The 70,154-nt window shown below is 53.0% G+C and overlaps 2 protein-coding genes across 2 annotated transcripts; both read right to left on the reverse strand.

The window, feature by feature from the left end:
* Window positions 1-6,189: 6,189 nt before the first annotated feature.
* Window positions 6,190-20,479, reverse strand: GHRHR (growth hormone releasing hormone receptor). The gene is made up of 13 exons (XM_052639030.1): window positions 20,423-20,479; window positions 16,349-16,451; window positions 16,114-16,221; window positions 15,261-15,358; window positions 14,026-14,123; window positions 13,193-13,325; window positions 11,629-11,782; window positions 11,288-11,348; window positions 10,627-10,696; window positions 9,664-9,755; window positions 9,068-9,197; window positions 8,319-8,360; window positions 6,190-6,267 (listed from the first exon to the last, which is right to left on the reverse strand). Exons 1-13 carry the CDS (start codon window positions 20,477-20,479, stop codon window positions 6,190-6,192), a joined length of 1,224 nt encoding a protein of 407 aa, XP_052494990.1.
* A 20,472-nt stretch (window positions 20,480-40,951) lies between these two features.
* On the reverse strand, window positions 40,952-54,252 carry AQP1 (aquaporin 1 (Colton blood group)). Its single transcript, XM_052638446.1, has 4 exons — window positions 53,799-54,252; window positions 43,805-43,969; window positions 43,428-43,508; window positions 40,952-42,996 (listed from the first exon to the last, which is right to left on the reverse strand). Exons 1-4 carry the CDS (start codon window positions 54,186-54,188, stop codon window positions 42,817-42,819), a joined length of 816 nt encoding a protein of 271 aa, XP_052494406.1. The 5' UTR covers window positions 54,189-54,252; the 3' UTR covers window positions 40,952-42,816.
* Window positions 54,253-70,154: the final 15,902 nt, after the last annotated feature.

Consider the following 70,154-nt stretch of genomic DNA (forward strand, 5'->3'; position numbering starts at 1 on the left):
ATTATCTTCTTATAACAAACCTCCCTACCATGAACCCCACATTCCCCTCCCAAAACCCTTTCAGCTCCCCTACCCCACCCCAAGCCAGCTTGGTCTACACATCCTGCCTCTGTGTCCTCACGGCTCACTCACTTTTCAACACCCTCCCATCTGCTTTCCAAGTCTATCCTCTGCCCGAGACGTTCCTGTCCTGAGCTGTGCTCCCAAGTCCACCGACGAGTTTGCAAGCCCGGTCTCAGGTCTCAGGGCTGCGAGGCAGTGCTCAAGGTGTCCCCAGCCCCAGCCCATCTGGATTTCCTCCCCGTCTAGGGCTGTCGCCTCCAGCCTGCTCTGGGATTCCCGGCTCCCCACGGGGATGTTCAGCAGCTCTGTCTCCACTGCTCACTTTCACCCTTTGGGAGTCAAACACCACCACCGATATTCCCACCACTCAGGAGCTCCACTCCAGAGCCAGGCCTGTCTCCTCAGCTCCAGCCTGCCCTCTAGCATCCAGCTGTCTCCCATGCACCCAACACCGGTCGTGCTCACGCTCCTAAGATGTGATCTTCCCCCTAAAATGTGCTCTTCTCCACCACAACCTGTTTCAGAAGAACCTTCCTGGAAATCTCCCTTCCCTTCCCCTCACATATTAACTCATCACCCAGTTAGACATCTTTACTCTGGCCTAATCTTTCCTACCACCATCCCCTGAGCCAAGCCTCCCTTTTCAGCCTCCCTGCTTCCAGCTGAGGTCTCCACCGGAAATTCAGTCTTCCTATCCAAACCAGTCAGAGAGATTATTGCAAAATTGGAAGTCTCATTACATCACACATTTCCAACAGCTCTTGAGATAAAACTTCCTCAGTGTGATTTCGCTGACCCTGCATGAGCTGGGTGCTGCCCAAACTCCCTCATCTCAGGCTTTTCTCATTCCAATAACCACAGTAGCTACTTTCAGTTCCTGCCAAATGACAAGCTCCTTTCCACCTCAGGGCCTTCGCATATGCTATTTCCACTATCTGGGATTTTCACCCACTTTCTTATCCAGCCAATTTATACTTGTGGTCTAATCTCAGCTTGCATGGCACTTTCTCCAGAAAGCCTTTTTTATTTAAATATTTTTAAATGTATTTATTTTTACTTGAAGGATGATTGCTTTACATTATTGTGTTCATTTCCACCAAACATCAACATAAGTATACATATGTCCAAAGGACAACAGCCATAGGTATCCGATGTCCCCTCTCTCCTGAACCTCCCTCCTACCTGCCTCCCCGTCCCACCCCTCCAGTTTGTCACAGAGCAGACAGCCTTTTTTTAAAAGAGCTCGCCCAGGCTAGACTTGGTCCTCTAGCTGCTGCTTCTTTTGGAGCTCTGTTTCTCCCAAGTACGCCATTATCATGCAATTGTTTGAGCTGCATGGCCGCCTCCCAGTGCTGGACTCTGTCACATCCATGGCCAGCTTATTCTGAATGTCAGTCTTATGTCTGAGGAACTTGTGACAGTGTGCAGACTCTCTCTGGGTAGAAGTCAGCAGGGGCTCTCTGGCACCCCCTGCCACTAGCAGGCCAAGGCCGTGCCGTCAGAAGTAGCTCTGTGGGACTTGGGTTTGGAAGAGAACACCAAGAGGAAGCCAGGTGCAATCGAGCTTTTGGTAAGCAGGCCAGTGGAGGAGTTCGGCTTTTCAGGACAGCCGTGTTGGGTATCTGGCATTTTATCCCCAGTGTTACTGGTATGAGCAGCTGTGTCTGCAGCCAAAAGCGGTGGAAGGGGGAATTCGCCACAGTGGTCCCCTGGTGGGGCACGGGCACTGCCTCTGACTCCTCTCCCTAACATCATTGACTACATCATGTTTCTACTCAACCCAACCCAAGGAGTTCTATCTTCTGACCCATATCCTCCCGAGCCAGACCCTAAGCCCCTTGAGTAAGGCTGTTCTGGAGCTGTTTGCAGCTGTGTTTCTAAGCTCTACAAGCTGTCTGCCGCCTAAGCATGTACTGAGCAAATGGGTGGCCCTGTGGAACCCACCACTCTAACAGGAATGCCCGTGAATATTCCTGGGGAGAACAAAGTCTCTGTCTGATGCCCACCATCCTGTCCTGCAGACCCTTCCTCCAAACATTGCTACCCAACTTGAGATCAGCCACATTCTTGCTTCCTGCCCAGCAGATGGTGGTGCTTGGCCTTGTGGAATTCTAGAGTCTATACAACCAACCTGAGTCCCCTCCTCCAGGAAGCCTTCTTTGACTGCTCCTGCCCTCACCAACACCCCGTTCTCTGAGTTCCTACAGCTGAGAAAATGTTAGCCCTGCACACCCGTTCTTACATCAAGTTTTATCCTTGGGGATAGCTTCAACACTCCCGAGGGCTCCCCTGGGACAGGGAACAAGCCCCTCATTTTTACTGGCACTCCTCCTTCCCACAATGGAGAGGAGCACGGGCTGGACACAACAGGAGGGAAGGAGAGTTTCTTCCTTTCCTTTAGAAAATGCCTTTTAGGACCTGCGGAGAATACGGCCGGAAGGGAAATGCTGCAGCGGATGATGGGAAATCCTACTCTTCCTGCGCAGAACCAGCGGTCCAGGGAACCCCTACGCAATCTGCCGTGAATTCTGTAGGGAGACTCCAGTGAGCACTCCTGTCTCTTCAGCTCTTATTCTTCTCATCAGCTTCTTAACTCCGCAAGACTGAGGTCAGAAGGGCTTAGGGGTATCGCATTGCCCCCTCCTCCAGGAGCCTCTTGCTCCCCTATGCTGGCCGGACCAGGAGCCCCTTTCTCCATCAGCCCTGCGGGCTTACTACGCCCAGGCCAGCATCTCCATCATCTCCAGTGTTGGGGCCTCATCCAGGAAGTTCTGTCAGCCCATCCAGGGTTCTTCACTGCAATTGTTCTGCCATCTGGTGGCCAACTTAAGCATTGCTCGCCTCAACCTTGTTGCCTGCAATTCAATTTCTCTTTTGTAGAGAACTCAGAAGTCACTTACTGACCGACTTCTTTCCCCATGGGGATGGGGATGCTGAGGCCCCAAGAAGGGAGGGGTTTGCCAATCAAAGGACATACATAAGAACCCTTGATACAGTCCCAGTCCAGGGATTCTTGTAATGGAAGAGGCTAACAAAGTGGTGGGAATTTGAAGCTCCAGTAGAAACTGGAAGGAACCAAGAAGTAGGCTTCGGGCCATAGATGAAGCCTCTAAGGAAGGAATAGATCATTCACAAAGTGAGCTTCTGCTTCAACCACTGTTTCCAACTGCTAACTAACCTCTACTTAACACCAGTTAAAACTTCAGGAAACCACTGTTTGACTATTAAGCTGATGAAGATACTTTTAATGGCAATAATCAAGCAGAGAGAACATCACATTCACACCACTTGTGCAAGAATACACTGAGTCAACTTTTCTGGGAGGCAGTTTGCCAATAAGATTTTAAAAACTTATCACCTGCATTGTATTGGCTAAAAAATTCTATGTTTATGGGTTTACTCCAGTGTTTTTATTTTTTTTTTGAGTTGTACATGAAGAATTACATGCAAAGAAGTTTGTCATCACAACTATTAAGAAATTAGAAGCAAAGTTCACCAATAGAATATTTGTAAAACACTTATTGGTTAAATAAAGAATATTAGATACATGAAATAAAACTGGAAATATTGATGCTTTAAAAAGACTATTAAATAGGCTTTACAAACTATGAAGCAGAATATAGGCCTGCAAGAGTTCTGCAGCAACGATTTGTTTACTTTTTGAATAACAATTTTATTGAGATATAGCTCACGTGTCAAAAGTTTTACCCTTTTAAAGTATATAATTCAGTGGTCTTTAGTATATTCACAGAGTGTGCAACCATTACCACTTTCTAATTTTAGAACATTTAATTCCCCCTAAAAGAGACCGGTACCCATTAGTAATCAGTTTCCATCCTCCCAACCCTAAAAACCTCTAATTTGCTTTCTGTCTGTATAGATTTGCCTATTCTGAGTATTTCATATAAATGAAATCATATAATAAATAATCTCTCATATCTAAGTCATTTCACTTAGCACAATATTTTTAGGGGTCATCCATGTTGAATCATGTATCCATATTTCATTCCTTTTGTTATTCATTGTATGGATATATCACCTTTTATTTATTCATTTAATAATTGATGGACAGTTGGGTTTCCATCTTTTGGTAGTTATGAGTAGGGCTACTATGAATATTCATGTATAAGTTTTGTACAGGCATGAGTTTTTCATTCTTTTGCCTATATGCAAAGTCACATGGTAACTAAATGTTGGACTTTTCCAGGTACTGCCAGACTTTTTGCCAAAGCAATGGTACCATTTTACATTTCCACCAGCAAAGTGTGAGAGTTCCAATTTCTCCACATCCTTATGAATACTTGTTACTTTTTTTTTTTCATTTTAGCCACTCTGCTGGATATAAAATGCTATCTCATTATGGTTTTGATTTGCATTTTCCCAATGACTGATGACATTGAGCATCTTTTCATGTGCTTGTTGTCCATTTTTATATATCATTTATGTTCATTTTAAATATAAGACATGACAGAAATTTATGAACACATCATGATCTCACAATGTCTCAAGAAAGCAGAGGAGAAAAATGTTTCAGAAAACATACAAAAATACGAGTGGTGATTGTCTTTGGGTAATGAGATTATGACTGATTTTTTAATTTAATGACTTTTTTTGGATATGGACCATTTTTTTTAAGGTCTTTACTGAATTTGTTATAATACTGCTTCTGTTTAATGCTTTGGTTTTTGGCTGTGAGGCATGTGGGATCTTTGCTCCCCAACCAAGAATAGAACATGCACCCCTGCATTGGAAGGCAAAGTGTTAACCACTGGACCGCCAGGGAAGTGCCCACTGGCTGATTTGTATTTTCCTTTAAAATCCCTTCTATATCTCCCAAATGCCCGGCAATGAGGATGAACTACTTTTCTGATTTGAAACTAAAGGAAGAAAAGCATGTTGCCTTACTTCAGGGGCAGCACTTGGGCAGAGGACTTGGGAGGAAGAAGCAGGCTGGGGACACAGGAGGGCAAGCAACGGAGAAGACATAAGAGAAAAACCTAGAACTGAGGAACCTCCACCCTAGAGAAAAGTAAAGAGAGAAATTCGAGCATTTTCGAGAAGGCCAAACCTAAAAGGCTAACAGGCACAAGAAGAGAAGAGATGCTTGCTCATTAGTTATCAGAGGAATGTAAATTTAAACAACAAGGAGATGTCACCGTACACCCATTTGACTTGCAAACATTGAAAAGCTGGGTAATGCCAAGTGTTGGTGGAGCTGCTGGTGGGAGTGGAGATCTCGCTGGCAGTTCTGGAGTGCAATCTGGAAACACTCTGTCGCGTTAAGAAAAGGCATATCGGCTGAACTGGCACAGCTTTCACTCCCCAGAATGTGTCCCGATGAAAGACTCCCCGGCCTGGGGATGAGAGGGCACGTGAACAGTCACCTAGAGGCGGGGGAAGATGGGATGGTCACACGTGGCTGGTGACACCATGTGGCACCATAAAGCAGTCAAAACAAGCCACCAGATGGGCACATGGCAACACGGGTGGCTCCCTTGAAAGTACTGTGCTGAGAGGAAAAACATTAGAAGCAGGATGAGGCATATAACCGACAGCATTTATGTAAATTAAATGTACGGAGACACACAACACAACGTGTTTTGCAAGAACACAGAAACAAGTATTCGCATTTAACACAGTGGAATGTTTGCCTGTAGAAGAGGGGAATGGAAGCAGAGACAAAAGAGAACATATATATTTTTTTTTAATGAATTAAATAAGAGACCATGCACAGACCGTGATGGGGATGTGACAGGAACGGAGATGGGATAAATGCACACCAGCACCAGGGTCCGAACAAAGCTTACAGGTCCCTCCCCCGCAGAGGCGGACGGGGTCACTCTAACGCAGCTATGCGTTTACAGGTTTATTGGCTCCTCTGGCCTTGGGCTGTGGCCCAGATTCTAGGAGGAGGGACATGAGAAGAACAGGAGCGGACACACAAGGACCCGGGAAAAAGAGTCAGGAATGAGACAGGAAAGAAGTGCTGGGTGCAAGCATGAGGGCTCCCATGGGACGCTGTGGAGGGTGGTAGACCCAGGTAGCTGCCCAAGTTCAGGTGTGGGCTCCAGTCGCAGGCTGTGACCAGCCTAGCACACAGATGTCAGCACCTTCACCCTCGAGTCCTCACTTGATATGAGTCCTCCGGGCTGGCAGAAGTTCAGGATCGTAGCCGTGCCATCTCCGTGAGATCTCAGTCCTCACCTCCAGGAACAAGAGGGAGGGTGTTAGGAGGGTCCCACCGCCAGTTCTTTATTCAGCCCCAGTGGGGTTGAGGGTGCCAGGGGAGGCCATGCAGGAGAAACTGAGACAGGGGTTTCCTGCAGCAGGAGAAGCTATGGTTGGCCACAGCCACAGCTAAGTACTACCTCTAGAGGATACTACTTCCTCCTTCCTGCAAGTATTTCTGACCACTCCCTTTGGCTCCTTCTCTGTCTTTTAGTACTGCTTTCGTCTTGGCCCACTTAAAGACAATTATGGGTGTTTTCTTGAGTTTCTGGCCAAAAGATAAGTACTCTGTCCTCTCCAAGTAGCCCAGGGCCCATGAGCCATTACAGGCAGGTATGGAAGTCCTGTGTTTGCTCCCAGATCCCAGATAAGTCTGCAGGAGACTCAGAGAGGCTAGTGGGAACAAAGAATGTCAGAGGAGAGGGAGCCAATAAGAGACAGAAGTGTCAGGTAAGGGGTAGCAATGCTCCACAGCTGGCAGACAGGTCTGTGTACCCAGGTCTCCAGCAGAACAACTGCTGCTGCTAAGTCTCTTCAGTCGTGTCCGACTCTGTGCGACCCCATAGACGGCAGCCCATCAGGCTCCACCGTCCCTGGGATTCTCCAGGCAAGAACACTGGAGCGGGTTTCCATTTCCTCCTCCAATGCATGAAACTGAAAAGTGAAAGTGAAGTCGCTCAGTCGTGTCCGACTCTTAGCCGACCCCATGGACTCCAGCCTTCCAGGCTCCTCGGTCCATGGGATTTTCCAGGCAAGAGTACTGAGCCCACCATAAATCCGTGGCCACTAGAGGGAGCCCATGAGTCTGCCCGTGCACACAGCCGAAGGACCTGGTTGTCGTGGGAGCTGAGTTAAATCCTCCCACTACTCCCCATATAGCAAGTCTGTCCGAAGGGAAAAACATGAAGTGTCTTCCAGGTTGGATGTTATGATTTACTCCTCTCTGCCATATCTCCATAATTCTACAAGTGCACTGGCACCATCTATTCGGTCTATAGGGACTTTGCTGGTGGCTCAGACAGTAAAGAATCTGCATGGAGAGAGTAACATGGAAACTTACAATACCGCAGGTAAAATAGGTAGCCAATGGGAATTTGCTGTATGACTCAGGGAACTCAAGCAGGGGCTCTGTGACAATCTAGAAGGGTGGGATGGGGAGGGAGGTTCAGGAGGGAGGCCTGATGGGTGTACCTATGGCTGATTCTTGCTGATGTCTGACAGAAAAAAAAAAAAAATTCTGTAAAGCAATTATCCTTAAATTAAAAAATAATAATAATAAAGTGGCCAAAAAAAAAAAAAAAAGAATCTGCCTGCAATTCAGGAGACTTGGGTTTGATCCTTGTGTCAGGAAGATCCCCTGGAAAAGGGAATGGCAACACATTCCAGTATTCTTGCCTAGAAAATCCCATGGACAGAGGAGCCGCACGGAAAGAGTCAGACATGACTGAGCGACTGGCGCAGGACAGGGACATTCTGGCCGTTCATGTGTGTGTTCGCCTGTTCGGTCTGCTCTTTTTGCGTATCTCTCCTCCAGGTGGTCTCTCTCAGCACCCCTGCCTCTGCTCTCCATCATCTTCTCTGTCTTTCGCCTGAATCTATTTTCCTAGGCTTTGTGTGTCTACCTTAGACTTTGTTGTTTCCTCTGTGTCTTCTCTCTGTCTCTCTAAGATCTGACTTACTCCTTCCCCCAACTCTCTCTAATGTTCAATTTTAGGAATACAGAATGGAGGGACCCCTTTTAGCCCCTCAGCCCCTACATCCCTCTTCTAATCCCTGAGAGGCCTTTTCTACCTCATGATGAATGGATAGTAAGCTTCACCAAGACCAGAGGAAGGATGGATAAAAGATGTTTCACAGGAAGTATTCAGGTTAAGCTTGATGCAGAAACTCAGGACACATTCCCACAAGGATTGCAAGACTCAAGTTATGGCCTGAGGTGGGATTTACAGGGGCTGGACAGGAGGGAGGCAGGCTTAGGAGTGGTGGGAGGAAAGGCTTAAAGAATAAGGATAGTCTGAGTCACATACCTCTTGGTTGAGGAAGCAGTACAGGATAGCAACAATGAAGCCCTGTGGGGTCAAACAGAAAAGACCCCATCACCCTGGCCTGGCCTCAGATGTCTGTAGTCTTCTACTACCTTTTCCCCCACCCCCCAACAGGCTGTGACCTGGGCCAGGTCTCTGGAAAAATGCAAAGTAGACGTATTCATCACATTACTATCTGCCAGGCATATTGTCATATGTAATTGCCGTAGCAAGCATTCAAAAGCTTTATCATTGGCCTGATGGCCCATTTCTCTGATTTTACTTATTTCTGCATCCCCCAGTATTGAGCACAGAGCCTGGCACATAATAGGTGCTCAGTAAATGCTGAATTTGTGAGATGATTAGATGGCATCACCAACTTAATGGTCATGAGTTTGAGCAAGCTCCAGGAGTTGGTGATGGACAGGGAGGCCTGGCGTGCTACAGTCCACGGGGTGGCAAAGAGTTGGACACGACTGAGCAACTAAACAACAACAAAATGTTGAATAGAGTGGATGGATTGGTATACGGAAGGATGGGTAGACAGACTCAGGGATAGGTGAATGAATAGATAGGTGGATATAAAATAACAAACAGAGGGACTGTTGAATAGATGAATACGTACCTGGAAGGAAGAATAACCAGTCTAGTCACCCTCATCTTCCATGAAATCAACCAACCCTGTGGACAGCAGCACTCCCCTCCCACCCAAAGACTCAGAGGGAAGGAGAGAGTACTGTGGGGACTCTCACCTGGAAAGAGCCCAGTCCCAGTTCTAGGGGGAGGCGGATGTCCAGCCCAGCACTGTCAGGCAGGAAGTTGAAAATGACATAGTGGATTCCAAACAGCGGAATGAGGAGAAGCGTTGACTTAGAGAGACGCCTGCATAAGAAGACAAGGCCTGTATTCTGCTGTTCTCTCTCTCAAATGCTCTGGTCTCAATTTAACCCAGTCAAGTCTATGCATCTTTCAAAGTCTAATTCAAGGACACCTCTTCCAGAAAGTCCTCCCAGATTGTACTCCAACCCCACGATCCATTTAGAAAGGATCTCCTTCCACAAGCTCCCATAGAAATTGATCTCCTCACTCATCGCCCACAATGTGGGTTGCTAACTGGCTGTTCGGGACCCCCATTCTTCCTATATTGTGTTCCACTGGAGGGCAAGGACCAGATCTATTCTCTCTCTGGGAACCTGGGGAGAAGCACAGAACCAAGATGATGGACACCTAATTGCGAATAAAAAAGAACCATTTGACTCCTGCACCAGTTATGTCCCCAGAATTTCCTGAAACACATATACACACACCCACATGCACACACACACACACATACACACACATATGTTACCAGTACTGAGTCTGGGTGTGGAGGCTGCCCTGAGTTGGCTCCAGTTTCCTCAGCAGGATACGGATAATATTGAGAAAAAGCCCAAAGTTCACCTGGAAATGGAGGTGCAGGAAGATGGAAGGCAAGTGGCAGGAGTGACCCAAATGGCTTGGGGTAGGACCTCTTTGGGGACTAGAAACCTCAGGTCTTTGAGGGCCAGGATGTGCAAGTCATTGCTCGTGACCTTGTCACCTGGAGACTGGGAGGTCCGACATGGTGCTCAGGGGATCCTGGGCTCAGGCCCTCCTCCAGTCCCAGGCCAAAAGTGGGAGGTCATACCTTTCATCCTGCTTCCAGCACCTCTCAGGCTCTTCTAAAAAGTGTGTGGCCTTCACTTGCACAATTACAAAATCGACCAAGATGTGTGCATTCACCCAGGCCATGCAAACCAGTCCTGGCTGCCTTGCCTTGAGTGTGGGCAAGGTAGGGGTTTCAGCTGCTGCTCCTTCTACGCCCCCAGCCAGGCCTCACTGCAATGGTAGGTGATCTGCAACCAGGCCACCAGACTCATCCAAATTCTGAGTTAGAAGAAGCCTGAGCTCCAATTTTTCCAATGGGCTATTCATGGGCTTCCCTTGTGGCTCAGCTGGTAAAGGATCCGCCTGCAAAGCGGGAGACCTGGATTCGATCCCTGGGTTGGGAAGATCCCCTGGAGAAGGGAAAGGCTACCTACTCCAGTATTCTGGCCTGGGGAATTCCATGGACTGTATAGTCAATGGGGTCACAAAGAGTCGGACACGACTGAGCGACTTTCACCATTGAGGTCCAGAGAAGGCCTCACAGAGCACATGTGGTTGAGTCAGGCTCGAACCCAAGATGTCCAGACTCCCAGCCTGGAGTCATGTTTCCTGCTGCGTATGGCTACTCGGTAGGCCCAGGGAGACTGGCTGAATAATACAGAGGACACTGGCCTCAGGCACTGACCCCAACAGAGAGGACGATGGGTCCTTTGATGATCCACCAGTAGGGGGAGCTGTCGTCCAGGTCCCAGCACCTGAAGAGAGGGCAGGCCTGGACTGATGGCGGGGTGGCGGGGGCGCAGATGCTGGGAAGCCCTTTTCTGGGGTACCCCTGCTCCTCTCTCCTCTCTTCCCTCTACCTACAGCTCTAGGCTCCTCCCTCTAGAATTCTATCCTTATAGCCTCACCTTACCCCCAGCCAGCCTTATCTCCTAGAGACATTTAAGCCCTTTCCAAGGGGACACCCTAATTCAAGAGGGGCTCACCCTCTCCCTTCACCAAGGTGGGTGAGTTTCTCAAAAATCAGTCGTGTTTGCTGCTTTCTTGTGGCCCCAACACTTCCCCTGTTCTGGAAGGTTCCTACTTACAGCCCCTATCCCCTGAGATCCCTAAACCTGAGACCCTGTGCCCCCTTCCCGCCCAGGCTCAAGCCTCTTCTGTGTTATCCATGGACTGTGCCTCCCGCTCCTCCCCACCCCCCACCCAACCCTGGGAGTTCCTGAAGTCAGGACCAGGGACCCCCTCCTTTTCATCCCAGCCTGGAGGACAGCCTCATCGCCCGAGCATCCAATCCATGCCCCATCAGGACCCAGTACAGGTGTGATGAAGGGATAGCCCAAACTCACGCAACATCTTCAAAGGCCAACTTGCAACCCACCCACATGCTGGTGAAGAGCAGAGGAAGCCCTGTGGGGGTACAGAAAAGACATGAGGAAGGGTCTGCATCCTGTGCCCACCTCCCACCACCACCACCACCAGTCACACAGGGCACTGTGAAGGCAGGACCCTGTGAGAGCCCCAGGACAGGAGACCTGGTCCTGATCTCAACACTCGCTGCACGGCTATAGCCGTCCTTCCCCTCTCTGGGCCTTGGGGTCATCATGAGTGAGCTCCCTGGTCATCCCCAATCCTCCATCCACTCCACAGCCCCCCCACCATGGTGCCCAAACCAGCCCTCTGTGCTCACCCCAGGCAGCGAGAACCAGCCACCAGAAGACCCTCCTTGTGCTGGGCAATGTGGAGGCTAAGAGGCAGGTCAGGTACACAGCTTCTGCCAGCAGCCAGCTGAAGTTGGTCATGGTAGCGAAATGAGAGGCGGTCACAGAAGCCTTGCACAGGACCTGTGGGCCGGGGCCTGGGTGCCTCAGAGCCAGGACGCCCACCGGAGCCCCCTCAAGCTCCCTACCCCCGGTCTCTTCCACTTCGGGCTACCGCCGCGGGGATGTGGCAATATAACGTAGTGGTGAAGAGTGCAGATTTGGGATCCAGAGAGCCTGGCTTCAAGTTTATCATCTGGGTAACCCACCCACACCTTAACTTTTCACATATAAAATGAAAAACTTCCAACACCTAACTCATGGTCTCATCATAAGGATTAACTGGAAACCCTGCATACAAATTGCTACTATTTTTACTGACACTAGCTCGCCATCCCTCCCGAGCGCAAGTCTGCCCCTAGAGCTGAGGCTACGGAACGCCATTTACTCTTGCAGAGCTCCATCCTGCACAGGTACGCGCATGCACGCATGCATCACTCATTCACTGAGTGATTCTGCTCATCGGTTGGGTGGCAGAGCGCTTGACTCTGAGCTCAGAGGCGAGGGCTCTGAGCGCTCGGCCCCATTCCCACCACTCAGCAGCCGGGGTGGCCTCCCAACTATCCCTCATCTACAAATGGAACTAAAATGAAAATATACATAGGAAAGAAAACGAGACAATGCATGTGAAGCACTTAGCATAACGCCTGGTACCCAAGCACTAAGTGTATATGCTATTATTGTTTCTTACATTAAGGAATGAAGGTCATCTGTTGGTTTGTCCATTCATGTATCTATTCATTTCCGGTACAGTGTCAAGAAACCTAGTAAGAGCTGCCCACACTCAGCGCAGCTTCTTTTAGTTTTGGTCTCCCCTCATTTGTCCACCTCCCCACCCCCATGATGGCTTCCCTGTTTCCTGGAGCAGCCCCAGCTTCTCCTGTCTGTGAGAGCTGCTTCACCCTGCTCCTCCCTGCTCCCTCCCCATCACTGCTGCCCGTTCCCCGCTCCCCAGAGCTCCAAAGCCACCTCCTCTCTAAAGCCCTCTCCTGTTCTCTCCCAGCTTTCGGCTCCCTCTACCCGGTGGTCCTGTAATCTGGTACAATCTGTCCCCTTAGGCATCCTGGGTGCTTCTTGAAGAAAGGACCTGCCTTTGTCCAGCCCCTGACACCCACACCCAGCACAGACCGAGCCCAGAAGAAGTGTGAGATGGAAAGCATGAGCGGAGTGAAGTGTGCTCTGGGTTGGGCTCTGGGATGGGGAATGAAACCAGAATACAGAATATGGAGCAGAGAGTGGAGCAAGGGAATGACGGGGCTGGGCACAAGAGGATTTAGGACTTGACCCCAAGGAGGGGCGGGAAGGGGGAGGGGTGCTTTCCCGCTCTGTCCTTGGCAAAGCCAGAGCCCTGGGGTCAGCCCACTGGACTGGACAGGCTGACATCTCTAATCCAACCTCCCTGCCCACACCAGCACCCCCACCCACGACTGTTACAGTGGAGAAGCTGCAGTGGTCCATGTTCTCCTGGGGAAAGAGGGTGGCGTCCTTCAGGAACACAGCTGCCGCCTTGAGGATAAAGGTGGTGAACAGCTGGGTGTGGATGTAGTTCCTGGGGCAGTGGAGCCTCCTGGAGGGAGTGGGAGGGGTGAGGAAAACAGGAGGCAAGGAGGGAGAGCAGGCTTGGGGAGGCTGAGCAGGAGGGAGGTGAATCACATGGGCTTGGATTGGCTTTTATCAGATTGGATCCATTGCACTGAATGTGAGGCTTCAGCTTTAACGTTGTAGGACAGCCAGGCTCAGTGCAGGTGAGGGGACGGAAAACATCAGTTCCCTGCCTTCAGGGAGCTCATTATGTGGAGGACAGAGGCAGAAAAGACAGGGGACCCCCACCCTCCACCCCCAGATAATCAAAGAAATGAGGCTCATTCCCAGGAGACAACAGCTCAGGCCAGGCTGGAGAAGGCTTTAGGAGGGCAACAACCAAAGGCTGGAAATAGTCAAGAAGGGCTTCACAGCTTCACAGAAGAGACAAAGAGGATTCTTTAAGGCATATGAGAACTGAGCTTTGAATACGAACAGATTTGAGGGGTAAAGGAGGCAGGCATTCCAAGGAAACTGAATAAGTTCCCCAGAGCAAAGATGTAGAGGTGGGAGCAATCCTAGGGTATAAAGGGATGGGTCCACTCGTGGGGAAAGCGAAAGGAGAAGTTAAAATGGCCACAGTAGCCCTGGGAACGTCTTTAACATCCAGGTGGAAGATCAAGTTTGGTGCTGTGGATGACGGGGAGGCAGGGAAGGTTCTGGAGCAGGGAATGAGGATGGCGAACCTGAGAGCAACCAGGATGATGATGGCCACTAGGAGGGCTGCAGCCGAGACGCTGTGGCCCATGGTGTAGACGATCCTTACCGCGGAGAAGTAGGATTTCTGGGGAGGGTGGAGGCAGAGGGAATCTCAGCAACGGGGCCTCTGAGGAAAGGGAGGCTTGACCATCAAGCAGGTGACGCTTTCAGTTCTACCCCCAAACTGTCAGTGTGCGGGCAGGGGTGTCTGTGGGGACCAATGCAAGCTCCCTTTGGAGTTTGTTTACAGCCTGTAGGCTAGTGAGGGAACAGGACAGGGGAGGGAAGCGGGGGTGGGGGGGAGGATGAGGATCAAGATGCTTAACTCTAGCTGCTGCTGGGAGATGGGGGGAAAGAAGCTTCCACAGAAACTGTGCGTCCCTGGGGAGTGACAAAGCTCAGGAGGAAATTGGGCTTGTTTATTGACATCCAGCTTGCTCATCAGCTTGGGAACACGACATCCTCAAATAAAGGGGACAGCAGGGACAGCTTCAAGGCTGAGCTCTTTCCACAAACAAGTATTTGAATCAATCAACTCAGCCTGGACCCCGGAGATGGAGACAGAAGGTGTAGCCTTGCAGGGAGGGGATTGATCGGGGACCCAGCTCCCCTGAGGGATGCAGGCAATCACCCCTGACTGCCTCTCCCTGACTCAGTCTTTTTGTCTGAAAGACTGTCAGACTCAAGCTCTGCCTTCAGGGCTGGAGGGAGAGAGCTATGGGGTTATGGGAATGGAAGCGACGTGCCAAGGCACTGCTCAGTTTGGAAGCATGGAGTGTGCTGCTGGGGTAGGAGTCACTTCCTTCATCGGGTTTCCCTCGCTCTCCCACAGCCATGCACACCACTGCACAGACTGAGGACCAGAGAGGGCAGGCGGCTTTTGCAGTGGTCCTTGCCCAGAACAACTCAGAGCCTTTGTTTCCCGGAACCACCCCCAGCTCCCAGTCCTGGAGCCTGGGCACAGAGGCTGTCAAGGGGACACCGGCCAGGTAACACTGCCCACCCTGCCTTCTGCCTCCCTCTTCCTCCCAGCAGCGTAGCCCACCTGTCGCTCTGGAGCAAGTTAACACTTGCTCTCTTCTAATTCTCACTCCCTCTCTTCCAGCCATCTTCCAGAAGTGTGCTGTCATTCATATTCCGACCCACCAACTTCAATGGAAGTGGCAGCCTCTGCCATTGTGCAGTCTACCAGCCACACAAACATCCGTGATGAGCCTCTCACCTCCTCAGTCAGCAGCTCCAGGGGCACAGGGCAGGCTTCGGGATAAGGCGGGAAGGGCTCCGACCAGCCTGCAATGGTGCAGTCCCTCTTCACAGCCCCTAGGAGGCAAGGGAGCTGGGGAAGCTGAGATGTGATCAGGATGACTCCCCCCTCTTCCCAGGAAGGTGGGGGAGCCGGGAGTGACCCTGGTCAAGTCTGCAGAGACAGCTCATCTCTGCAGCAGAGAGAGGGGAGCCTTTTCTCCAGAGGCCTGGTGTTCTGCCTGCTTGGGACACCTTCTGGGACCTTCCTTTCTGGCCTCAGACTCACCTTCTGTTAATTGAGAGCTTCTGTTTCCTTGGAGCAGAGTAGCGAACTGGGTCCCCAGCATCCTAAGGAAAGGAGGCCCTCTCTGCCACCGGAGGAACCATCCACCCCAGACACCCAGGCCAGGGAGGTGAGGCAGAGCATGGCTGCCCTTCCGCTCTCCCCCACAAAGCAACTGGTAGCCTCTTACGGGGAGATTGACTCTGCCTCTCCACCCCCATGGCCAGTCCTTCTCACACCTCCTGCTCACACCCAGAGAACAAGTGTTCAGTGCCTGACCCCAAGCACAGCACTCCCAGGCCCAATCGCACCCTCTGTGCAGCCAGCGCTCTTGTTCTCCCCAGGTCACAGGAGGTCTGGAAGCTGAGTCTCAGGGAGGGTAACTGACTCATCCAAGTTCACAGAGAAAGACAAGAAAGGGTAAGGAGGTGCTCAATCCAGGTCTGCCTGACTCCAAAGCCAGGACGTGGCCACCACATTCTGCCACTGCCTGAGAAAACCACCTTGCCTCAGCTCTTCCGCCATCCCCACCGCCAGCACCCCTCACCTGGCTCCAAGCTGAAGTGAGAGAAGAAAGCCGGGCAGGGGAGGCTCACCCACTCTCCGGAGCCCGCCGTCGGCCAGCACAGCAGCCCGTCCCAGATTCTGGGGCAGCCTAGACAGCGAGGTGGGAGCAGGAGGGACTCAGCCCAGGGCCAGGCTTGTCCACCATCCTGAGCGGTGAGACTGGAGGAGATGGAGAAACCCATGACGAGCCACCTCCCCCCTCCCCAGCCCCATACCCAAGGTGGAGTTGGGCATCCCTTCAGCAGCTTGTAGACATGCTTGCTCGTCCTCTCTCAGCTGAGTGATGACATCACATTCTGGGTGCACGTGGCCCAGGACCTGTGCAGCAGAGGATGAATGTCATGAGCCACGCCAGCTGTGTGCTCCTGCCAGGCTTGCTGGTCAAATGACCTGAGGACAGAGGTGAAGCCTGATTCGTTTCCTTGGCTGGGCTCTTAGTTAGGTACAAGGACCAGGTTCATCAAAGAAACGCAATGGCCATTTGGATGAAGGTCAGGCAAGCAGGAAGGGAGGGAGAATAGACAGAGATTTGGACAAAGGCTTCCCCTTTTCAACTCATGGAAGTCAGTTCTGAGACACATTAAGTAAAAGTCTTCAGAAGATGGTATGGGGGTGGTCAACTCAACAATGCAGCCGTTTAGTGGCTTTTTTTTCTTTCCCTGAGTGAGGTGAAGGAGCAAATGAATAAGTCTTCATGGATGAATGAATGAATGGGTAACTGTGTGGCTGGCTGGTAGAATGAGTGACTATACATACAAAGTATAGATAGATGGACTTCTCAGGTGGCGCTAGTGATAAAGAACCTGGCTGCCAATGCAGGAGATGTTAGAGATACGGGTGAGATCACAGGGTCAGGAAGATGCCCTGGAGGAGGGCATGGCAATCCACTTTGATATCCTTGCCTGGAGAATCCCATGGACAGAGGAGCCTGGTGGGCTACAGCCCAAGGGGTCGCAAAGAATCTGACTGAAGCGACTTAGCACACATAGATAGATGGATGACTGGATACATGGTGGATGGGTGGATGGATAAGGGCATGGGATGCACATAGAGATGGATGGGTAATGGATGATAGATGGAGGGATAACTGCTTTGATGTGTAGCCCAACAATCAGGAAGAATTAGGTTTTAGGAATTTCCCAGAGCCTGGTGCCCTGGGAAATGATCTGTGGATCATTCACAGGGAATGATCTCTGTGATCAGCTAGGAAACAAGCTGCTTTTCTGGAAACCCTCTAGCAGTATTTCTGAAAGTGTGCCTCTAACCCAGCCAGAGATCAACTGCAGTGGAGCCAAGAATACGCAGAGATCTATGGCTGGATCTGGAGAAGACAATGGCACCCCACTCCAGTACTCTTGCCTGGAAAATCCCATGGACAGAGGAGCCTGGAATGCTGCAGTCCATGGGGTCGCTGAGGGTCGGACACGACTGAGCAACTTTACTTTCACTTTTCACTTTTATGCACTCCAGTGCATAAAACCCACTCCAGTGTTCTTGCCTGGAGAATCCCAGGGACGGGGGAGCCTGGTGGGCTGCTGTCTATGGGGTCACACAGAGTCGGACACGACTGAAGCGACTTAGCAGCAGCAGCATGGCTGGATCTAGGACTTCCCATTTTAACAAGTTCTCCAGGGAGCTTGAGTCAAAAGCAGGAATTCTTAACACCTCTCCCTCCCACTTCCCCAGACTGGAGAAAAGCTGACCATCCAACAGGGCATAGCCCCACACAGACACATGTGAAGGAACTTAGCTTTACAAGACACGCTCCTTACACTGTGACCATGGATCCACAGCCCACGTTTGAATCCAACATGCACATCAAATTCAATCAGTGTAGATTTCTGTCCCCAAGGACTTACCAGGGAAGAGTGTGGTGAGGAAGGGAGTTAACACTTGGTCCTAATACATCTAATACAAACTGAGCAAGGGCCAGGCAAGCACTATGAGGGCATGGCCCCTCTCACAAGGACTGAGGAGGTGGCATTTGAGCCGAACATTTGAAGAGAAAGGAGCATATTTTTAGAACGTGCCCAGACAAGAGAGTGGGCAGATGTACCTGAGCTGCATGAGGGGAGAGCCCTGCCTGTGGCCACCCTCACATCCACATGCACAAAAAAGCCCCCAGTGTCTGGCACAGAGTCCATGTCAGCAGGTGGTTCATTAACTCCTAGTGTCCTTTGACAGAAACCCAGGCGCAGCAAAAGCATAGTGGGTGTGAGACAGTGGCTGGGGTCAGAGACTTCAAACACTAGAATGGGGGCAGTCGACAGTAGGTGACCACGTGGAAGGGACCCAAAGGCCAGTGGGCTAGGAGAGGACCTGGAGACCCTGACCAGTAAGGAGGGTCACCCCCAGCAGACCCACCCCTGCAAGGGAGGACACCCCAGTCCTGGCCGGCTGACCCCACTCCCCGAAAGCCAACTTGGGCTCACCTCTGCCATCTCCTGCCTGGGCCCTGGGACCTCACGATGCAGATTCCACCTGCAGCCCGGGCTCTGGATCTCCAATCTGAGAGCACCTCTTGGCTTCTTCCCAGGACTCAGTGAGCCTAGGGCCACCTCAGAGGAGAACCCCAGTCTTACCTCCCCCACATGTCCACACAGCAGTCTGATTGTCCACAAGGGGGTAGATGGGGAGGGCGGGGCCTGATATGAGACCATGGGCTCCATCCGCCCCCCTCCCCCTCCACATCTACAATCCCATCCTTCCCTGAGACTCCTTCTCAGGGCCTGACTATGGGACCACTGAGACCAAGGGAACTAAGGCCCCTGGTGGGAAGCCTCCTGTCAAAAGGAGAAACAGACAGCCACCACACTTCCCAAGGGAAGAAAAATTCAGGGAAGCTCAACTCATGACCCAGATATGTGGTCACAGGTGGAAACTGCTAGGGGTGAGAAGACGTGGATCATTCCAAGACTTATCCCAATACTCCGGTTGGATTCCCAACTCACTGTGGGACCAGGGATCATCTGGCCCATGTCCAGGACCCCACTCCTCCTGAGGGGAGACTGTCATCCTGCATACCTTGGCCTGGCTGACCATGGCTATCACTGACCTGGGCTCTATGCAGGACAGAGGCCACACCGGGAGACTGGGGTTTAGTGCTAACCCTGACCCTGGCACCAGTGACTGAGTGACCCCCACAGGATCTCAGTCCCCCTTCTAGAATAAAGCATTTCCTGTGGGGTGCACACAGATGAGAGGGAGGAAGTCCCACTCTGTGCAGTGCGGGGAGGGAAATAGAAGTCACCCATGATGCACCGCAGGCCCAGCCTCTGGCAAGTCAGACCCTTCTCCAGGCACAATAGCCCTGGGGGGCAGATGTTATTTTCTTCTTTTACAAAAGAGACAAGTGAGGCTCAGGAAGGGACTTACCTAGGTCACATGGCGAATTCACAGCACCGGTATCCAAGCCCAAAGGCTGTGCACAAAGAGCAGGTGCGGCCCCGGTCACACATACACACTCACACATACATACACTCACACACATGCACACACATTGTCAAACACACACACACACTCACACACAAGCCAATGGAGGAAGAGGGCAACCTCAGTACTGTGAGCTCACAGGAGACCCTGGGAGCCACAGATTCCAATCTGGGACTGTGTCTCCCATCTTGGTCCCCAAGTCACTATCACTTGCATTAAACTCTGGGAAAGTACACAAAACATTCAGAGAGGGCCCCTCCTGGCAGCCTGCTCCCTAGCCTTCTAGGCCTCGGGACTGTACCTGATTGTGGAAAGCTGCTCAGGGCCCAGGGTGTGCCCTGCGAGGGAGAGGCTCCCAGATGTGGGAAAGGGGAGCAACTTCTCACTTACTACCCAGACACACTCAATCCCTGGCCACACCCTCTTCAAAGGAAGCAACTCAATCAAGTGGCTCCGGGGATCATGGGGACTGGGAGGGCTCTGCAAGCTTGTCAGAGAAGGAGGTGTGGAGAAGACTCAGGGTGTGAAAGGGAGGCAGAGATACTGTTTTAGGACAGAGTCTTGCGGCCCCGAGGGTGCAGACAGGCCCTGGGGGATGCAATGGGCAGTTGAACTCAGTTCAACTCCAGGAAGGACGTTTTGCTGTCAAAGGTCCCCAGGGATGAGCAGGCTGCCTGGGAAGGGAGGGGAAGGAGACGTGGGGACCGCAGGTGTCAGGAGTTCTCCAAGCCAGGCCACCAGACTGCTTAGTAGAAAGACTCCTGCGCCGGGGAAGGGCAGTGGGCCCCAGGATGGCCCAGCGGTTCCCAAATCTCAAGCTCAGTGCGGGGGCAGGAGGGTCTGAGCTGGCTACTCACGATTGGCAAGGGGCCCAGCAAGCAGAGGACGCAGGCGCCCCACATCCTGCTGCCCATGGTGGGAGCTCGGCGACAGCTGCCTGGGTCAGCCTCGGTGGCCCTGCGCTCCTTCCACTGTCCCCTGTTGTCACTGCTGCCAGCACGCCCTCTGCTTCTCCTTCCCAGCTGGCTGTCTGCATAGACAGGAGCCAGTGAAGGGAACAGAACCCACTGAATATTCACCAGGATTACAGAACACCGTGCCCAGCTCCGCCACAGGCTCAGGGTAGAACTCTGCATTCCCGGGGGGAGGGGTTGACTTTGTAAGTCTGCCCATGTCTGTCCTAACATTACCAAGGTCGCAGACAAATGGCAGCCACAGGACAGCCCTTGCCCCAGTAGGTCAATATTCTTTATAATTTTCTTCTCTGAGCCCAGCCCTCTGAGGCTCCACCGTGGAAAGATTCCCCCCAAATGAAGGAGACTCAGCAAAGAAGAAGGCCTGAGTTCACACTCAGGGAGCCCAGTTTGGTTGTGATCTCAGCCTCATCCACAGGCCTGAAGGATGGGTTCGGAGCCCTGGGGACCCAGCAGAAGTGGGTAGGGTGTCAGTAGAGTCTGGGAAATAGGAATCTTAGAAAAGGAAGTGCAATCATGAAGTCCCCATGCACCCCCATGGGCTGGTCCTGAAGATCGTAGTTTCAGCAAAACCTTGTCTCTGTTCCCAGCAAGGATACCAGTCTGGATGGCGAGGTGAAGTCTGAAGAGACCCAGGCTCTGGACTTTACATGGGGGCTTGTCAAAGTCTCTTCAGAAGTCCATATGGAAACAGGGAAAAACAGGAAGCGTGCAAGAAGATTCACGTAGCTAAGCCATCCTGAGTGGGGCAAAACCAGTGTTATCAGGGGCAGAAACAAGAGAACCTACACAGCAGCTCAGATTAATTTGAGTATTCATTACCCTGTCATTTTTATTATAGTTTCAGACTTTAAAATGAGGGATCTCAGTTGGCCAGGCTAGAAACAGTGTTCTAAATTGCCCAGAACCTTGCAGAGCACTAGGGCGTCTGGAAATTGCATTAGATCTTCAAGCGTCCCGAAGGTGCCAGTACCTGGTGGGGCCCGCCATCTGTGTGCTCCTGCTGCTGCTAAGTCGCTTCAGTCGTGTCCAACTCTGTGCGACCCCATAGACGGCAGCCCACCAGGCTCCCCCGTCCCTGGGATTCTCCAGGCATGAACACTGGAGTGAGTTGCCATTTCCTTCTCCAATGCATGAAAGTGAAAAGTGAAAGTGAAGTCGCTCAGTCGTGTCTCACTCGTAGCGACCCCATGGACTGCAGCCCACCAGGCTCCTCCGTCCATGGGATTTTCCAGACAAGAGTACTGGAGTGCGGTGCCATTGCCTTCTGTGTGCAGGTCTGCAATCCCAGAGCTTGTCAGGCGGGACTCTGACACACGTTTCCAGCCTGACGCCAATCATGAATGATGGAGCTCCTCGTCCCTGCCACATCTGGACTGAGGAATCATTTTACATCAGCAGGGCTGTGTTTTTCCATTTGTGCTCATCACCAACAAAGAAAACTATTTTGAAAGGAAAGAGAGAAGCACCCCCAGCCCCAGACACTCCTGCCCTTGTACGAGCGTCTTCATGTCCTCGGCCGTGACCTGGGGCAGGGCTCAATCACACCAAGCTTGCACATTTGCAGGGTGATGCAGAGCCCCTCTGTTGACAGGCTGAGTAAGGATCAATGCCAGACACAGAGCACCGAGCAGGTGTAGCTTAAAAGGAAAGCCAGAGCCTCCATCCCCAGCTACAGAGAGGCAACAGTCCAAGGATAAAATCTGCAATCAATCACTGTTGATAATTAACATCAACTGGTGTTACTGAGGGTTAATAATTGATATTAATGCTACTACTGATTTTTATCTATTTGTCAATGCCTAGAGACAGTTTTCAGTGTCACAGCCAGCAGTCAGGGGCGGGGAGGAGATGTGGCAAGGTACTAATATTACGTAAGGGATAAAAACCATAAAAACTGGGGTGCTGTTAAAATCCTACCACGCACAGGATGGCCCCCCACAACCACCTGAAGAATTATCCACTCCAAAGGTCAATAGAATTAAGGTTGAGAGACCCTGATTTAATTGTTTGTGTTCCTCAAGCTTCCCCCAGGCCCACTATCCCTTCTGAATGGGCCGGGGTCATTGAACTTCCATCTCCAGCTATTTCTGTATCTGCTCAGGGTTCAAAGTTTGACTCCACCACTTTGAGTTCAATGGCAGACTTAAACAGGTCTGTCTCACACACACAGCGTGTGTGACCTTGGGCAAGTTATTTAGCCTTTCTGAACCTCAGTTTTTCGTTGAAAAACTGGCATGATACCTTCCTTATTGGGTTTCTGGAATAAGCAGAAAAGGAAAGGCCTACAGAGAACCTCATACAGAGCATAACTCACAGAGAACATGTTACGAGGCTGGAGTCTCAGCAAAGAAAGTTAGAATAATCAATTCTTTGGATGGAAAATATAAGATTAGCTCTTTAGCTCACATTGATGAAATATAAATTCTAGAAGGCTTAAAGTCCAAACTATAAAGCAGTAAGATTTTTTCCAAAAATGCAAATTTGTTTTTACAACCTCAGAAGAAGAGAAACTTTTTCTACATAAAAAGAAATCATAAAGAAAAGAGTGGTAAGTTTGGGCACATCGGCATTAATAAGTATATATGTTCAAGAAAGAACCCTATAAATAAAACTTCAGGCAGACTACAGACTGGTAGAAATATTTGTGACCAACAATGATAAAGATATAGTATTAAAACTTCATTTTAAAAGACCTAAAAATTAATAATAAGAGGAAAATAATCCAATAGAAAAACTAGCAAAGGATAGAAACAGCAATTCAGAAAATAAGTAAAATGGAAGCAATGAACAGATAAAGAAATGCTCAACATCACTAATATTCAAGAAAATGAAAATTAAAATAATGAGTTACTCTTTTTTACTTATCACATTGCTAAAAATTTTATGTCTGACAATATGATGTTTAGAATTATTTGGGGAAGTGGTACTTCTATATTGTACAGATGAGAGTGAACATTGGTACACACACTTTGAAAAGACAGATATAATCTTTTATATCTATGAGTGAACCTACCCTATAAACCAGAAGTTCTATTCCTAGATATTTGTTCTAGAGGGTAGAATTATTTGTGTTGTTGCTGTTTAGTCATTAAGTCGTGTCCAACTCTTTTGCAACCCCATGTACTGTAGACCACCAGACTCCTCTGTCCATGGGATTTTCCAGGCAAGAATACTGATATGGGCTGCCATTTCCTTCTCCAGGGGATCTGCCCAACACAGGGATTGAACCTGAGTCTCCTGCATTGCAGGCAGATTATTTACCACTGAGCTACCAGGGAAGCCCAGTATCATTTGTAAAATGCAGTAAAACCCAGAAAACAACACAAAAGTCCAATGATAATGAAATAGCTAAATAAAATGTGTATATTCACACAACAGACTAGTATAAAGCATTGAAAGGGTAAACTAATTTTGTATCAACAGGGAAAGATTTCAAAAATACATACTTGAGGAACTTCTGCTTCCCTGAAAGGCAGAGTAACAGAAAGTGATTTCAGTTCAGTTGCTCAGTCATGTCCGACTCTTCGGATCCCATGGACTGCAGCATGCCAGGCTTCCCTGTCCATCACCAACTCCTGGAGCTTGCTCAAACTCATCCATTGAGTCAGTAATGCTATCCAGCCATCTCATCTTCTGTCATCCCCATCGCCTCCTACCTTCAATCTTTCCCAGCATCAGGGTCTTTTCTAATGAATCGACTCTTTGCATCAGGTGGCCAAATTATTGGAGCTTCACCTTCAGCATCAGTCCTTCCAGTGAATATTCAGGATTGATTTCCTTTAGGATTGATTGGTTGGATCTCCTTGCCGTCCAAGGGACTCTCAAGAGTCTTCTCCAACACCACAGTTCAAAAGCACCAGTGATCCAACACTCACATCCATATATGGCTACTGGAAAAACCACAGCTTTGGCTAGACATACCTTTGTTGACAAAGTAATGCGTCTGCATTTTAATATGCTGTCTAGGTTTGTCACAGCTTTTCTTCCAAGGAGCACGCATCTTTTAATGTCATGGCTGTAGTCATCATCTGCAGTGATTTTGGAGCCCAAGAAAATAAAGTCTGTCACTGTTTCCATTGTTTCCACATCTATTTGCCATGAAGTGATGGGACCAGATGCCATGATCTGAGTTTTTTGAATTCAACATCAGGACACCTAATTGTGTCATCTGTGAACAGAGGTAATTTTATTTTTTCCTTTCCAATTTAGGTGCCCTTTATTTTTTTCTGGCCGAATTATTCTGGCTAGAACTTCTAGTACCCACTGACTAGAAGTACCCACTGTCTTGCTCCTCACCTTAAGGAAAAAACTTTCAGTCTTTCATTACTGAGTATGATATTCACTGTGGGTTTCATATATGGCCTTTATCATGTTAGGGGAATTCCCTTTGGGGCTTCCCTGCCGGCTCAGATGGTAAAGAATCCTCCTGCAATGTGGGAGACCTGGGTTCCCTCCCTGGGTTAGGAAGATCCCCTGGAGGAGGCCATGGCAACCCACTCCAGTATTCTTGCCTGGAGAATCCCCATGGACAGAGGAGCCTGGCGGGCTACAATCAGACACAACTGAGCGACTAAGCACATAAAATAGATATACATACACGTACACATTTTTTAATGTCTGGAAACTCCCACATCAAAATTGTAAAAATGGAGAAAAAGGAAACGGGAAAGGTATAGACTGTAGGCAATGGAACAGTTGCTTTGTCTCCAGTATTCCAATGTTTAAAAAAATATGTATTTGTGTACTACTTGTAAAATTAAAATTAAGATCACAGCAGCTAGTGTTTAGTTTTCCTTGTCACCAGTGGATATTGTAGATGTCAGGGTAGAGTCTGTTCTCGCTACAAGCAGGTGGGATTTTTTTTAATGGACTATCAGGTTTCTCCCTGAGAACCCCTCGAAGCCACAGCGAAAGCCCCAAGGCACTTGACCGCACAGGCTTTTCAGTGCCATCTATGTCTGGTGCCCCCTGGTGGTGACGCTGAATAACTGCTGCCTTTTCCTGAGGTCAGTGGGAGGGGCCAGGCTAGAAAGCAGCCCTCGCCTCAAAATGGCTCCAGGCATGTCCATAACTGGGGCTGGGGTCTTATAGCTGATGCACAGGCCTCAGGATGCAGCTCCTTCTGGATATTTGGCCCTGATCTCCTTTGCTGGAGTGGGCTGCCGACAGAGGGTACTTGGCCAGAGCAAGGCTGGGGCGAGCCCTGTCCCTGGCTGAGTTTTAGCCTCTCTCCCTGTTCCATGACTCTGTGCTTCCCTCAGGGGCAGGAACAGGCCAGCACAGGAGCTGGAGTGCTGGGACCTCAGAGCGGATCCCTACGGACAGAAGCCCCATCCTTGGCCCTCTGGGAGGGAATCGCTTAGCTGAGGCTCTAGAGCTCCGGCTGCCTGAAGCCATGGGCACTCTCACGTGTGCCTATGACCCAGCTTTGCCTGAAGCTGGGGTCAGGGCTCAGCCTCTGTCTGGAGTCACAGTTCAGTCTGTGACCTCTTTAGGGTCAGACTTGGATCCGGTTCGGAGCTCAGTCTGGCACTGGCTCAGGGTTCAAGTCTCCATCCAGGGTCAGGATCGGGAGGAGGACCAGGGCCGAGCCTCTGGGCTCTGAGGGCAAATCCATTTCTCTTCTTGGGTTTTCAGGTCAATCTCAGAGTCCCAGAGTGATTTTTCCCCTGAGCAGAAATTATGACCCGCAGGAGCACCTGCTCAATGGGGTGGGGCAGGGTGGGACAAGGTGAATGGGCAGGGTGGGGGAGGCGCACTTCAGCCAGGCAGCCCCAAAACAACGTGACACTTTGTTTTCCTCTAACTGAAGAAGGCGCTGGCTTTGATTTGTGTATGGATAACTCATTTCTTGATAAACTTTAAACTTCCCGCAGACTTTGCCCTCCTCCCAGAGCAGGCTTTCTCCAGCCAGGCCTGACGAGAGGCACTGCGTGAGGGAGGTACAGGCCCAACCGTCCCTGGCACGTGCCCAGTGTGGATAACTGTCCCTGTTTTGCAGAAGGAGAAACCGAGGTGCGCGAGGTCACCTGGGAAAGTGTTCTCTGAGTTGGGACTGGGATGCAGGTCTCCAGGTTTCCAGCCCCAGGAGCTGTCTGTGGCCCAAGCTGCATGCTGCCATTCACGGCAAGATTCTGACTCAATGTTTCAGACGCTTATTTTGGTGTTGAAGAGGCTATTACACACTAAAGGTGCTGAATCGGGAAGATCCCCTGGAGAAGGGAATAGCAACCCACTCCAGTACTCTTGCCTGGGAAATCTATCCCATGGACGAGGGAGCCTGGTGGGCTACAGTCCACGGGGTTGCAAAAGAGTCAGACACAACGTAGTGACTCAACAACAACAAAGGCGCTGGGAGCAGAGTCCCTAGAGCTCTGGGACATCATCACAAAGGAAAGGCGCCCACCAGCCCCACTGAGAGGGGGAAAGGAAGTGGCACCGCCCGCGCGGCCCCACCTTGCACCCGGCACACCAGACTTTCCGGATGGGGCAAGGTACCCCCTGCAGCAGAGAAAGGACTCCGTGGCTGAGGAGGGATGGACCGCTTCACCCACTCTCCTCACAGTAGGGAGATCGTGGCCCAAAGAGGGCAGGAGACCTACCCAGGGTCACACAGCCAGTCAAAAGCAGAGCTAGAGTGCCATGCCGCCAGCCACTTCTCCCCAAACCACAAGAGAAGGGGCACTGCCCATGAAATGTGGCCCTGTATCCAGAGATCGTACTGGGATGCCAGGGCTCGGAGCTGAGGGCCAGTGGACAGCTGCAGGGTGGGGGTCCAGGCCTGAAGCCCCACAGGTGGTGGGCTTTGTGCTGCATAAGACTCTCCGTGGCCAGTGGTCAGGAGAGGGCAGGAGTGGCCGGAGAGACCATGGGTGGCAGGTTCTTCACAATAAATGAATTCCTGCTGCAGGTGACAATAAGGATGAATCTCACAAACAAAAGATGGAGGGAGTATCCTGGAAAGCTATCTACAATGTGCTATCATTTCCAAAAAAAAGAGTTCAGTTCAGTTCAGTTCAGTAAACAATAAATCGATTAGGCACTTAGGCTTGCTTGCATAATAAAAACCCTTTTTTTTAAGCAAAGGAATGATAAACACAAAATTCAAGACACTATATACCTCTAAGGGGTCTTCAGAGAGTAGCCGACACACAACCAGATGCGAATTACTGGAAATGTTCTAACTGGGGAGATGAATGATGGGCTCATGGGTGTTTATTATATTATTGAACTTTATTACTTTATGTTCTTTATATTATATGTATTATATTATTAAACTTTATATTTTACCTCTACAATAATGACTATTTTTATCAAATTTGGCCTTCCCTGGTGGCTCAGAAGGTAAAGAATCTGCCCACAATGTGGGAGACCTGAGTTCGATCCCAGGGTTGGGAAGATCCCTTGGAGAAGGGAAAGGCTACTCACTCCAGTATTCTTGCCTGAAGAATTCCAAGGATAGAGGAGCCTGGCAGGCTATAGTCCATGGGATAGCTAACTGTCAGACACATATCAAATTCACCACGTGCCAGACCCTTTAATAAGCTCGTTATATCCATGAGCTCATTATATCCTCACAACAGCTCTGTGAGGTGGGTGCCCATTTTACAGATGAAGAAACAGAGGCACCAGTGATCTGTTGGAGATCGTATAGCTGATATGAGATCCCAGATTCTAATCCAGGCAGTCTGATTCCAGAGCCTGTGACCTAAACCCCTCTACCAAGCTACATATATTATTTATAAGTATGTTATTTTTAATGTAACTTTTAAAAGTTAAAATGTACAGGGAGAGATATGTTCCACGTGAGATATCGATGCCCCCGCCTGTTCTTCCTTTCCTCTGGTAAAATCCTTCCCTCCATCCCCACCTTCCCACCTCCTTTCCCATCACCTCTCTGCCTACCCAACAGCCCACACTCATCTTCTCTGGGCACCCAGCTTTCATTTGCAAGCAGGGCAACTGGAGCAGTCAGGGTAGACGTGCTGAGCCGAGAAGATGAGTGGAGGAAGCCTCCCTGGTCCCCGCTTCAAGGACCTGAGGGCTGGACCAGAGCTGCCTACCCTGGCTTGGGAGGGGCAGTGAGTGAAGGAGGGTCTGGCTGTCCTCTGACACCTTCTCTTGGCTTCTCCCTGCAGTGTGGTCCTCACTCTCCCCAAAGCAACCAGCCTGGCCCCACCCAACCCCTTTATTTATAAACTGTATGTCCCTGAGTCCCTGCCTGTCACTTCTGTTTGTCCAAAGCCTTAACTGCTTCCTCTGAGGACCAGAGGTCCTGGGGCACTGGGAGAGGCCCGGGGCAAGCTGTGTTCAGGGATGTTCAGCTGTGCCCCTCCACCTGCTCAGGAACCTTCAGGGACTCCCATGAAGGTTGCAGGACCTGATGCATAGAACTTGCTCAAAAATTGGTAGTTGTCCCCATTTAAAATGTTAATTTCTGTTGTTGCCTCCCAGGAGCAATTCCAGATGGCTTGGTCAAGTCCCTCAAAGTTGGGAGGGGAGGGGAGGTGACCCGTCTTCACTCACACAGCAAGGCAGTTTGAGGTTCTCTCCTCCTCACTACACTGTCTTTCTACTCCCTGCCTCCTACCAGTACAGAGAAATGGGAAGAGCTTGGGCCCAGACCATGGCCCTGAGTCCTGGCTCTGCCCTTGCTAGCTGTGCAACTTTGAGTTGGTTGCCTACCCTCTCTGACTTATAGTTTCTTCATTTTTAAAATATAAGCATGTCTGCTTTGTTCCATACTTGATACCCAGAACAGTGCTTGACAAGTAATAGTATCTCCAGAAGCATTTCTCCATTAAATGAACGAGTGAATCCCTAACTCTCAGCTCATTCATCAGTATCAAGCAAAGCGACATGGCTGAGAGATCTTGCACAGAGCAAACACACAGCAGGGCATCGTAGGTGGCTTCCCCTTTGCCCCTTCATGGACCACTCCGAGAGCTCTAGCCTCCCTTCTGATCCCATCCAGGATCCTCCATCTCCAAAGCCCAGATCACCCTGAAATTCCCAGGCACCAAGCACCTGGAGGCAAAGGGCTCAGAGAGCCCCAGCCAGCCTCCTCCGCAGCGGCTCCTCTGGCCTGTGCTCCAGCTTCCCTGCCTATCCCGTGGCCCCTTCAGTCAGTGCCTAGAGAAACAGCACCCCCTGCTTCCTCGGGAGGTCCAACCTGCAAGGCCTGCAACCCCGGACGCCCCTTCCCTCTATTCTCTTTGGTTTGGTGAACATTTCCCTCTCTCCATGACCAGTGGAGGTGCACAGGTGGGCAGGCTGAGCGAGCTGAGAGCAGGGAGCCAGGTGAGTCTGACAACCATGCCCAGGTACTCACTGTGTTTGGAGAGATTCTGGAGGCTGTAAAGGCCTTCCCAGAAATGGATCGGGGCTGCCCCATGGGGACAGGGCAAGGCAGAGACAAGAAATGACCTCAGTGAAAAGCAGCCAGAGACGAGAGCTAGGGAAGGCTCAGGCAGCAGAGAGAGCTCCAGTCCAAGTGGGGACGGAGCCCCCAAGTGAGGGAGGGAAAAGCCTTTGTCTCTGGCCTCAGTTTTTCCAGCTCTTTAATGGGGGCAGGAGTGTAGATATGGGGGATTTGGTCAACTATCTGTCATCTCAGCTTCCTAGCATTATCACACATCACATTAAACAGCTTGCTCCCACGGTCCCCACGGTCCCCACATGCAGACACGGCTGTCCTGGGACACCCAAGAGAACAGGAAGCTTCTACTTCCAGCCTGGCCTGCTAAGGAACCCTACCCACCCCCTTCTCAACTCCTTCCTCAATCTATTTCACCCCAGAACCTGCCTTGTAGAGCCCACAAGGAATTAGCAGCCATCAGAGGGAGGGGGTAGGACCCTGTGAGCATGAGATTGGGGCTAAGAAATAGTCCCCTTGCTCAGCCCTGGGCAGGGACCTCTCTGGCTTCCTCAAGAGCTGGCCTGAGGTGCAGGGTGGTGCTTCCGCCCTCAGAAGCCCCAGCTCGTGTGGAATAAAGGCCAGGTCTGTGGGTGCTGCCCAGTCGCCCTCCTCCCTCGGCAGGGGATTAGGTCTGGGTCTCCAGCAAGGGGTGGGAATGATGGTGCACGTGGCCAGCCTCTGTGAAAGTCCACCATGACCCACCTTCCTCCCACCTCCATGCTGTTGCCAAACTAACTTGGGGGAGGGGTGCCCCAGGTGCCCCAACCCAGGAGAAGCTCAGGCAACTGGGAAGAATGAGCATAGTACAGTCCTAGAAGGTGACAGACCCACTTGCCTCTCTTTCACCCTCTCCCCTTGCACCTGCCCTCAGGAGAGGTTCTCACCTTCTAGAGCTGGACGGACCCCGTCCTGGCCGTGTGGGATATCGGGTCTCCCAAAGCATCCTGGAGCTTCCAGGATGGACCCAAGGCCTCCATCCCTCTGCCCATCCCCCACAGCAAGTGCAGAGCCCAGAGGGTCTTAGCTGCGGAGGCATGAGTTGGGGTCTGAATACAAAGACCCCTCCCAGGCCCATACATGGGAAGAGGCTTTCTGCCGTGTGATTTGGAAAAGCCTTCGGGAAAATCCTACATCCGAGAGGGGTTTCCTGGACTCTCAAATTCAGTCCTCCTTGTACAGTTGGGGAAATCGAGGCCCAGAGAGAGGGAATGAAGCCAAGGTTTTATGGGAAGTGGGTGTCAGAGGCAAGCCCAGAACCCTGGGCCCGGAATCCTAGCCCACGTCCACTGCTCTGGTGGCAAGGGATGCCCCAGGTGCCCAGCACGTCCTGGTGGCCCTGGGTCAGCCTGTTTCCGAGGCTCTGTGTGAGATGTGGTTCAGCTCAGACTTACTCCCGGCCCACACCACCTTTGCCCACAGCTTGGGGAGATTGGCATGGACACGAGACTCCTCTGTTTCCAGCACAATGAAGGCCAGTCAATGATTCATGAAGGCTCTTTTCCAGGAAGCCTTCACTGTGTACTCCAGGTGCCTGCTACTGGCCACAGTACAAGCCCCCCTGGACCAGGCCGGATGGAGATTAATCAGTGACGGGCCCTGAAGAAGGTCCTCCCCATCCTTCAGGCAGACTGTAAGCAGCCCACCCCCAACCCCTAGCCTCTCCCTCTCTCTCTGTGTGTCTCTCAACCTTGGTAATCTATCTGCGTCTTCTGATAACTGGTTATTTTTCTCTCTTTCCGAGTCTCTCCCCTACACCCTCCTTCTCAGGCTCTCTCTTGCACACACACACACACACACACACACACACACCCTTACCTGCCTCCCCCATCCCCAGGGGCCCCAATACCCTCACCCTGAACTCAACACTTGTCTCTCTTTCACCCTCTCCCCTTGCACCTGCCCTCAGGAGAGGTTCTCATAGAATAAGCACACCCCCATCCCTGAGGTTTTAAATAGGGGAATCTGAACGCTGAGGAGCCCTCAGAGACGACGCCCAGGCCGCAGTGACATGTGCTCTGTGGAAGATCGGTTGTCCAAAACAGTCATCGAATTGCTTTCAAAAGCGAGTTCTATGGACAAAAATAAGTTTGGTGAACACTGCCTTCAACAAGTTCTTTATTGAAGGACTTGTCAAAATCTCTACTACGATGAGTTTCCCAGAGGGCGATGTGTTTTTCAAAATTACCTCAGCCCCTAGGAAAACCGGTCAAGAGCTGAGGCAACCACAGAGGGCAGGAGAACCGCCCACACCGTTCACTCAGGCCGTGTCTGGCCACATGAATGGCACCTGTCAGTAAAATCCGATGGCTGCTAAGCTTTGTCTCAAAGCTAATTCTCCAGAATTTTCCCTCCAGCTTGAGGCGGCTTCACAGGGAGAAAGAGGGAAAGAAAAGTGAGCAGAGAGCTGGGAGTCCTCAGAATTGTCTGGAACTGAAGGTTTGGGCCCGATGGAAACATTCCTAGGCTTGGTGTCTTGAGGCCCCACATTCCTGGAGGCAGATGCCGTGGCTCCTCCCAGGCCGGGAGGTCAGCAGTGCCAGCAGTGGAAATTCTTGGAGTTCGTCTCGGATGGAAGGTGCCGCCGGCTCATCAGTCACAACCCGGACACATCAGCTAATCCTGGAACTTCACGAACAGTTTCACAGAGTCATCCTCTCCACAGAGCCCAGGAATCCTCTTGTGGGGTGTGGAGCAGATACAGAGCAGCGAGGCAGTGGGGAGATAGAGAGAGGGGCAAACAGGCAGGGGACAGAGAGATACGAGTGTACAGAGGACCGGTAAATGCCCGTGTTCCTGTCTTTGCTGCTAAGACCTGGAAATATGGGTGAACACACAGTATGCTAGAACAGGAGCTCACAAATACTTCTTTCAAAGTTGCAGGTGTATGCTTGTTGGCTCACACCTGCCAGAGGCTATAGACAGCGAGGGGCCATGTGCCCCTGTCCTGCGGGAGAGGTTGCCTCCCAAACCGGCCTAGGTCAATGATTTGACCTAAGACACAAAACTAGCTCCATCCTTCTCGAACATGGAACTCACCTCCCAGTGCTGATTCACAGGAATGTCAGCTGAGGAAGCGTGGTATGTGAAAGTAGAGGTTGCCAGCATTTTTATCAAATGTATAATTTATTATGCATTTCTCACTGGCCAAAAAGGTAAAAACACCACCACGTTATGTGTAATCTGCCCAAGCAAGAAGAGCTGACTTGGCAAGGGCAAGGAGGGAGCCTGATCTCTACCAGGCTCCCAGGAACTTGCTTTTCCCAGCAGGCAGATCCACTGGGACTACCTGGGACTCAGCATATGCTCATCTGCTCTGCGGTCTGGGTAATGTGCCTTCAATGTGTTCAAAAACTCAAGCTCGGCGATTTAGAGGTTTCCTTGGAGTTCAGACAAACCACCCCAAATGTGTGAGATGTTCACATCAATTCAGTGGCAAGCAGATGCTACAGGAGGTTGCACGGTCACCTCGAGCATCACTGATTCCTGCTCTATAGCCATCACTCTTCACCACACCCACACCCACCAAAGTCTATTGACACCTAGCGTGGCCTGGGCATGACCCACAGCTGTCGATGTCTGTGTGATTATGACTAACTCTATTGGTTTTATGGGTTTAGGTTGTTTGGTTGGGTTTTTTTTTTGTTGTTGTTCCTTAGAGGCATAGGTTATCTAAATTGCATTCTGGAAAATATAAGTGAGTGAAAGTCACTCAGTCGTGTCCGACTGTTTGTGGCCCCACGGACTGTAGCCCACCAGGCTCCTCTGTCCATGGAATCCTCCAGGCAAGAATACGGGAGTGGGTAGCCATTCCCTTCTCTAGGGGATCTTCCCGACCCAGGGATCAAACCCAGGTCTCCTGCATTGTAGGCAGATTCTTTACTGTCTAAGCCACCAGGGAAGTCTGAAAAATATAAGCTAAGTTTTCTTAAGAAATAAAACCCACATTAAGAAAGGGGTCAAGGATATGTTAACCACTTTTCAGAATGTTCGAGAGTTCTGTCAATGGTGAGCTCCCATCGAGAATTTTTTTATGTTTATTAATTCTTTGGGTGTGCTTCTTTTGGACTAATCTCATTGGTTGAATTCACTGAATCTCTCTCTCTCCCTCCCTCCCTCTCTTTCCTTTTTCTCCCCAAGGACAATACTTTTCTCCCTCCAAATTGTAGTTCCATTGGCTCAAGCAGTAGCTTGTTGAAAATGTATACCAGCTCCCCCTTCCTGAGCACAGCCAGGCCAGTCCTCCCAGGCTCATATTCTCCATGGAGGGCAGGGAGGCTTCATGTAAACTGAGCATAGCCCCTGGTGTTGGACATCTTTTAAGATACACGACCATGAGCAGAGGAGGTTTCTTTAGCCTTTGGCCAGGGATTGGTCCTGGCTGAGGCTGCAAGAGCTAGCAGAGCACTGGGTCTGTGTGCCTGCACAGAGCTGTCCCGTGACTCTCCCATGAGAACCACTGGCAGGCTCTCAGGACAGATCAGAGGATGACCCAAATGCATCACTGTAGGAATGAGTTCTCCTCCATCACACACGGTTCCTAATTTGGACCTTACTGGATAGACACCTCTAATATATATATATATATATATATATATGGCTCACACAGTAAAGCATCTGTCTGCAATGAGAGAGATCCGGGTTCGAGCCCTGGGTTCGGAAGATCCCCTGGGGAAGAAAATAGCAATCCACTCCAGTACGATTGCCTGGAAAATCCCATGGGCAGAGGAGCCTAGTAGGCTACAGTCTATGGGGTCGCAAAGAGTTGGACATGACTGAGAGACTTCACTTTAAAGAGAGAGAGAGAGAATGCACTCTCTTTTTTTCTTAACTAGAGGTGATGTGCAAGGTACACGTCTTGTGTGGCAGGGGCACCTGTCTACCAAAAGCATCCCACAACTGTTGAGCTGGACAAGATCTTGGGGGTCTTTCATCCTGCTAATGACACTTTAACCCTTTAGGTGCTGAACTGCGGACAAGTCTAGGGGAGGCTAGAGACGAGAGAAGCACCAGGATAGCCTGAAACCAGACAGCTATGGGTGAGGGGGAGGTACTTGCAGAGATCAAAATATATGGAGGTATTTTAATATTAACACATACATGCTCCTATACATACACTAGATAACCAACAAGGACCTACAGAGAACTATATTCAGTATTTTTGATAATCTATAAGGGAAAAGATTCTGAAAAAGGATATATATATGTATACATATACGACGTTGCTGCTGTTTAATCACTAAGTCTGACTCTTTGCGACCCCATGGACTGTATAGCCTGCCAGGCCCCTCTGTCCATGAGATTTTCCAGGCAAGAATACTGGAGTGGGTTACCATTTCATTCTCCCAGGAATCTTCCCAGCCCAGGATCAAACCCACATCTCCAGCATTGGCAGGTGGATTCTTTACTGTTGATCCATCAGGGAAGCCCTGTATATATAGATATATAAACTGAATCTCTTTGCTATACACCTGAAACCAACACAACAGTGTAAATCAACTATACTTCAATTAAAAAAATAAAAATGAAAAAGTTAATAGGGAAGAAATTAAAAAGAAATAAATATTTCTAATTCATTAAACTTAAGTTCATGTTTAATATATTTAGTAATATGTTTGACTTGTACTCAACTTGGTGCCATTTAGTATTTAATTTAAGTAAAATTTGTTACTTAAAAATATTTTTGAAAACAAACAAAAAAAGAATTGGTGAGGCCATACTAACCCACATGGCCAAAGGTCAGTTCTGCCCTGGTCCCATTCCTCATCAATACACTGGAAAAAACAGAAACATAAGCACACGTCTATATACTGAGAATAAGGTTTATTAAAATGAAGTAGAGTCATCTAAGCAAGACATGCTTGTTACAATTCCTGGGCTCCCTTCCCCTGTGGCCTCTCTGCACCCCAGGGCCCGAGGTGTTGGTGGGAACTGTTTCTTGAGGGCCAGGAATGAGGGCCCTGTTGGAAAGAGCCTCATTTGCCTTTCCTACTTCTAGAATTTCCCCTTTTGAGGCACCAAGGACAGTAAACATCACCACCTGTGGGTCCTCGGCCCCCAGAAACGGCCCCTCCCTGGCCCCCAGATCATAGCAAATTCCACTCATCATCCTCATTGTATTCTAATCCTAAAGAAAACAAGGCGTCATGCCCAGCAGCTCGACCATAAAACATTAATCACTATCTCCTTCCTTGAGAGGCTCCTATCCAGTGAAGGTGTGACCCCCAGGAATGATGGAAAAATCCTAATGGCTCAGCATGTGGCCGGGCCACGCTATGGGTGGAGGCTCCTGGCACCAGTCCCTCCAGTGCTTTTCCAGACTGGCTCCTGGTTTTGGTTGCAAGGACACTGAGGGCCAGCCTGGGAACCCCAATAGGCAGTGAGCCCTCTTTGCTTCTACCAAATCCCCAAAAGGCACCATATCCTTGAGGCTAGGGGGCAAATGGATTCCCTAAGCCACCCACAGTCTTTCATTTGCACCCTCTTGGAGCTCACATGAGCTTTGGAGATGGACAAGGATGCTGGGTTCAGGGACAGTTTTGGGTCTCTAACCCCACTGAAAAATTCTGAAAGAGATGGGAATACCAGACCACCTGACCTGCCTCTTGAGAAACCTACATGCAGGTCAGGAAGCAACAGTTAGAACTGGACATGGAACAACAGACTGGTTCCAAATAGGAAAGGAGTACGTCAAGGCTGTATATTGTCACCCTACTTACTTAACTTCTATGCAGAGTACATCACGAGAAACGCTGGGCTGGAAGAAGCACAAGCTGGAATCAAGAGTGCCGGGAAAAATATCAATAACCTCAGATATGCGGATGACACCACCCTTATGGCAGAAAGTGAAGAGGAACTAACAAGCCTCTTGATGAAAGTGAAAGAGGAGAGTGAAAAAGTTGGCCTAAAGCTCAACATTCAGAAAATGAAGATTATGGCTTCTGGTCCCATCACTTCATGGGAAATGGATGGGGAAACAGTGGAAACAGTGTCAGACTTTATTTTTTTGGGCTCCAAAATCACTGCAGATGGTGACTGAAGCCATGAAATTAAAAGACGCTTACTCCTTGGAAGAAAAGTTATGACCAACCTAGATAGCATATTAAAAAGCAGAGACATTACTTTGGGTCTGTCTAGTCAAGGCTATGGTTTTTCCAGTGGTCATGTATGGATGTGAGAGTTGGACTGTGAAGAAAGCTGAGCACCGAAGAATTGATGCTTTTGAACTGTGGTGCTGGAGAAGACTCTTGAGAGTCCCTTGGACTGCAAGGAGATCCAACCAGTCCATCCTAAAGGAGACCAGTCCTGGGTGTTCATTGGAAAGACTGATGCTGAAGCTGAAACTCCAATACTTTGGCCACCTCATGCGAAGAGTTGACTCATTGGAAAAGACTCTGATGCTGGGAGGGATCAGGGGCAGGAGGAGATGGGGATGACAGAGGATGAGATGGCTGGATGGCATCACTGACTCAATGGACGTGAGTTTGAGTGAACTCCTGGAGTTGGTGATGAACAGGGAGGCCTGGCGGAGAAGGCAATGGAACCCCACTCCAGTGTTCTTGCCTGGAGAATCCCAGGGACGGCGGAGCCTGGTGGTCTGCCACCTATGGGGTCACACAGAGTCGGACACGACTGAAGCGACTTCGCAGCAGGGAGGCCTGGCATGCTGCAATTCATGGGGTCGCAAAGAGTCAGACACGACTGAGCAACTGAACTGAACTGAACCGAACTCCACTGAGGTCTCACAGCGTCTATGTCTGACCAGTTGACCAACCCCAGTCTCGATCCTCTCTAGAGCCCTTCGCCCTGGAAGAGAAGGATATATCAAAAGGAAAATACAAGTCCATGTGCGTGTGTGTGCTCAGACGCTTCAGTCGTATCCACCTCTTTGCGACCTTATGAACTGTAGCCTGCCAGGCTCCTCTGTCCACGGGGTTCTCCAGGCAAGAATACTGGAGTGGGTTGCCATGCCCTCCAGTGGGATCTTCCTAACCCAGGGATCAAACCTGCGTTTTCTGCGGCTACTGCACTGCAGGTGGATTCTTTACCACTGAGTCACCAGGGAAGCGCATATGAGTTTCCAAGACTCCCAGATTCCTGGATATTTAGAAGCCCAGGACTGAACTGATGCAGGAGGTCATATATATGTGTGACTAAAAGGCAGCCCTGAGTTGACCTGGGCATTACTCACAGGTCTCTGGCTGATGTCCCCTATAAAGGGCTTTGCAAAAGCATGCAAAAAGGTGTGACTCAGAACAGATGAGGCAATTGTGAAATCATAACTTTTTGCTCTTGTGAGTTTAATGGAGGGATAAATATCCTAGGATTCAGTAACTGCTGAATTACATCCTGCTTCCTTCTGGGCCAAGTGCTGAGGGCACAGTCTTCCGGGCCAACTGAGCCACCTTCACGCGTAGGTCTCCCCTGAACCGTGGGGAGCCCAGTGCAGGAAGCAGCCTGTTATCTGGTCTCAGCATGGATGCAGCTGGGGGAAGGGAGGTTGGTGATAGGTGGCCACCCCCCTCCATCAAAGCACCTCATGTGTGTAGTGGCTTGAATGCTCAGCAGCTGGGGAACCAAGGCTGAGTCATAGAACATTCCAGGAAATATACTCTCTCCATTAAATTTTGATGAACAAAACAGACAAGAGTTATGATTGCTTCAGAAGCTCTGCTTCAATTCAGTTACTCTCCTAAAGCCTCCCCTCTGTGCTGGGCTGGACAGAACATGAGCAGAGTTGGGGATGACCCTTGGGAGAAAGAGGACCTAAAGCCCAGAACCCACAGGCTGGAAGGTGAGGAGTTTGGGGCAGCCTGGCCCCATATGCTTTAGCCCCCAGGCCTGAGTGGTGCATTACTATCCCTCAGGGTGTAGCATTGTCCTACTCCTTCCCATATATGCTAGTGGCAGAGGACGACCTCTGGATGAAGAAGTTTATCAAATATTTTCCTCCCAAATAGAGACAGGGGCAGTCAGGCCTGGCCGGCACTGGGTGGGGCCAGTGCCAGAGGAGCAGTCTTGGGCCAGGTGTTAACAACAGGCCCCGAGCAGACACAATATCCAGCTGGCCCCCAAATAAACGGCATTTCTCCTGGTGCTGGAATCCCCTTCAGTCAGTTATTGTTTTCCCTTATTTTTCCTCTCAACACCCTCCAGGCAAAGCAAGCCTAGCTGGCCCAGAGGTAAATTTAGTGGGAGTCTTGACAAAATGGGACAGCACCACATAGTGGAAAGAGCCCAATCTTTGAAGCCAGACAGAGCAAATTCAAACCCCAGTTTGGCCACAAACACACTGTGTGGGCTTGGGCAAATTATTTCATCTTCAGGGCCCTTAGCATCCTCTAGAAACGGAAGCTGTTATCTCTGCCTTCCAAAGGTATTGTTAAGATTAGAAAAGCTGTATGTGAAGTCCAAGGGGAGTTCCTCAACCTCTTCTTCAGGCTCTGTATCCTGGTACTAAAATTCTAGAAGTTAAAACTAAACAGTTAACTAAGAAAGGCCCTTCTCTGGAATGGTCAGAGGATGGCAAAGGAAGAGCAGGGGTTAAGGTGGGGGGTGCCCAGGGCCCCTGGTGAGGACTGAGAGGGCTTCACACCAGGGAGGAGGGGACAAGATAAGGAGAAAAGCCCGGAAGGGCTGTGAGAGAGAGTCTCGGCACACCTGCCTGGGTAGGCCTAGCTGCCCCAGGCTAGCCAGACCCTGTTTCCATGGCCTGGCCTGTACACTCACACTCATAGCAGCTTGCCCTCAGCCTGGGAGGCGCAGAGGCAGTTTGCATGGACCGAGGCCCTAGCTGTCACTCGTAGTGGCCCACTGCACACCGGGATAAGAAAGCCTGCTCCAGCCACACTGACCTCACAACCTCCACAGGCCAAGTTGCCACTGTATCACCATCAGCAAAGCCCCCCCATAGAAGGAGGCAGGACCTGGGCGTCTCTTAGAGCAGAATGGGGGTGCCGGGACCTTCCCAGTCACCCCTGACCTGCCCATGTGGCCCAGTGAGATGTCCAGGTTGGTGGTTCTTGGAGTCTTCCAGACTCTGGGCCTCCGTTATTGGGCACTAGGTTTCCCCATGGACTTGTCCCTATTTTGAGAAACTAGCCCTAAGAGTGTGTGTGCGGGGGGTTGTGGGGGCCTGCATCCACATATCAGCTTGGCAAAGATGTGTCCTGAGACTCGGGCCTGTCTCTGAGATCCTCTTGCCTCCACTGAATGAGGGTATGCACGCCTGTTGTGCCCCCAGTAGCAGGGGGCCACATGTGGGATGGGATTTTGTGATCTGAAGAGGGCTGGATGGGGCCTTTCCAGCCTGCACCGGCCCTGGGCTACACCAGGACAGGTGTAAAGGCAGGAGCAGACAGAGGGGTCCTTTTCTGGCTTCCTGTCCCCCTGGGGACAGAGGTCAGGCCACTCTGATCTCTTCTGCCCTGAGGATGCCCTGACAAAAACCGTGGGAAGATGCCCATCCTCACAGAATGTGGCTCATGCTTTCAGAGCAGAGGAACCCTTCACACGCATATACACACGCCCGCCACCCTGCCCCCGCCAGGCCCTAAAGAGCTGAGGGACTTTTCCCCTCTTAGCTACTGCACGTCACCTCTCCCCAGCATCCCTTGCACCTCTCACTAACCTCACTCTGATGGGTGAGTCCATCTCCACCTCCGCCCCCAGAGCTGAGCCCCCCAGGCAGAGCCCAGCCCCAGGGTAGGTGGGTCAGAAATGTGCGAAGGGCCAGAGAAAGAGGGGCCCAGGCAGTCCCTGGTGCTCCCTGGGCTCTGTTCTAAGGAGGGGGTTAGAGAGAACCGTCAAGCTGTCACACTTCAACCCTGCAGGAGCCTTCTGTCCCTCAGATGGAGCTCTGGTTGTGTCCACCCCCTGAGACCAGGGATCCTGGGGTACAGTGGCTCCCCCTCAGACTGGGCCCAAGTTCTCAGACCCAGTGATCCCTTGTGGGAACACAGTGCCCAAAGAAGAAAAACCTTCATTCCAAGGAGTCTGGATGACCTATATTGTGTTTATTTTCTTAACATATAATGAAATTCCAATTCCAAAGAGACATATATGCAGAGCAGACAGACGCAGGGTCCTGTGTGCAGCAGCCAGGACAGTCAGGATGGAGCGCCCCCTTCTCCCCTCCAAGAGTCCCCTCACTCTTCCCGGCACCTGGCCATTACTCGGGTAGAAACGTAGCATCTGGGTCTAAGAGGGCCCAGTCCCACAGTCCAGGGAGTAGCCAGAAGCACGGCCCTGGCTGCTAGGCCTGGCCGAATCGTCATCTTGCTCCGGGTCCTGGACCCCAGTTTCTTTCTCTGTTAAATGGACTAGAAGCTTTTGCTCAGAAATGGAGGAGAGAGTGTATGGATGTCATGATGTGCTGTGACCATTAAGGGCCTCCCGGTCGTCCTGCTGCTTCCAGATACCTATGTATTGTGTCTCCCAGTGTTTGTCACCATCGTGGCTGTGGGGCATGGGGGGACCTACTCTGGCCCTGGTGGATTTGTATGGAATGTGTAGATAGCTGCTAACAGACTGTGCTCAGAATTCTCCTTGGGCTGCAGCCATAGCTACTTCATTCGGTCAAGACCAACTCTCTCCTCCAAATAAATGAAGAGGGAAGCCTATGGCCTAGGAAGCCTGTGCAGGTCACCCAGCTTCCCCCCAGGGCCTCCAACCAGGACCTCTGGAATAAGGGGGGAATCTGCTTCTCCTCCCACCTCGGGATCAGCTGGGGGCTCAGAACCCTCGCTGAGGGTCCAGCAAGGACATCTGTCTCCAGGGGCTGACCTTCAGATGACCAAGTGTCCTTCAGTCAACACACCCCTACATAATGTTGACCTGTGTCTGCACTGGCAAGAGAAACTGAAGAACCAAATAACGCCGAGCGTGATGCAATGATAGGTGGAAAAGATCAGCTACAGCTCAGTGAAGGAACGTGGACATTCCTCCCCCTCCCTCAGATGATCTTCATTCTGCAACAGCAGGCTCTGTCCACTCTCAGCCCTGCTCCCCAGGAACGGGAACTTCCAACGGCTGGATGACCTGTTGCTCTTTGCTTTGGAACATGTGTGTCTATGTACATGTGTTCACATAGATGTGTAGGTTACAACTATATACTAGGCAAGTGGAAGAAGCAGCGCTGGGCCAGACTAGGTCTTCCAGAATGTGCAGTGTGTCTACACTTACAGAATCCTGTAAGTGATTCTGCAAGGGGTCTCCGGCCCATGTAGCTCTCCCTACCCCTGCCACTTTACAGATGGAATTACTGAGTCCCCAAGATTGAGACGTTCCCAAGGTCGTACAGCACCTCCAGAGCTGGGGGAGCAGCCCTGGAAGCCAGCCAGTCTGCAAGGACGGGCTCTGACTGCCCCCTGACCCCACCACTGCACTTGGTGGGGTCTCTTCCCCCTCAGAGCATCCTTGGGGCAAGTGCATGTTACAGGAAAGAGGGCCACGCCCGGAGGCACAAAGCAATCACCGAGGAGCCCCAGGCACCTGCGGCAGGTGAGCTGGTGAGCAATTTGGGGATGGGGGGGCGGGTTTCTGGCATACCTCCCATCACACTCTGAGAGGACAACTTAGCAAGGTAGGTCCCTCTCTTTCACCTCCTTTGTGACTTCAAGGGAATGGATGATTGGAAAATCTTGGTCCTCAGGGATCCCCAAAGCCGGGAAGAGGAGAAAGAGAAAGAAGGTGATAGCAACAGTCCCAAATCAGGCTTGGCCACCCAAGCCCTGTGGATCTCCGGGAAGCGACTTTGGCCAGCTTGTCAGAGTGTCTATGATACAGATTTCACCCCTCCCCTCCCTCTGCCCGCCCCTGCCCCCCACACCCCTGACGTGGATGCCCAGGCCTAGCCCCCTTATTTGGGCTTCATCTCCACCCTGGAGTTGATGTCGTCAGCATCCAGGTCATACTCCTCCACCTGACCGCTGGTCCACACCTTCACGCGGTCTGTGAGGTCGCTGCTGCGTGGGGCCAGGATGAAGTCATAGATGAGCACTGCCAGGGCTGCTCCGATGAACGGCCCCACCCAGAAGATCTAGGAACAGACAGCAGACGTGCTCAGCGGGCCCTGATGCGACCTGCTTCCCATGAGAGCCCCGACCCAACCCCCCACTGCACGGTGCACCCCAACCTGTGCCTGGGACAGAAAAGGCAGTGCTGAACCCCAGCATCTGCAGCCCTCCACCCCCTACAACTGGTCCAAGCCAGGACTTAGGTAGTGATTTTCTCCTTGCTTCTGTGTGACCCAACTCAGCATGCCTGGGAGAGGAGGCTGCCTACACTGCCCTGCCTGAGGTGTGAACCCACCACCTCTGTATCTCAAGTCTCATCTTCCTGAGTTCCTCCCCCTGGCCATCTCGCAGGGCCTCTGTGATGGAAGATGATGTCACAGGGTGGGGGATGGATCTACCATAAGGCACCAAAGTCTCCCTCCCACCTGCACGGTACAGCCCTTCGACCCCTTACCCAGTGGTCCTGGAAATTGTGCGTGATCACCGAGGAGCCGAAGGACCGGGCAGGGTTAATACCGCAGCCGGTGTAGTCTATCTGTAGGAGGGAAGGGTCGGGGGAACAGGAGAGGAGATGGAGAGAAAGAGACAGAGGGAGACAGAGGGAGAGGGTGACATGGAGGAAGAAGACCAGAAGGGAAACAGGGCAGTGACCATCAGACCTGGAAGGATGGTCAGCCAGGCCCTGTGCTTCCCTCTCCAGGGCAGCTGGTCCTCCAACCCGTGGAATGAGCCCTGTGTGAGTCCCACCCCCTGCCCTCAACAGGACACCCTCAGCAGCCTGGCTCCACCCTCCCCACCAGCACTCCTACTTGGGAAGATCCCCCCACTCACCGCCAGCAGGTGTCCCAGGGCCACAGAGAAGCCAATGGCCAGGGGCCCGGAGCCCCCGAGGTCGCGGCGCCTCCGGTCAGTGGTGGCCAGCACACACAGCACCAGCTGCAGAGTCCCGATGATCTCGATGCCCAGGCCCTGGCCCGAGTTCACGCCAGGGGCCAGCTGTGGGGGAGAGGGGCGGAGAGGCTCAGTGAGCATAGCAGTGAGGATGGAGTCCCAGGGCCCCCAGGCCTGGGCACCAAAGGCCAGACCCTCAGTGCCCTCAGAGCCTACTGCATCCACCACACTCAAGCACTTACAGCCAGCAGTGAGCACCAGGCCTTGGCCCCTCCCACACCTGTTGAGGAAGAACCAGCTTGTCCTAAACCCCACGGCATCCTCCCCAGAGGCCAGAGGGACCTGGAGACGATGGTGCTTCTGCATCCACCTACATCCAGACCAGGGTACCCTGGGGTATCAAGGCCATAGGTGACAGGCAAGCCCTAGGCATGGGAAGAGATGATCAGGGACATTCAGGGACAGTCAAAGAAGAAGAGGAGCAAATGGGTGGGAGGGCCCAGCTGGAGACATTTCTTCCTACCCCCATATCTTGAACATTCCACCACATCCCCTGCAGAGCTGGAGAGGGACTTCGGCAGTTAGCTGGCCGCAGCTTCCCGTGTCCATCTCTCCCTTGAGCCTCTGTTCCTCGCAGCCCCCACCTCTGTCTCCTTCCCACCTCTGTCTGTCTCTCCCCTCCGCTGTCTCTCTCCCATTTCCTCTGGGCCCCACCCTCCCTATCTGCCCCCTCCTTCTCCCTCCTGGCCACACAGGCCCCGCCACCACCGTCTGGCTCCCACTTGCTCCTGGGCCACTTTTAGAAACATGACTCATGGAAAAAGAAGGGAATGGGAGCTGCCATGAGGTCACCAAAGCCCTCCCTCTGTAGCTGCAGCCAGGAGACCCCTCCCCAAGGAGCCTCTGCATCATCCCCCATGTGGGGGTCGGTCCCAGGGGCCAAATATGCCCACACAGGGGACCTGGGCCACGTGGGCCAAGGCCCACTCACAAATATGCCTCGATGTGGCCACGGAGGCTGCCTTCTCCCAGGCAGGCCTGGTGTGTCCAAATAAGACTGAACTTGAACCTTCTTCCTGAGCAGGGTGGGGGTGTCTCCAAGGCTACAGGGCATTTTGCAGAATCCTAGGTGGAGGGCACCCTTCCACCATCCAGAGGTTTTTACAGCCCCACCCTGAGGCCATCTTACAAGAACAATTCTCTTCCCGCCTTTGTCTGCCACCCTGGATCACAGGGAAAATGACTCATATCCCCTCCCCTCGGTTGCAGCCCCAGCTCTGCGCGCCTTTCCTGGCCGACCCCAGGGCTGCAGCCCCTCAGCTCAGCCAGCCCTCTGGGAAGTACCCAGCTTTCTTTGCACCCCAGTGTGGGGCTGTAGAAGTGACCCTGAGTTCAGGTCCCTACTCTCCTACTTGCTGGCACTATGACCATGGTCTTGCCCCTCTCTGGTCCTCAGTTTCCCCATCTGTAAAGTAGATCTAATTTTTCCTTCCCCATTCTCCAGAGAGGCCAGAGGTTCTAAGGCTTGTGGTGGAGGGGTAGGGGCTGTCTTGGGGCATTTGGAAAGGGTTGCAGAGGCAGGTGGGCTCAGGATAGTTGTTGTGGCTTTGTTCTGGTTCTTTCTCTTATCCTCAGAACTAGGTGGGGCAGGCAGAACAGGAGGGGCTGTGCTGCTCAGGAGTGTGGACAGTAGAGTGAGGCCCACCTGGAGCAGAGACAGGCTCCACGGAGGCCAGGATGATGAGGCCAGGCAACTTGCACCGATGCCCATCACATTCACACCTGCCGCTGCCCTCCGTGTCTGAGCGCTCAGGAAGCTCAGGGCTCCTCCTCCCGCGCGCCTCCACACTCTCCTTTGATCCCCAGGGTCGGCCTAATTGCTGGCTGGCAGGAGTCCAGAAACCAGCCCTTCCACTCCGATTAATGGAATGATCACTCTAAGCGGCTCCTGCCTCATACTCCTCATCCCCACCGCATTCATCACAGATGTGGTCTGGGCGAGCTCATTCTTAACCAAATCTCAGCATTTCAGCTCCTGCTCTGCCCAAGGACACCACTTTTCATGCAAAGTGAGCAGACCAGGGGCCCTGGTGCCATGCCCAGTCCACAAGAAGTGATATCTGCCCTGGGGACTCTAAGACATACCTCATCCTAGCGGCCCAGAGCCCTTAGAATTTGACTGCCCAGAACCACATGGGTTAGTAAATTTCCTCTCCCTAAACCCATTACCACCATCGCCATCAAAAGGAAGACTCCCCTGATTGCTTCTACGATCTCCTCTCTTTCAACTGCCTAAGAAGTTGTGCTACTTACATCTGAAAAAAAAAAATCATCGATCATTCCAAATTGAAACGGATAAAGGTCTGCTGAAATTTGACGTCCAGAAGAGAGCAAGTAAAAATTCAGACCCAATGTTCCGATTTTGTTACTATTGTTATTTCATCTCTTAAGTCGTTTCTGACTCTTTACGACCCCATGGACTGTAACCCGCCAGGCTCCTCTGTCCATGGGATTTTCCAGGCAAGGATACTGGAGCCGGTTGCCATTTCCTTCTCCAGGGGATCTTCCCAGACCAGGATCGAACCAGCATCCCCTGTTTGACAAGCAGATTTTTACCGCTGAGCCACCTGAGAAGCCCATGTTCCTGTTTACAACCTATTGAATCTGACACAATGGCATAAATAGGGCTAATCCCAGTTGTGGTTACTTGTTATTGAAAAAAAAGTTTGTACATCCCCAGAGCATTTTGCCCAGCCTGGGTCTTCTATTTCACTAATTAAGGCAAAAAAAAAAAAAAAAAAAAAAACCAGTAACAATTTTCTGAACACAAGTATAAATAAGAGAAAAGCCACACATTTAATCTTAAGCATCAGAAAGATGCAAGCTCTCCAGTTTTGTATCAAACCCATTGAAGCCCACTCTCAAGGTCCAATTCAGATTCCTCCATCAATTCCAATTCAGCATCAAGGAGTTTTTCCAGGTCCCTGGCTGGAATTAACTTCTGTTTTCACTCATCAAGCCCTCACTAAACAGCCTGCAAATCTTGCAGAGAGATAAACTTTTTGTCTTCTATCGGGTGCCTCAGAACCCCTGGCCTGGAAGCTCAGTGGGGACAGAATACGGGCACCTTCTCATCTCCCTGCCCAGACCTCGAAGGGACACTTACCGTGTGGAGACAGGAGGGGCAGACAAGAAAATTTCTTGGAGGCCCAGTGGTTAGGACTCTGCACTTTTCACTGCTGAGGGCCTGGGTTCGACTCCTGGTCAGGGAAGTAAGATCCCACAAGCTGTTAGGTGTGTCCCCTCTCCCCCAAAAGAAGTGGCAGATAATGTTAATTTTCTAGCATTTCCACCCACTCTAGAAGGAAGTTCCCTGGAGCCAGGGCTGGTTCATTTGCTTTCTAGCTGGGAGACTGCAGGCCAATATTAGTCTCTGTGGACCTTGCAGGGCAGCCTGCTCAAGACTCTGTGAGGTTACAGACGGGGAGCTCAAGGCCTGGGAAGGAGATGGCAATGCCAGAATTCTTGCCCCAGAGTCTATGCTGCCTACATTCACAGGCAAAGGTGCTGGCTACCTATGCACCTGGCTAAAGGTCCTGTCTGTTGCCACCTTAGACTGAGGAGCTGGCAGAAGATGTTCTGTAGCTGCCAGGGTGCCCAGGGGCCCAGAGTGGCACAGAGCTGACCTCTCCCGGCAATGAACTTCGAACCCTCCTCTCCCTGCTGCCCATGAGCAGACTGACCAAAGTGACTCCTGAGGCCCAAGGCCCCAGCATGACCTGAGCATCCTGGTGTCCCACCCTTCCTGAACCAGGCCTGGTGGAGCTCTGGGCATCCATTAAAGAACAAGACATCAAGGACCACCCCACCTACCCGCCGCCTGCAGGACTCAGTATCCCAGTGAGGGGGACCTCAGTGAGCCCCCTCCCCAAGTATCACCCTTCCATCGGTGATTTTTCAAGCACCCATGTGCCTCTGGGTATCCACAGCTTTGTGTGTCTCTCTATATCGCTCTCTGCAGAGTCTCTGCATGACCACATATGTCCAGATGTGACTCTTCTTTTTCCTTAGACATTAAGAGGTTTATTAGACACTAAGTAAGTGAAAAGTCTACCCAACAGTTATAAAAGTTCTCAACCTGTACACACTAAACTATACAACCTAAAAATAGGTGACACAAAAGTTGACAGAGCTACAAAAAGAAAACGATCAATCCACTACCAGAGTGAGGGGGGTTAACCACCTCTCTTAGAAACCAATGGAGGGAAGTGTCGATAATATAAACAGCAAGAACAGGGAAGATTCAAACCCCATAACTAACAAGCTTGATTTAAGGAAAATACATATGCCCTGCACTTCCAAATTCAAGAATATACCCTCTTTTTCAGCCCACAAGGGACATTCAAACTAGTCATGTATTAACCCTATTAGGCAGGACGCCGCCTCTTGCAGATGTGGGCTCTGGGGTGGGGTGGGGGGCGGGTGCTGTGTGTGGCCTTAGGTGTCTGTGCTGTGTGTCTAGTGGCATTTCTGAGTTGCCACCCTGTCCCCATGTGCTGTCCTCCGACAAACAGGTCCACCGCTGGCTGGGGATGGGGGAGGAGGTGGGATGGAAGCACCCTTGAGTAAGAGAGAAAGAAGCAGGTCTCAAAGCACCCTTTATTTGCTCTCAGAAGCCATTTCATCTTCCTGACAAGGAACAATACACAAAGCAAGGGCTTCCTCCTTCCCTCCCTCCTTCTTTCCTCACTCGGGGGCAGCCCCCGCCTTCCTGCTCGGGAAAGGAAGAGGTGCCATTGAGGAGCCCCCCTCCACCTCCTCCTAGGGTCCCAGGGCTTGAGCGGGACCACCCAGGCTTGAAAACGTTCTTCCCGCCCACCCGTGTGTGTGTGTGTGTGTGTGTGTGTGTGTGTGTGTGTGTGTGTGTGCCTGTGTGCATCATACCATTGTGACTGTGCACACACACATGTGTGCCAGTGAGCATAAGTATGTGCAATTTGCAGAGATTTTCAAGGGTTGCAGGCAGGCGGCTGGGGTCACAGTCCTGCTCCGCCATCATCTGCTGCACAGTCTTGAGTGACTCCACCCATCTGTGAGCCGGGGTTTCCTTATCAGTAAAATAGAGGCCTCAGCCCAGATTATAGCCCCAAACTGTCTCTAGGATTCCTTCCTGCCTGACATGGGACCCCTTCCCCCAAGACCTGCAGTCACCCTCCAGGCTAGGGTCCTGAGTGCAGGATTCCCATCTGGCCATGTGAACGGCCGATCTCCATACAGCCCAGAGCCTGTCATAGGGCCTCCCGCCCACCTGGAATGTTAGATGGTCCCCACCACTGCCCCCACCCCACAAGAGCCACATGCCCCAGAGCCACGGCTGCCCGACCCCCTGCCTGCACAGCCCTGGTAACCAGGAGCTTATTGATTTGGAAGCTGTCCCTCCCCAATTTAAAAGAGTAAGTTCTTTCTTTACCCTGAGCAGATACCAGCCCCGGGTTGTCCTGATGGTGGGGTTTCAGGCACTGAAAGGACGTGCTCATGGGAATGGGCATTTTCCCACTTTTCTATCAGCTTGTGAGTTGTTTTTAGCCTCAGGGTGTACTCGTCCACTGGCCCGCAGCTCCTCGGTTGTGTGAAGAGAGCCCCTCACTTACCCCCTGGGGAACCACCTGGGTTAAGGAGCCCCTCTGACCCAGGACAGGGAGTCTGGCTGAGGGAATTTTCCTGCCCTTACCTGCAGTTGTGTGGGCTCAGCCCACACAGGGCTCAGATATATCTGTTCTTCCAGAGGGCAGGGACCATGCCCCCAGGGGGGCTCTGCCAGCAAGAATCAAGGGCTCCCTGTGCCTCCAGGAAAGCTTGCCCAAGCCAGTCTTCAAGGTGCAGGCAGGGGGCATGTCTGAGCTGCTTGGGGGAAGCCCTAGGCGGGTTAGGCTTAAGGCACCCTGCTGGGTGGGGCCCTAGAGAAAGTGGGGAACACCATGCAGGCCTGAGGTCAGGTTGGGGGAGACTGCATGGGATTGCCCTCCAGTGAGCCAGCGCAGTGAGGGGAGGCTGTGACCTGGGCTGGGGGAGAACAATGGAAGAAGGTGAATCCCCTCAGACTGAGGGACCCCGGGGGGCCATATCCCCTCTCAGGGCATAGTCTCTTCAGAGGAGGATTCCCAGAGCAAGCCCTGGTTAGGGGCCAGTGTCAGGATGGATGATATGGGGCCGGCAGGGTGGCTCCAAGGGCTTTAATGGGGAAACTGCCTCAGAATTTTCCATGGTGAGGAAAGTCTCCACCGCAAAGCTTCTGCCTCTCTCTGCGTCTTCCCCCTCATCGGGCTCTGGCTGGAAACAGTAATTACATGTCCCATCTGTGGCACCACCACCCAGCCCCCAGCCCACTCCCTGGACAGGGCCGTCGGAAAACTGGCTTCCCTTTTCCCAGTCCACCCTCAACTCTGGGGGAGGCGGAGGGCCCTCAACCCTGGAAGAACCGGTGGCATGGGGAACAGGGGTTAGGGAGTTGGGGGCGCTCTCTTTCTGTGGTTGGGGAAACCGAGGCTCAGGAAACTGGGGAAGCAGAAAGTTTGGGGCTAAAGTCAGGTGCCAGAGGCCACAAGTAGAAGAGGTGCCCCAGGCACTCAGGCCCAGCATCAACAGGGTTGAGAAAAGACCCCAAAATAAAGGAGATTTGCACTCTGCCTGAGCTCCCAAAGGGGCTGAATTCACAGGCTCTGGGATGCAGGCAGACACTGACCTGAACCCTGAACCCTCATTGTTCTCTAGAGGCCCGGTCTCCCACCATGGCCCATCCCCTACCCAATCCCGCATCAGCCACACCCTGTGATTCTCAGGCCATGACCTCCTCTGCTGGAAACCCCTTCCCTCCACCCTGGAATCTCTACTTTTAGGCTCCCGGGACACCTCCTCCCTGAAGGCCTCCTGGCCCTCATCACAGCTCAAGGTCAAAAGTTCCCAGGTGCCCTGACACGTCTTATCACACCTGCCTCCTGCCCCCTATCTTTGACAGATGCGCAGCGGCCTTATCTTGCTCGGGACCATGGACTCCTCAGAGCAGGGAGTGGCCTGACAGCCCCGAATTTAGTCTGCAGTAGTGAAAGTCATGTTTACAGTGAACATGGGTAAGCAAGCAAGAGAGGGGAAGAATGAACAGAGCCAGTGAGTGGTCAGAATTTCAAGGTTGAAGAGCATCTTCCAGTTCCCAGCACCCAGCCACATCTTGCGATATACCCATTTCACAGATGGGACCTGGGACCACACAGATGAGGTGGCCTGCCTGAAATCACACTGTATTAGTAGCTGAACTAGGGCAGGGCAGGCCAGGCACCAGCCGCTGCCTCTGTCTTTCACTCTAAATAAACTCAGGGTCTGGCTTTGAGAACCAGCTAGGATGTGGCAGGATGGAGAGAGGTCCACGGTAGCTCCAGGGCATATCCTGAGCCCTGACTCAGTCAGGAGAAAGTTTTCTCCAACATATCCCTATGGGACACCCCCTGACTCACTCCAACCACTTCCTGCCACTTCTTTCCCTATTTTCCTTGAAAATCTCCATGCCAACGACTGGTTTGGGCTGGGAGAGGCCCGGATTCAAGGGGCTAGGGGAAACCTCTCCCAGAGCATGGAGGAAAGAGCATGTCACCTGCTATGTAGACTGGTCCCTGCCCTTCTTGAGGCACTGAGGCCACCTCCCAGGCCCCTTTAGATCCCAGGCTCATCGTTCTGAACCCTTTCTGAGTTCTTCAGCCCAAGACACGTGTTTCTGGACCCCAAACTTCCATGGTGGGGCCAGGGCAGTCCCTGGGCTCCCACCACGATGTTCGCTGCCCTTATGTTCAGCCTGGCACTTCTTGGGCTCCTCTTAGCCAGCCCCTCCTGCGAAGAGTGATAAACTCAAGTCCACAAAGTGAGCTTGCTGGCAGTATGGGTGTGGCCAGGAGATATCAAGCTCCCCTCTTGGAGACTTAAGGGCTCTCAGCTCCAAGAAAGTCAACAAGTAAGCAGCCAGGCCTTGAACCCAACTTGTCTGCTTCCCTACTCAGGGTTGGGTTCCCTTTTCTCCCTCTCCTGCAAACCACCCAGCCCACGTATTGGGGAGACGGGAAAAATGGAGGCTGGCAAGGGAAAAAGACACTGAATCAGGGCCTGGCCAGATCAAGATTGCACAGGGATGCTTGCCCTCCTCAAGCCTGCCTGGGATGCCTGTGTGAGAGAAGAGAGTCACCAGCAGATGCCTGGCCTGACTTGCCCTTGAGAAGGAAGGTCAAGAGGGGACCAGAAGGCCTGGGGAGACTCTATTCCTCCCCAGGAAGGATCCTTCCCCTTGCCCATCATACCCAGCTGAGCCCCGAGGTGATCCTGACCCTACTCCGTGGGCACACCCTGAGGTTGCCCGGCTCTGCCCCAACTAGAGAGACAGGCCTGGAGGACCTTACACCCACAGAGACCACATCTTCTTTGACTAAAGTTTAAACTCCAGCCTGAAGGGCTAACCTTCAGTCCTGGACTGGGTGAAGTGTCACGGTGACACAAGGAGTGCTAATCCCTGCCTGGCAGGGTCATGCCAGCTGCCCTCTGCATGGACCTTCGCAGCCGAATCTGGACTTTGGCTGGGAAGCGGGAGGACGGCTGCTTGCCTAATCACCCGCCACTCTCTCTGTGGAGCCTTTGGCTGCCTCCCTCTCTGTCCCCACACCCGCCTGCCCTGCCCACGTCCCGCCAGCCCAGACCTGATCTGATTCCTTCTCTCTCCCTCCCTGTGAAAACACCTCCTCAGGCACTCTGAGACCTCCTCCAAGCCTTCCTCGGCCTCTCAGGCCAAATTTTCCCCCTGCTGTGGCCCAAGCCAGGTCTGAGTTTGCACTTGGCTGAGGGTCTGGAAAAGCCCAGGTCGGCGACAGCAGGCAGCTGCCTGCCAACGGCCAATTAGCTGTGCTAAGCGGCCCGGGAGGAATTCTTTTCCACAGTTTCCACCCAGTCACCCACATCTGCTTATCATAAGTGCCCCCAGGTCAGGCCCGAACAGTGGGCACACACAGGTACGCACTCATCTCCAGACACACTCACACCACAGCACTGACACGCTCACAGATACACTTTCAGAAGTAACACAGCCAGCTTTCACAGGTTCGGAGACCCATGCTGGCATCCACGTGTGCACACACTGCTCACAGACACAAATACATGCGCCACACCTCTCTGCGTCTGGTGATAGACAGCAGACCCAGAGATGGAAGATGTCCACCTCCATCAGAACGGAGGCGAGATGTCCCTGCTCCAGCCCCCACCCTTTGCTCCCATCCAGAAAAGTCACCTGCAGGCTGCCCTGAAACTGTTTTCACCTCCCATCTTTGCCCCATTCCTGGAGCCAGCAGAGCAAGAGGAGCTGTTTCCTTGAAGGCAGTTTGTTTGAGGACCTGTGTGAAGGTGGGGCTGCCTGGATGCTCGAGGAGCCCCTCTGGGAGAGCTCTGCTCACACAGGATCGTGTGACCAGCTGCAGACATGCCAGACGTGTGGTCCAGGGAGACTGGGGGCAGCAGGCAGAGTGTAAGAGGGTACAGGCTGCATGCGGGAGGGAGCCGCTGCCCAGACAGGGCTGAGGGGAGGGAGGGGAAGAAACTGCAGCCCGGGGGTAAGGAGCCGCTGGCCCCACTGTTAGCTGCCTCCAGAGCTTATTCCCCACAATAGAGACCCGCAGGGGACATTGGCAAGACTTTTATGCTCTGGGTCTCAGCTTCCCACAGTGCCTGGCAGAAAACAGGCTCTGGACGGCAGGCACAGCTAAATTCCAGGTACAGCTCTGCTTGACCTCCAGCAACCTCTCATCCTCTCTGTTCCTCAGTGTCCCCATCTGCACAATGGGTGGAGAATGAGACGGGCCCATCTCAGCACCATTCTAGAGCCCCCAGAGCCTGGGGCCACCCCACTCACCGCATTGAGGCCAAGCGAGTTGTCAGGCAGAGAGGAGGTGATGCCCGAGAGGATGGCAGTGGCGACGATGGCCCCCACGCACTGGGCAATGATGTACATGATGGCCCGGAGGATACTGATCTGGCAGCTGAGCAGGAGCCCCAGTGTGACAGCTGGGTTGAGGTGGGCACCGCTGATGTGGCCCACGCTCTGGGCCAGCGTGGCGATGCTCAACCCAAAGGCCAGTGACACTTTCACGTTATCCTGGACTGCACCTGTCGTCTGGTTGCTCTTTATTGGGTAGTGGAAGCCCAGGGCTGAACCAATGCTGATGAAGATGAAGAGGATCATGGCCAGGAACTCGGCCACCACCGCCCTCCAGAAGAGCTTCTTCTTGAACTCGCTGGCCATGCTGGCAGGGGGCTTGGCTTGAGACCGCTGCCTGGTGCTCGCCTCCCTCTGAGAACTGAGCCACAGCCTGGGCTGGGCCTATTTATAGGGCCTCGGGGGGAGGAGAAGGGGGGAGCACAAAGGGAGGAAGGCCTCTCCTTGCTCCTGGCCCGCCCCACACCACACAGGCCTCCTCTTAGCGATGGATGCAGACACAGCTCTGCTGTCGGACTGCCAACTTTTTTTCCCTTCCTCCTCTCTCCCCTCCCTCCCTCTCTCCCTCCGCCCTCAGCCCTGCCCAGCCCGAGGAGGCAGGCAGGAGGCAGCCACTGCTCTAATAGGCTTTGAGAAATTCCTCCAAGTTGGCCCCACTCAGGGGGCCAGAGAAATCCAGGTGTCCCCGCCCTGTGTGCAAAGCTCAGGGGGTGCCAGAGGGCAAAGCCAGGCCTCCAGATGGACAGGGCGGGGTGAGCGGCAGGGATCAGCAGGTGGACGTTGCCCTCCAGGAGGCGGGCACCATGACCCTGCTGGCCTGGCATCCCCATCCCACTCCAGAGTGGGCCCACATGTCCTGGGGTTCCTAGGGGCTGTCTGCGCCTCCCACACATGGTTCAGACCTGGCCACTGGATGTCACTGTAGGAATGGCCCAGGGCCCCCAGCCCCATCAGCCGGATCTCAGCTGATGGAGACACGGCAACACCAGAGGGTACAGAGAACTTGTCTGTGGACCACCCCCGACAATCTGGTCAAGGGCAGGCCTGAGATAGGTGAGAACATGGAAGGCCCCCACTCTCGGAGCCCTCAAGTTTCTGGGGCAACTTGAGCAAATGATCTCGGGGCAGGAGCGGGAAAATGAAGGCAGGTAAGGATATTCGTCTCAAAGACTGTCAAGCTGGTGGACCCTAGGGGAGACAGAAGGAATAGCAGACTAACCTGGAGACGGAGGCCTGTGGTTGGCAGTGGGGAGGAGGGAGCGTGAAAGTGAGGGGCAGAAAGACCCAGAGAGAAGGAAGAGGAAAAGGAGACAGACAGAGAGGAAGAGAGACAGAGAGAGAAGCATGGACAGAGAAGCAGAATCAGCAAAAGTGGAAGTGAAAGGGGTAGATCCCCAGGCAGAGACAGGGAGGTGGGTCTGGCTGAGTGAGAGAGACAGAGAGGGCATGCAGGGTGAGGACACAACCTGGAAAGAGGGGAGACAGGACTGGACCCAGAGGCAAGAGTCCAAAAGAGAAAGATGAGCGAGCAGGAGGAGCTGGGGGAGGGATCAGACAGTGTCCCCAGCAGGGCAGAGGCAGAGACTGCTCTGCAGACCATGCACACCCCCACCCCGCCCTGTAGTCCAGCCTCTACCCTGTGCATCCCCAAACCCAACGCCCGGAGGCAACCAAGGAAATGAGAAGAAACTGGATCCCTGGGCCAGGAGCCCAGTGAGGAGCCACCAGCCGGCTGCGCGTTATCCTGTGTGAGAAGAGGAGTTGGGTGGGACCCTGGGTGAGGTTGGACCCAGGAGCGAGGGTCTTCCTAGCCCTCTCCTACCTACCTCGCCACGGCCCTACCTCATTTACACCACGAGAATGCTGGCTTCTCCCCACTTCACAGGTGGAAAACTGAGGCCCAGTGAGGGGAAGGGCTTTGCTGAGTTCTGTGTGTGTCCAGGGGCCACCTGCAGAAGATGATGCCAGCCCTCATGGCCTCCCCACTGCCTGACTGCAGTGCACCAGAGATGCCCTCACTCTGGGGTCAGCGGTCAGCCTGGTGTTTACTGGGAGAGGAGGCCCCCTAGGGTGGAGCTGTAGGGAGCTGTGTGCTCCTAAGCACACCTAAGCATCTGTCAATACAGGATGGAGTGGACATGAGGCAGGGAGGCAGCATGGTGGCGACGGGCCCAGCCTGCCCAGAGAGGCCGGCGGCCGGAGGTAATTGGTGCCTTATTAACTGTCTGAGAGAGGGAGCCAGCCCCACTGGGCCACTTCCCGAAACCTCCTCCACGTCCTTCACTCTGGGCAGGCCCAGCTCGGCTCTCCACACCCTGGGAGGCTCCTCGCTCCCTAGCCCTGGCCCCGTGGCCTGTGGCCACCATGCCCCTCAGTGAAGGGTTCTCTGGTCAGTTCCAAGCCTCTGACCAGAGCTCCCTCCACGTGGCCGGGATCCCCGCATTCTCAGGCTTTGGCGGATGGCCAGTTTACCCTCAGACCAGGCTCTGAAGACAAGGTTGGGGTGCACCTCAGAGAAGGGTCTTCTGGAGCAGGACTGCTCCCTCAAAGTCCCGGACTCCATGTCCATTAAGAGGGGCACACACCCTCGGCTTGGGCAGCGACCAGTTCTGACGCCGGTAGGTGCTGGGACCCAGCCAGGACAGCTTGAGGAAGGCAGCAGGGGCCCGTAGACAGGCTGGCGTGGGGGCGCAGCACCCCGGAAACAGGAACAGGAGTCTGCACGGGCCTGTGTGGGCTTCGGGGTCTGTGACGGTGCCTGGGGGTGAGGCTCACCTGGGAAGCACTAATTCATCCAATAAATAATTACTGAGCACTTTTCAAGTGCCAAACACCATTCTGGGCACTGGGGGGACAACTGCAGCCCGATGGCCCAGCTCCTCGTCCCCCTGAAGCCTAGCATATGAGCCTGCAGGCTCTGTGTGGGTGACCAGGCATGTGACAGTGGGGCCGTATGTGTGTGAGTGTGTACTTGCTGGAGGCCCACGTCCATCTGGAGCTGGGCAGAGATGGGGGATGTGGAGGGGTTGTGACAAAGCAATTTGCCCAGGCAAATTAGGCAGCCTCCAATCTCCGGATGATACGAGGGTCCTCGGGGCAGTACCCTCCAGCCCCCTGCATTTCCTGTCCCCTCTCCCAGGCCAGCGTGGCAGCTGCCTCTCTCTGGATGAAGGCACTGCCATCAGCAGGAGGCGCCATCAGAGTGCAGGCATCTCCAGAACAATGGCAGACATCTCTCCTCGTTGGCCCGCCATCTCCTGTTATGCAAAAGGGCCTCTGTGGCCATGTCCTGACCATTCCAACAGGGAAGGGGGAGCCACAGATGCTAAAAGGCCCCCAAACCCCTCCACCTCCTTGCTGGTCGGCTGCAAATCAGCCCAATCAGGGAAGGAAAAAAAAGGAAACAGCCTTTATCTGAGGGCCCGTCCTCACCACAACCCTGGGAGGCTGAGAAGGTAAGGGGTTTGCCAAGGAATGGCAGAGCTGGGGGATCAGGAGCCCCAGTCTGGTTCTCCGCCAGCCTATCAGGGCTCCTAATAGGAAACCCCAGTGCTGCTGGCCCAGGAACAAGTACAAGGACTGGGGGAGCTGGCCTCAGAGGCAATAGGATGGGTGAGAGGTGGGTGTGAGAGGACCACCTGCAACTCCCCGACATAATTCGGGTAGGGTCAGCGGTGCATGGGAAAGGGAGCATCAGGGAGAGAGTGGGTACATGGAGAATCTGGGAGTCACCCGTGCAGCCCCACCAGCTGGGGAGCTTGGGCTCCAAGGAGAGCGCTTCCCCCACCCAGCTCCCCCTCCGTGCGGCCTGGCTCGGGCTCCGTGGCCCTCCCATGGGCAGTGATGTGGGCCCGGCCTCCAGAACCCACAGGCCTGAGCCAGCCTACATAAGGTGGGGGCTGCCCCCCTCCCCCGCCCCTGAGGCCTGGGCACTGTCTGGCCCTGCCCGAGCAGCAGCCTCAGCAAACGCTTTTCCAGATGTGCTTTCTTCTTCCTGATGTGCCCAGGAGACATGCCTTCCAGTCAGAGCTGGCTGTTCCCAGGGCCGTCTGGTCCCGGTCCCCACCGGATCCAGCGGGGGGACCTCCGCTGGGTCCAGAGGTGGACGCACAGAGACTCACACACTGGCCAAGGATCGGCCCCGGGCTGCGGGGGGGGGGCGGCAGGGGGGCGCTGGTGGGAGACACCCATGGGTGTGGCCGAGGCTGTCACTCTTAGCGCCAGGAGCTTCTGTGGATCACAGGGCAGAGGGACGGAGCGGATGGACTCTCCCTTCTGGGCCCACAGGGATTTCCCACCCATGGGCTGAGTTGTGGGGAACAATGACTTCATTCCCTCCAGGAGGCCCACCGGGAAGATGGAGTTCGAGGTCGGAGGAGACGCAGACAGCAGACTGGCCGTGACAGTCATCAGCTCACCAGCAGCTTGGATGAATTTCCCAAAATCCCTCAGGCTTTTCTGAATCTGGCAGAGTGCACCGATGGAGGGTGGAGATACAGGACAAAGTCCCTGGGGGTCTTGGAGAAGAAGCCACGAACGCCCACTCCCAGAGAACCCCTCTGGTCCTAGGAGCTCTTCCCCTCAATAGCACACCGGCTACAATACCACCCTGACCTTGACCTGGGCTGCCCAGATGGGGCCTGTCTGCCCCCATTGCCTGGGAAGCAAGGATTTGGCTCCAGCACAGAGTCGTCATTCCTGGGAGGCATGGCCATTCCCCTCCAAGAGGCAGGAGAGGCAGGACCGAAGCCCAGAGTACAGAGATCAAAACGGAGACTCAAATCCTTGGCTACCTCCTCAAGGCTCTCCACTAACCACCCTGTGTGGCACCTGCCACCACCACTTCCAGCCCCAGACAAAGGCCAGGGCCCCTGAGCCAACAGGCTCACTTTGCCCAGATGTTTGCACGCGAACCCTGTCTCCTGCCTCCTTGCTACGCCAGCCTCCTCTGACCCCTCCTCCACAGCAGCACCCACAGCTACAGCACTGAGCTCACCGCAGCTTGGGCTGTCCCCTTCTGACCTGGTGGGGTGAGGTGGGGCCCAAGGGCCTGGGTCTTCTCCCTCCCCAGCCACAGGATCCCCCACAGAACTGAGTGCAGGGCTGGGCGTGGCAGACCTGATCTTGGAAACTTCTGCTGGCTGACTGTCCAACTTCCCCCGGAGACAAGGTACCCACCTCTTAAAGCATGTGAATTCTTCCCTGTGTGACAGATAACTCCTGGCCATTGAGGCGTCACGTGATCCCCCTTAAATCAAAACTGGATTTAGCGGCCACCAGTGATTCACCAGAAGCGGAAGGACTTAGTAATTTTCTAAACTACTGCCTCCCATTCAATTCCCCTCATGCTGCCCTCACCCCCTCCCTGCCTACCCTGTGTAACATCAAGGCTTGTTGGGGAGGTAGGGAGGGTAGGACAGTGTCAGACCTCTTTCTGGAAAGCAGGGTTTTCTATTTTGACGTCTTGGCAACTCTCCAGCAATAGCCCTTACTTGAAGCTGCAGAAGAGGATCCAGTGAGACAGAATGGGAAAATTGACCCCCTGCCTTGCGGGGGGCGGTGGGGGGGAGGCTAGGCTCCTAGGCCTGGATGAGGACACGGGACAGCCCCTGCCCCCTTCACTCCCTTATGCCCCTGTCTGCTAGGACTGGAGGAGGTCCTCCAAGAGGGAGTGAGGCCACGTTTTCCCCAGCCCTACCCTTCGGGCGAGGAGGGCGGCATCTCTCATTTCCAGAAAACGCTGGTGGTGCCATTTGTCCCAAGCTGCTGACCACACCCTTCAGGAGAACACTGGCAGGATAGGGGGCTCCACCTGGAGCCGACCTCAGCATACTGAGGAAAGGTTTGGTGCCTTTCCTCACCCTGGGCACACACAGGGCACCGCCTGCTCCACTGGGCTGGCTGCCCCTGCAGCTCACATTTGACTCTCCAAGACCCACACACCCTCCTGCCCTGGACCCTCAAACATCTCTTGTCTTTGCCTTGTTGGATCACAAAGCATGAAGAATTGAGTGGGGGGTCTGAGAACAAGGGATCTGATGCCCTCATTTTGCACATGGGGAAACGGAAGCTCGGAGAGGCCAGGTAACGGGTCCGAGGTTCTTTGGTGGGTCAGAGTGAAGCCAGGGCTAGAGTGCAAGTCTTCAGGTTCCTGCCAAGGCCCAGTCTGCCAGCCGCACCCAGCCTCTTCCTCCTCCCTTCTCTGCTGGACAAGAGGCCACCTCCTCCTTGGGCTCCAGCAAGGATTCAGAGAAGTGTCTGGGCAGCTGGAAGATATCTTTTGGGGGAGCCTGACTTCTACTTCCTGTGCCATCCCAGCCTCACCTCACCTCATTGGCTCGGAGGAAGTATCCAGGTGGGCACTGTAAGTCCAGCAGGCCAGGACTCTAGGCTCCCTGTTGTTTTCTCCAGCCCTTGCCTAGATGCCCCCATGCCCTCTGGCCACCAGGTCTCCCTATCCTGTGGATCCCACTGCCTCTGACCCTCCTCACGACATTTCCCAGGGCCCTGCCTCTTCCTGAGAACCATCCCGGCTGCTGGACCCTGCTCCATCTGGCTCTTGCTCCCTTCACACCTGCTGGATGCCATGGCCGCCTCTGGGCCCTGCTGGGACGCCTGAGCACTTCCTAGGGCCCGAGCCTTGCTGGCTCTGTGGTGTTTCCAGCAAGCACGCTGCCACTGAGCTCTAGCAATGGGAGCAGGTGCCAGCTGGTGCCACGTTGTGTTCGCTCCGGGCCCCACAGGGGGACTGCCTGGGTCCTGCAGGTTCCAGAGCTTTAGGGAAATTCCTCTTTCACTGTGCTTGTGCCTCACCACCATGATTAATACATTTGTCTTTATATCCACCTAGTCATCAAATTCCACTTTTAATATTTTGTATGGAGGAAGGGACCCATGAAAGCAAAAGATCCCCAAACTCACAAAAATCACAGTGCAGCTTGGAGTGCCACCACCACCACCACTGAGGCCAAAGGCAGTATTCAGGGAGGTGCCAGAGATGGGCACGCTCCAGCAGTGCCCACTGAGACTGACCCCTCCGACAAGTAAAGCGTAGCCCTGGGCTGAGCGGCATCCGCGACTCTCTCCTTCATCGTGAGTCCTTCATCCCTCTTGACTGCCCTGCCAAGTCACACCTGACCCAGCTGCTACAACACAGGCCAGTTTGACCCTTCCTTCTCCCTGACAGTGAACGGGCTTGCATGCACGTGTGCACATACACACACAGCATATTCTCACACACATGTACACACATACACACAGACATTGCCCATGGATATGTATGCAATGCACACACATTGGTTTTCATACACAAAACACATGTTGCACTCATATAAACACGTGTGCATGCCCAAATATATACACCTACATGTGCACATACATGCAAACACATAGAGTAAAGATATACATCATGGCCCACAAACCCCTGCACCTCTGAAACACTCTACCACGTACATTGTGGCCTCTGCTGCCTATACCTTGAGCCCGGGGACATCTGCACAGCCTCTCTGGCACCTCCGAGCACTCACAGCTGCAGCCACCCATGTTGTTCACAAGCCCGGGACCTCCCTCTGCTCCTCAACATGAAGCTGAAGTTAAACGGTGGAGAGGAGGAGCCAAGGGCAAGAGGAACGCAGCAGTGGGCATTTCTGTGACACAGTGGCTTTGTGGATTCTCTTGGAAATTATCTTATCTCACTTCCTCTCTAGATGGGACACGGCCCCCCAGTCCTGGGTGGGTATGGGTACTGAGTCTGATCCAGTTGGGGAGCAAGCTCACTGTGCAGGGCAGCTTGGGCAAGTGTCCAAAGGTGAATGGAACCAGCCAGCTGCCAGCCCACCAGCCAGTGTCAGGGTGAGTGTGCTGAGCCCCTGCAGTGCCCAAAGGGGCAAGGCCAGCTATGGGGACCCCCCTCTTTCACTCTTTGATTTTCTAGAATTCTGTGGGCTGGGGCTGGTGGGGGAAATCGAGGACGGTGGGAGGAGGCAGGCAGAGCTGCCCTTGTCCGCATCCACCGGAGCCCCCTCCCTCTGTGGTCCAGTCTGGGGATTCTATTCATGTGAAGCCAACATTCCTGGAGCCCACAGGGCCAGCAAGATCATCTCACACAGGCGGATCGCTGTCTTGCCTAATGAGAAAATGATGACATGGCCCCCTGCCCTGGGCTCCCGGGCCCCACAAAGGCCCTACTCCCCAGCCTCCAGTACCAGCAGCCTCACCCCAACACACACACCTCCTGCTTTGTGCTACTGTTTCACAGGTATACCAGTCAGTCCTAGGAAGTCAACTCACAGGGTGCCTGTGTAACTCTTTCCAGGGCCCCCCTGCCACCAAGACTGGGAATCTCTGATCTCCTGAGTACTAGACCATTAGGATAGGAGGGCCTTCAGGTCATCAACACCTTATTGCACAAAGGTAAACTGAGGCCACAGACTAAAGTGGCTTTCGCAGTGTCATACACAGTGAACTAGTCTCAGCCTAAGCCCTTTCCCCACCATCAGAGCGGCAATCAGGCAAGCACACAGTGACCAGGAAGAACTCGCTGCTTGAGAGAGGCAGGACTCACCCCTCCCCACCACCCCCTCCAGGCTGACATCACTGGGACCTCTGAAGAGCCAGCACCTGAGGTTGAGGCAAGTATTGCCCTAAACTCAGGAACCCCAGGTCCCCTCGTGTCAATCCTGCCTCTGCCCAAGGCAGGGTCAGGCCTGAAAGTGAATAAACAGAATGTTGGCAGCAGGTTAAGAAGTGGTGAGAGGTCTTCCTCTGAGCCCTCCATGTTCAAGAGCCAGATGCCCTGGAAGTGGCTATTTTTTGAGTCAGCAGGAAAAGGGACCTGGATCAGCTGCTGGCATCTTCCTCTCATCTTCCTCTCGTCTCTACCCTGCCAGTCAAAGGACAGAGGGGCAGAGGGGGAGACCTAGACTTGAGCTACCAGGTTGCTTGAGGGGTCCCAGACTCACGAGTACAAAGCAGTCAGAGAAGAGCCTGGGCAAGGTTACCAGCTGGTGAGGAGAGAGCGATCGCTGAGGGCAGGAGAAGTCATAGAAGCCTTCTTGGAGGAGGAGGACTTTGAATCATAGAATCTCAGAATCTGAAGGGATCGTATAGGCTGGCTAAGAATTGCATTTCATTAGACCTTGGAAGCTCTTAATATTTTCCCTTTCAGAGGGCTATGAGCTCCCCTGTGGATACTTCTCCCCCTAGGAACCCCTCATCTGCTCCTGGTGAGGAGCTCCTGTGTTTAGTGAGTGGTTCTTCATATGTCACTTCCCAGCAATGCTGCCACCTCCACCAGCGCTGCCCTTCAGGGCCACAGACCAGGTGTGCCTCCAAACACTGACCATCACCAGCTTTTTGCAAAAGAAGTGGGGACTTAAGGACCATTTTTCAGGGGCTGTCACGTATCAGAGGGGCCATCCCCAAGTCTCTCTGGCCTTCGGTGCTCCTGCTTCATCCTGGTGGTGGTAGGGAGCCCGAGCCCAGCAAGATCACACCAGGACAATTCCATTACCCCCGGGAGTGGCCAGGAGCAGCCAATGCCTGGACCCCAGTACTGTAGAAAGGTGACCTTGATTCATGAGGGAGCAGACAGCTGGCCCATGGAGGGTCCCCTGTCCTGGGGCACATGCCCACCACCTGTCTCATCCTATAGATGACAACTTAAGAAGACTCCCATCCCATCCCCTCAATGACCTAAGCCTGCTAGAGAGCACAACTGAGGACCAAAATCAGAGCCAGGGCTGGTGTGACGGGCTGGGGTCAGCTTGAGCAAGACTTCAGCAGAGATAAATTTCGTTGGTTAAAAAAATCAGGGTAGGAAATAGGAGAATCATTACTGGTCTTATTCAAATCTCTTTTACATCTGTTCCCAAAGCATCTGAGGAGACCATCAGTGCTTCTCAGACTTTGATGGGAACACGAATCCCCTGCGGATCTTGTTAAAATGCAGATTTTGATTCAGCAGATCTGGTGGGGCCCAAGAGTGTGCATTTCTAACAAGCTCCCAGGTGATACCAATGCTGCTGGTCTCAAGACCCTTGGTCTCAGGACCTCGAGCAGCAAGGAGCTGAATTACCAAAACAGGCAAGCAAAATAAACTCCTGATCTAAGTCTAGTTAAAATACAAGCACGGAAAGGAATGAACCTTCTCATGATACAGGAGAGATTGCAACCGAGTATCATTTTCCATTGGAGTTTCCTGGAAGCCATGGCAAGAAAGGAAAGAAGTGTTTATCTACTTTTACTCTATGATAACAGACACAGCTCTCTGTCTTTCCCCTGATTCTGGCTGCCCAGGGAACTGATGAAGCAGCCCTCACCATCAGATTTGAGAAACAGGCTGTTTTAGGGGCACGGCAGGCCTTTCCGTGAGAAGGACTGAGCCTGGGCAGCCCCGTGGGATGCACCCCTGAGGGACACAGCGCCCCTTGGGCCCAGCCTGAGTCAACGCCGTGGTCAATGCTCACGGGAGCTGACTCTTCCAACCACCGACTGGCTCAGACACTAGCTGGCTCAAGGGCCCTGACAACAGGCACACCTGGAGCTCTGAGGCTTCACCTCTCAACCCTGAGTGTGCAGAAGAGGGCAGCTAAGGCCAGGGCCTGAGCCTCAGGAAGGGGTGAGGTGGACCTGTGGGCAGCGGAAGAACCCCACCTCTTCCCAATAATCAGGAAAGGCTTCCCGGAGGAGGGGACATGGCAGACAAATCTGTTTATGTAAAGGAAGGGAGGTGGTCTGTGGAGAGGAAAGACCAAGCAGAAGGAGGGATGCAATGGGGTGGGCTTCCAGCTACAGCAGAGGTGGGGAGGTTCCCTACCGCCCCTGTCTCCGTTGCTGGCTCAGATCTGCAGGGAGGCACTGGTGGAGATGGGATGGCACAGCAACCCCTCACGCCTGGGACATCCTGTGTGAGTCTATCTTCTCTTCGCAGCCCGAATCTCTGCTTCCCATCCCAGCTGGTGTGGAGGGGAAGGCCTGGGCCCTGCCTACTCAGGGAGCACCCATGCCAGGCGGGGAGAGGCTGTGGCCTCAGAGAGCTCCAGGCCGGGGACGGTGGGAGCTGAGGCTGAGCGAGGAACTCCAGTATGGCCTCAGAACACGACCATGGGCAAAGCCACGGACCAGACCCAGGAGGAGAGAGACTTGGTCAGCCTCACGCCAAGAGGCCTTGGGAGGTCACCGGCCCCGCCCAAGGCCCTTCACTCATAAACAGGTTTGCTCCTATGAAAGGCCAACCCAAGTGGTCATCTCAGCCTGAAGCGGGGTCAGATAGAGCACAGCGGGGTCACCTGGGAGCTGGGTCCCCAGTCTTCCTCACTAGCTCTTCCCATGGTGACTCAGAACTTACCCTCTCTCCCCAGCCTTCTTTGTGATGAAAGAGATGTGCAGGACTCTGATGATTTCTCAGAAAAGGAAATGGAAAATCTAGACAAATAAAGCCAAGGTGTGTCTGCGTTAGCAGGGAAGAAAGACAAAAGCTCTTGGCATTTTCTGTGATTGCCAAAGTCGTTGGGAGTGGATGGGGAGAACTGGGGGAAGGGGCAAGGAAACAGGGTTTGCAGGAGACGCTGGGGCTAGGTGGCTGCTCCTTCCTTGGCAGGCCAGGCTTCCTTCTGGGCAGGGCCAAACGGGGACTCTGACCCATCCTTCTCTCCGGGCTGCTCAAGGGGAGAAGTCTGCAGCCTGAATTGAAGGAAAGGCTGGGCTCCCACACAATCGCTTGCTGGTATAGAAACCAGGACACTCGCAGATGTTTCCAGAGCCCCCAGAGTCTCAGGCCTGAGCTGGCGACAGGGCAGGAAGTAAGGGAAGATAGGAGAGGAGGGGTTCCAGGAAGCCCAGCCCCTTCTCCGCCCACTTGACCTTCAGGAGGCAGGCGAGCAAATAGGAAGGCTTGGCACCTGCCTTCTGTCAGCCTGGGGCCCTGGGAGAGGGCCCTGATGCTCTGAGTCTCTGTTTCCTCATCTGGAAGCAGGAGGCTGGAGGGAGATGCCGGTTGGGTGCTGGTCTGGGTCTTAACTCACAAGCGGTCACTACTGAGACTGCAGGCCCAGCTATCCAGGGCCACGTCATCCAAGTGCCTCATTCCACAAACGGCACAAGAGGGGCTCAAAGTCCAGAGTCAGGAGGCAGGGCCTTACGGGGGTAACCAGAGAGGAAGACATTTCTCCATCTAATTCAGAAGCAGTAAGACCTGGGGGAGGGAGAAGAGGGACAGCTATTTTGGGATGGGTCTGGAAAGGTATGAGGAAATGGACTGACCTCCAGGGCTCAGTGGACAGGTTAAGGTCCATCTGGCCTCGCTGCTTCTCAGCTTCCTCATGGTCACACTTCTTGGACACTCAGTGAGTGAGACCTCCACACCCCCCACACCCCCAATTCCTGTGCCTTTCCACCCAACTCCCAATAAAAGACTGGCATCTACTGGGCCCAGACTGGGTGATGGGCTCTGATCCAAGAGCTGTACACTTACTCCTCACACCAAACTTCAGAGGCATGGGATGTGATTATTCCCATTTTACAGGGAGGGAATCTGAGATTCAGAGAGGATTTAATTTTGTTTGTTTTATAACTTAGGTGACATTGGAGCTAAGATCTAAACCCAAGTAATCAAGCTGTCTGGGCCCCTTTCTCACAGTGCACACCCCATGATGGGTGCAAGACAGATTCCTCCAAAACCAGAGAGAGAAGAGCAGATGGATAGACTCGGGCCCTGTGATCAACAAGTCCCAGAGAGCTGAGGCTGTGACACAGCAGACATGAAGGAAGCACGACCTAGGACCAGGATCTGGAAGCTCTCTTTACCTTCCTGCCTAAGAAACTCCTGAACCTCGGGAGTGGAGCAGTTTCCAGAATGCCCACCAACATTCCAAATGGCCAGAGCTGGGGGACTTCAGCCTCTGAGAATACAAATGAGGCCGCAAGCCCCACCCCTCCCCCCCGCCCGACCGCCATGGCAGAGGCCCTCCCCAAGGCCACCAAGGGACCAAGAACCGTCCTGCCAGACTGGCTGTCTTCCATGTGCATTTGGAGGTGGCCAGGCCCAAGGGAGCTGACCGGTCCCGTCCAGCTGGCCCAAGGTCACCAACAGCTCTAGAAACAATGAGCAGTGGGTCCAGCCGTGGCCGGGGCCAGAACAAAGGCTTGGGCACTTCCTCACATTGAGGCCCCCTCCTTCATGGTTTGCCAAGGCAGGAGATGGAGGAAGCCTTCATCAGGAGGGCAGGCATGTTTTGCAAAGACTGTTCCCAGGAGAATCGCAGTCGCCAGTGCCGACAGGGGAGCTGACAGAGGGGATGGTTATTCATGGCTGAAGTCTGCCTGCTAGGAAGCAGGGGAGAGGGGGGCACTGACTCAAGGCAGGCCCAAGGGGTTCCACCTTGCTCCCCAGGCTGGATCACTAAAATGCAGGGTATCACCCTCCTGCTCCTCCTCTCCATGTCTTAGCTTGGAAGTTGGCATCTTCTCTGAGCTGCCTCGCCCTCCACACTGTTGCAGTTTTAGTCTTCTAAACCAACTTGGCTCTACTGCCGCCCTGCTCTGAAACCCCCCGTAGCTCTGCAGTGCTCAGAGACAGCTCAAGCTTCTTCGCTTGCTATGCAAAGTCCTTCAGGAGCCAGCCCTAAAATCCTCTATCTTCCTGCCCACCCCCAACCCCTGGACTCCCCACGCCCCTTTCCCCTGGCAACTCTGCCCTGCTCCCATCCCACCTGGAGTGCCCTACCCCTCCAACTCCCCTACCCTCCTTCAGGGTCAGTCTTCAAAGAAGCAACTTCTCCCCCTATACGAGTTTCCTCCTCTGAGCTCTGTGCCCCCAGTAAAATCCAAGAAGGATCTGAGCCCAGGAATTTGGAGAACAGGGTGTCAGGAGACGAAGTGATAATGGAACAATTCTTTCTCAGACTAAGCTTTCCCACACAGAACAGTCTGTTGACACAAGTGTCCTGACATCATTGTTAACAGCACCCCCTCAGGTTGGCCCCTGCGCTGGGGCAGAGGAGGGATGAGGCAGAGGGGTAGGGCCCAGTGTCCCCCACCCATGGTCTGAGATTGCCTGCCTGGGGTGCCCCAGCAGGGCCTGGGGAGATGGAGAGAAGGGCGCTTATCCCCCAGGGCTCCATTCTGCATGGAGGTGGGACTTGGCTTAGCCTCACAGATGTCCATGGGCCTTAAAACAGACCTTGCCAGATAAGCACCCAGGATCACCCTTATCAGAGGCCACAGGAAAGGCGCTGGCTTTAATCTCAAAACCACACCTAACTCAACAGTTTGGACACGTCAGACAGCTGGGCTGCCTGGCAGCCCACACTTTCCCAGCCAGACACCCAGTGACTGGGGCTGGAGCTGGAGCCCAGGGTGAAGGGAGGGGGCAGGTGTGGGCTGGAAGGGGCTTCTTCAAAGAGGAAAATGAACCTTGGGCTTCATCCCCCACGACAGGACTGGCGGGAAGGAGGGAGAGAGTGAAGACCAGGACCTCCAGGTCAGGGATAAGGAAACACAGCCACAGTGTGTGGTATAGATGAGTGTGTGTGTGTGTGTGTGTGTGTGTGTGTGTGTGTGTTTGTTAGGCATGCAAACACACACACACTAAAGGGGGAAACCTGTAGCTGTGTGACCTACCCCCGCTCACTGGGCTCTGGGCTTGTTAGAGAGGAGCTGATCAAGGACATTCAGCCAGGTAATCCAGGAGGGCTTCTAGAGGTAAAGTCTTAGACACAGGCCCTGAGGGATGGGCAGTATTTGACAGATGGACACAGGGAGCTGGAGGGCAGGGACCCAGGTGCAGCAAGGAGCACCAGGGAAGGCCTCAGGCGGCAAGGAGTTCACTGGGCAAGCAGCTGCTACGGTCTAGGGCGGGGAGTGCATGGAGCTGGAATTAGAGGCAGATAGAGTCAGCCTTCCCATCATATGTGCTCCTTTCCACCTGAAGACCTCTGTGGTGGTTTGGTTTCCAAGAGACGCCTATGAAGGAGAAACGTCCTAGGAGGACTCTTAATTACAGATTTCTCTCTGATCAGTTCTCCCATTTGTAAAGAGAAGTCCTTCGGTGTCTTCCTGAGGAATAGGATGGGTATTTTATGGGAATGTGGGCTGGACAGCAGGATGAAGCACCATGATATGAAAATGGCATGGAAGGAGGGGTGGGAAGGCAGACTGAGTATTTGGTCAGGGTGGGTGTTCTCCCCTCTCTCATGCACAGTGGGTCTGCTGGAGCAGCGACCCCAGCAACGTAGAGGCCCTTGTCCTGTGCACCCCAACCCACGGGAAGTCTGCCTGCCCACTGGTCCAGCCCATCGCTCGTCCTGCATTAACCAATCTCCATTATCACAAATGCCTGGCATTTTTGCCTGGCAATTATAGCTCCCACAGGCCTCTGAGGATTAGGGCATGATTAGGGAGTGAGGAGCCCCACTCCAGTACTCTTGCCTGGAAAATCCCATGGACGGAGGAGCCTGGTGGGCTGCAGTCCATGGGGTCACGAAGAGTCGGACACGACTGAGCGACTTCACTTTCACTTTTCACTTTCATACATTGGAGAAGGAAATGGTAACCCACTCCAGTGTTCTTGCCTGGAGAATCCCAGGGACGGGGGAGCCTGGTGGGCTGCCACCTATGGGGTTGCACAGAGTCGGACATGACTGAAGCACCTTAGTAGCAGTAGCAGCAGCAGGGAGTGAGGAGGACTCTGGTGGTTGGGGAGAAATACTTGCAGATGGATTCAGCGGCCTCTTTACCCCCTGCAAGTGTCAGGATCATGTAAGGAATCAGTGGCCAGTGAGGATCATCCACGGGGCCGCCACTGGCGAAGGCCACAGCACTTGTCCCCCCACCACTGGCTCCTTGCTTTTCCACTAGGACTGCCCCCCTGGGGCCACCCCAGTAGCCCTGGATGTGCCCCTTTCTCTGCCCCACATCCACACCCCCAGCAAGGAGGAAGGTGAAGGAGAGCTCTGAGCAGTCCTTGTCTCCAGAGAAAACACCCCCATCTCGGGATCTGCTGTCTCAGGTCTTCACCTCCTCAGCCCCCTCTCCTAATCCTCGGAGCCTCTCACTCACGTCATCCCCAATGAGACCAACCGGCATCATGGACTCTGATGGGCTCACCTGGAAGGATCTTCCATCCAATTCTCCGCTTGTCAGAACCCATCCTGATTCATGGTCGAGGTTAGACTCGGTGCCGAGGCGCCTCTCCTCACTCATGCTGGAAATATGACGAGCAAACACTTTCCCGGCCCTTGTGATGTGCAGCCCTGCTCCCCCCATCACGGTGTA

This window comes from Budorcas taxicolor, chromosome 4 (genome assembly GCF_023091745.1).
Source record: "Budorcas taxicolor isolate Tak-1 chromosome 4, Takin1.1, whole genome shotgun sequence".
Lineage (NCBI taxonomy): Eukaryota > Metazoa > Chordata > Mammalia > Artiodactyla > Bovidae > Budorcas > Budorcas taxicolor.

Bases quoted from the DNA above. Each gene is read 5' to 3' on its own strand.
- AQP1 (XM_052638446.1), bottom strand. From the start codon at position 54,188: ATGGCCAGCGAGTTCAAGAAGAAGCTCTTCTGGAGGGCGGTGGTGGCC. The intron at 43,970-53,798 runs GTGAGTGGGGTG...TCTCCCCCACAG, and splicing joins ACTCGCTTGGCCTCAATGCG to CTGGCCCCTGGCGTGAACTC. The intron at 43,509-43,804 runs GTGAGTGGGGGG...TCCCTCCTACAG, and splicing joins CCCTGGGACACCTGCTGGCG to ATAGACTACACCGGCTGCGG.
- GHRHR (XM_052639030.1), bottom strand. From the start codon at position 20,479: ATGGGCAGCAGGATGTGGGGCGCCTGCGTCCTCTGCTTGCTGGGCCCC. The intron at 9,198-9,663 runs GTAACATATGTG...CTTCTTATGCAG, and splicing joins CACACCCAGACTCAGTACTG to GCGTCTCTCTAAGTCAACGC. The intron at 8,361-9,067 runs GTGAGAGTCCCC...TTGACCCCACAG, and splicing joins TGGGACTGGGCTCTTTCCAG to GGCTTCATTGTTGCTATCCT.